Here is a 52500-nt window from a genome sequence, read left to right as displayed (position 1 = left end):
AAGTCCACTTACAAGACGAGGTTATGGTAATGAGACTGAACCCGGAACCATGTGGTTCGGAAGCAAATTTCTTACCAAACAGCCACGCTTGCGACTACATACATAAATACATACATACATACATACACACGTATATATAGTTATGTAAGAGTCTGAATACTATATACCTATAATTGTGTACGCCAATTGCACAGCACTTTCCTACTTCGATCAATGGTCATTTGTTTATTGTTTGCTCATTTTATGTATTCGGTGTTCAGTGAGTTAGACCACTTGCAAATGTAATTTTCTCACCAAGGACTCGGTGTACTGCTGGTGTAAAAAAAAACAAAAACAACAAAAAAACTGTGCTCTCTTCAGTCAGTCAAAATTTATCCCTTCGTTTGGGTCGAATAGAAAAAACAAAACAGAACGCAGATATGAAACGAAGAAATTGAAAACAACACACACGAACATATAAACAAACAATCAAACAAGAAAAAGAAATGTGCATTAACTTTCTAGATATCGTTTGCAAAATATATAAGGGTAACATTTGAGATTATGAGATTTAGGATTCTCGAATGCTTTAAGAACTTTGGATGTTCAATAATTCATCCTCTCAACGTTTTATGTCCTATAGATGTTTGACATTCGATTATCAAGCTATTTTAGTTATTTATATCAGCTGTGGTATTTAACAACATTATTTGACCTTCTCATTTCATTATTTTCGAGTAAATAGTTGTTCGTTTTTAATTTTGTGAAATTTGAAGGTTTCAAAACGTACTTAAATACTGATTTTCTTTTTATTTTGGTGGAGGTAACATAAGCATATGCCCTCTGATTTTATAGCGGAAGGGAAGTCGGGAAGATGATATGAGTGTGTAGGTGAATTGAAATATCTAAAGGTATGGAATGGAAACCAAAGTGAAAACCAGGTTGGGACATATATAATAAAGTGTTCAGTATTTATTTGTTCAGTAAATATAATGCTCGAGTAATTGAAATATCCTATATTACATCATTGATATTTTTTGTAGATACGAAAAATATAATTTATGATATTGGAATTTGAAATGAGCTCATCGAAAATTGTGACTAAACGCAAGAAGTCTTTATCTCAACTGCCAACTTACTACCGCTTAATCTCTTTAACATTGATTTTATTCTTACACGTATAAGGGGAATAGGCTTTAGTTCCACCATCTTTTCTGAGTTTCTTTAATCGAGCTAGTAGAATCGTTGGTACGCTGGACAAAATGCTTAGCGATATTTCGTCCGACTTTACGCCCCGAGTTCAATTTCCGCCGAGGTCGACTTTGTCTTTCATTCTTTCGGGATCGATAAGATAAGTACCAGTTGGTCACCGGGGTCAATGAAATCGATTTGCCCTTTCCTCTAAAATGTCAGGTCTTATGCCTATAATAAAAAAAGATTATCAACTTTCTTCGCCAGAGGAATGGAAGGAAAGACAGATTAATCGTTGTGTGATTTTAGTTTGGATATGTGAAACTCGAAGTTAGAAACCGGTTCTCCAATCTCTACATTATATTCACCACATTGACTGATATTATTCTTAGCAGTGTGTTCCTCTGAATGCTCTATCAGCTAAACTGTTTCTAATATTGATAGAAGAATGATTTCATCGAAGGAAGTACATTTACAGCCAAAGTAACTGTTATGTATTTCCAAAACAGATAATTCTCAAACACTTACGAAAGAGTTTTCATACTTGTTCAGGAAGTGGCCACTCAAACTTAAACTCTAATATATTAATAATCTGATAGAATTATCGAAAATATGGTTTGATAGCATTATTTAAACGGAAAAAGATTAATTTGCTTTCGATTGTTTTGATTTGTTCAGAGAACTGTCTCTGTTCGGCGCTATTGCTTCGTCTATGTTTTCTACTTAATCTCTAAACGTACGAAGTAATCCCCGGCCCTGTCAACACTGGCATGTTGTAACTCAACATTTCCTTTAAAATTGTATGTACTTAATGCGTACGATGATGCGATATGCAATTTTTTCTCCAATGGAGGCGACAATCAAGTGCTCATTGGAGTCTGGATTCTTGAGGGCATGTAAACTTGAAAATATTAGGATAATAACATTTGTAAAATATTTTGAATATTTTGTTTGGAAACATTTCAAATAGTATAGCATTACTACAGATCAGCTCCCAGGTTAAGTTGTTGCCTTATAACTTTGATACTCTCGCATCCACAAATGCAAAGAGAGAGGAATGTAATCTTCCCTCTTAGTACTTATCTTACTGACAACTCCGAAGGCTTTTTCTCATAATTTCCTCTCCTCTTTCCTTCTACGTTTAAGCCTCTTTTTTTTTTTAGATGTTTACTCTTATATTCCAGCTGGTGTGCGTGTACGCACATAAGTTTCCGTGTTGTTTCTTTTAATGATATTCAACCACACCAAATCTCTCACTGTAAAAGAACACATTTGATAATGTGATTCTACGTATGAAAAAAACTCACCATGTATAAATAAAACAAGAAGTTCAGAGCTAGAGCGTCTTTCATTATTGGTTTTCTCGATCACAGCTGACCTGGAGCTAAACTATTGCAAAAACAAATTACCATGTTATCCCTGATATTCCCACTTCTTCCTTATTATCTAACCAATAATACTTATTGTGTTCATGCTTTACTGATATGGGTAGTGATATAGATGTATATGAATAGCTGTATTCGATAAGTGCGGCTATTTTAATATAGTTGTATGCCAGTGGTTATATCCTCTATTCATGTTAATTACATTGCGTCTCTTAATATTTTAACTCATTGCCAACTTCCGTGTGCAAATACCTGTATAAGCAATAAGTCAACTCTTCAAGTTCACATTCTTCGCCACAAATCTTCATCACTTAAGTCGTTGACCCGCAATCTCTAATTCTTCCTTACATACTTCAACTTTGTTTACAGCCTTCCAACTAGCAACTAATTTCTTCAAAGAAAAACCTAACTCAAAACATAATATGAATTTATCATAGTTTACAAATTTTAGAAGCGGTCATTCCTTCTGCTAGCACAGGCTATCAATAGTCTTTTAGGACTCTATATTATTTTTCGCGATGTTAGAATATTTTGCGGTATGAGTATCTTTCTGTGCATTACTTTTATCAAGGCTTATATCTATACTTTTTTACATGAGCTTGTAGACCCAGGTATATATCTATACTTTTTCACATGAGCTTGTAGACCCAGATATATATCTATACTTTTTCCCATGATTTTGGAGAGCCAGGTATATATCTATACTTTTTCACATGAGCTTGTAGACCCAGGTATATATCTATACTTTTTCACATGAGCTTGTAGACCTAGGGATATATTTCAAAGAAAAATGTTTAATTCTTCTCTTTTGATTTCATAATATATATACTCTTGCAATCGCGTACAACTTACAATAGTGATTCTCAAACAATTTAATCGATCGGACAACCTATCTTTATACTCATTCGTAATAAGCCATCCATTGTTATATAGCATTACTCAAAATAGTTGTTTACAGAGTATTGTATGATATTAACACAAGAGATTACAAATTAATCATAATAGATTCCTCGTCCTTTTAAGGGATAATTTCACTCATAACGTCCTCTTAAGTAACTTCAGTATGTTCCATAAAACAAATGTAGAGGCACTTATTTGGAGCAAAAAGATTAGCCTATATGGAACATTAGCCTCACTTTAGAGGTGCCTGGAACGAAAACAAATGAAGTTTTAAAAACTAAGACCGTTTCGGAGCAAAGAACTCCCAGGTACGATAATTATATAACTGACATTATCATACAACTAATTGATAACACTTCGATTAGTTGTTTGATAGATTCATGACTGATACTGAGTTTAGTTAAGTGACTGCATTATGGGTTTGATGTAAATTTTAATAACAGTTTGATTAACTGGTTGTTTAATGGCTGTTAAATATATGGTCTGAGTATATAAGTGTCTGAGTAACTGATTGCGTGCATAATGGCGTGGCAGTTAATTAAGTGATAGATTTTTTTGGGTAATTGTTTGATTGTTTAAAACTTGTTAGCTAGTTGTAACAATTGAATGATTGTTTTCTGTTTACGTTATGATTTGATTAATTGTTTGATTGATTAGATTACAAAGTCAAATTTTTATTTATTTATTTGAAGGGTTCAGTACTATTTGAATCTTAAGAATTGTTTGTCCAAGATTTTGATGCTTGACAATTTATAAGAAAGCTTGAAGCCTTAAAATCATGTTTAAAAATTTTTCAGGCTTGGTGATCCAACATAATTTGTTTGATGGTTTACACATTAATCGATTATTTGATAACTTTGATAATTATTTTGATTTATTTGATGTTTTAATATTCCTAATGATTACACGATGACTGTTTACTTGTCTGCATTTACATTTATCGACCTGATTAATAAAATTATTGGATATATTAGTTGACTTCCTCATCTGAGTAATATTTTAATTGATTATTGATGAATTACTAGTGTATTTACGTCGTAAAAATTATGCTAAACCTAATTAAATTCTTCAGATAATTTTCATTAAAGATATAACATTTTGGATATTTCCCAGTTTTCCTTTCCGTTAGGGTAGTCTAATCTGCATTAGTGTAGCACAATATTGAAGTTAAAGTATTAATCTATATATTTTTTTAGAGCTAGATTATAATATTTAATTAACGTTTTAAATATAAACTACTTTTTGAAAGAATTATCTCTCTCAAACATGTACATTCTCTTATTCAGAAAAAATTCGTTCGAGTAACTCTAGACATGTGTAAAAGTTGTATTACGATTGCACAATTTTTTCGCTAACGTTTGGGTTATTTGTCAACCATTTAACTGTGAATTCATCAAACGCACACAGACACCAACTCCACAAACAAACTCAGCAAACAAATTTCAAGAAATCTATTTTATTTTGGATAATCAAAATGACTGCTTCGCTTGTTTTATTTCCGCTGTTATCCGAATTCTTGATTATTGGATTAGATTCTGTCAGATACCTGTCACTTACATATTAATTGTTTCTAGTTTTATTGTAATATAATAAAACTTAGTTGCGGTTATACAGTAAATGTAGATTTGTGTGCCATATCATAAGAAGGAAATTTCAAGGAAAAGGTGTCGGTCGTATGAACTAATTAATATATTCTAGTTATAGTGTTTTAACAGTTTCGTGTGATATTCTACTGCATCACTAGCTGCAACTCAATGTTCATGAAATATTTGCAATATTGCTTTTTGGGAGTGTAATATGATGTTTGCATAATACATTTGTTTTGCTTTGTTCTTGGGCCTGTGTCGTGCTTCTGATGTTGCTTCAGTGTATCGTCTGTTTGTTGTATAAACGTTTTACGTGAATTGCATCATTTTGTTGGGCAATAATCGTGTTTTGTGTATGTCATATGAGTTGCATAATAGTATCGTGTGGTGATTATGTAGAATATGAACGGTGCGAGTTATTGATTGTGTTTAGTTTGTGTTATATTATTTAGGTGGCAGATTTACAGAATCTTAGGAGCTTCGGGATAAAAATACTTTCTTTGCAGCATTCCACTTTTTAAGGTCTGTGTTCAGATCTCGCCTTTCATCCATCTTGGGTCGATAAAAACGAAGCATCAGTAAAGTATTGAGGTCCTTCTCACGCCAAATCCAGGCCTTGCGTCCATGTTAGAAACAATTATTGCGTAGTGATACAGTTGAAACAACTATTTGGTTGATTATGTGTTGTGTGAGCAATGTTATATTACTGGATGATGTTTGTGTGGGTTATGCTGAGGCTTTGTTGTTGAACTTAATTTTTGCGTAGAGTATGCGCAATGTGAGTTGTGTCATTTTATTGGGTGGTGTTTGCGTAGAGTTGTGGTGTGTAAATTGTATTATGTGCTTTAGTGTTGGCTGTTGGTTGGTTTTATATTATCGGGGGGTGTCGATTATGTAATAGTATGTGCTATAGTATTTATTGGGTAATCGTATTCAGTATTTGCTAGGTTGTGTTATACTGTCTGGTGGCATTACCTTAGAGTATATGTTACTACGCGAATGATTTTATTGTGTGGTTATATGAGTTGTGTGTGTGTGTGTGCGGGCACGTATTTGGAAGAATGTGTACAGAAATGTTCTGACCTTTAAATTCTTATCAAGCATGTCTTAAATGATTTTGACCGTATCACGTTGTGGCCAAACCACTAGCCTGTGCCGTGTTCGGTGCATGTCTGGAACATTTCTCAACCATTTCCACATCGGTTTTATGGATATATTCGGATTTGGAACCGATGGGGCAGCCGCAAAATGATGTTAGCCTCTGTTTACATTGTTTTATTTGAATAGTTTTCCATGACAAAACATTGGACCCCGTTTTGGCTTTCCCTCTTGTTCACTTCATCTCTGTCGGGTTTTGGTGAGGAATTGGTTCCACAAATTTTACTCTTCAGTTTTCGCTTTAATTTCTGCTGTTTTCTATCCATCAAAATATTTTCTTCTATTTGGTTAGTTTCGAGTTCCTAATTTATTGTACTCCGTTAAAATTTACTTCAGCCATATACTTAACAGTAATCATCGCTTACAATAACTAACTAAATAAATAAATGCTAAACAAAAAAAAATTAACCAAACAAAAAACACAACAAAAATCTATTAACAAAAAAGTACCCCCCCCGCCCCGAAAATAAAATGGATTTTTTTTTTGCCAATTTAAAACGATAATTTGAAAAAGAGGCGCTAACTGTATCAATTAACTGAATTTTCTGTGCAAGATGTTAGAGATACGTATTGATATTAAGGAATTGGGTGGTGTGAGTTTGTTTGGGTGGGTTTGTGTTTGTGTATGCTTGTGTGTGCGTGTTTGCGTGTGTGCGTGCGTGTGTGTGTGTGTGTGTAGTGATACTCCAATGTGCTACATCCATATGCCTACACATATGACTATAAGTCTGTATAATTGTGTATGTTTCTATGTATACATAATTCGTTTGTGTTCCTGTGTATGCATATCTACACAGACACGGCCATACAGAACACACACACACACGTATCATATATACGAATATATAGTATAATACATATATATATTATAATAATATAATATATATATATATATATTATATAATATATATATATATATATTATATATATATATAATATATATATATATATATAATATATATATATTATATACATATAATATATATACATATATATTATAATACTTATAATACATATATATATATATATATATTATATATATATATATATATAATATATATATATATATATGGAGAGAGAGAGAGAGAGGCAAGCACGGGCCTAGCTGTGTAGGAAGAGCCTTGCTTCCCAACCACATAGTTGCGGGTTCAGTCCCACTGTGTGGCACATTGGGCCTGTGTTTCTACTATAGACACGGACTTGCCAAAGATTTTTGAGTGGATTTGGTAGACGGAAACTGAAAGAAGCCTGTCGTATTTATATATGTATATATTTATGTGTGTTTGTGTTGACCCCCCACCCCGCCATCGCTTGACAACCGATGTTGGTGTGTTTACGTCCCCGTAACTTAGTGGTTCGGCAAATGACTGAAATATCTATATATTATAATAAACACTATATATATGGTATAATATCTGTGTGTGTATATATATATATGTATAAATATTGTATGTAGTATATATACGAATATACGGTGTGTACATGTGTGTGCATTATATTAAAAACTTTTGTATTTGTGAATATGTGTGTCTATAAGTGTCTGTGTGTTTATGCATGTGTATGTGTGTAAAGGAGTAAACATATAACTGTAAAATATAAGAACTCGCTTATGTATCAGTACGTCTTCCAGCATGTTCGTGCGTGGCTTATCTCGTCTGCGTACGATTGTCTGTGCGTATACTTATTCATCTTCAGTTCCTGACACTGTATCCCATGGAGATGTATAAACAGAAAACACACACACACACACACGTACACATACGCACGTATACGCACACACACATGTATACACACATCTATGTGCGTGTGTATGCATGTGTGTGTATGTGTGTGTGTATGTGTGCGTGCGTGCGTGTATGTCATCTTTTATGTCTGTTAATGTCTGGTTTACATGTGTATATTGTGTGAAGGAGAAAGAAAACAGGGAGAAAGAGGAATACATACATATATATATATGTACATTTGAACATATATACATACATACACACACATACACACATATGTATGTATGCATGTATACGTATGTACACGTACATATGTGTACGAATATGTATATATATATATATATATACATATACATATATATCATGTATATATATATATATAATATATACATATGTATATGTATATATTATATATATATGATATACATATGTATATATATATATGTATATATATATATATATATATATATATATATATATATATATATATATATATATGGAGAGAGAGAGAGAGAAATAGGGAATGAGGTAAAGGAGTGATAAATAGATATAGATAAAAAATATATAATGAAAAATACAGACAGACAGTAAATATTATAAAGGAAAAAAAAAGAAAGAAAGAACGAAAGAAAAGAAAAAAGGAAGACTGAAACAGACTGGAAATAGAGAGGAGGCGAGAACAAAAAGAAAAAAAAAAAGAATGACAGATGAAACGTAGCAAGAATGGTAGCGATAGAGAGAATAAGAGATGATGCTTAGATAGTAACACACACACATACACTCAATAAAAAAACCCAATAATATCAAGTGTAAAATAATTAGATAATTTATCATTTTAAATTTATCAATTATGTAATTTCCGATTTCCAATAAGAAAAAATAAAAGAAATGCTTTTATATGATTTGTTTAATCTTTTCTTATGTTTTAGTTTTCATGTTTTTATCTCTCATTTGGTAATATATAATATCTAGTTATTCAGTCTACTGTCTAACAAGTTTTCTCATATTTTGTTAAGACCGTATTTTATTCAACTGAATTTTGCCTTTTGCTCTATTTCTCTTTTAGTGATGGATAAACGAATAATAAGCCATCATTGATATTTTTTTTATAATCTCATCCCACGTTCGTTTGCTTCGCATATCTGCGCAACATCTTGTTAAAAAAAGACTGAAAATTTTAACAAAAAGACAAGATTTAATTATCTATCTATCTATCTATCTATCTATCTATCTATCTATCTATCTATCTATCTATCTATCTATCTATCTATCTATCTATCTATCATCTATCTACGTATGTATGCGTATATGTGTGAATATAAGAATGTATGTATGTATGTATGTATGTATGTATGTATGTGTGAGTGTGTAAAAGTATATATCTAGCTATCTGTCTAAACACCTACCTAATTATCTGTCTGTCTGTCTGATTTTATCATTCTGCTTATCTCCTCCTAGCCTTTCCTTGTTTCATTGTTTCTTTCTTTCTCTCTCTCTCCGTCTATCCTTATCTCTATGCTACATATCATTGCATTGTATATGCTAAGGCAGGAGAGGACCTGTGAGTGGTCGCTCGATCTCCTAGAAACAACAGCCATATTTCCCTCAGATAACACTTGTCTTAGGAAAAAAATAAAGAACACATAAGATGATTCAGTCATGGATGCGCTGTCTGAAAAATAACAGAAGGAACGGTGGGTACGCTTGGAACGCACTTGATTGCCAGTCAGCTCAATTCAGGCTGACCTGGGGTTAAACAACAAGAACAAAAACAGTAACAACAACTACAGTAAATATCTATCTGTTTCCTTGCTCAAGCCATTCACATATCTGTTTTCTTCTCCATTCATTAGAATGAGTATATTAATCACGCAATGACACATAGACACGCGTTTATAACTGATTATTACATTATAGTATGTTCATATATTTATATATTGATATATTTTAATATTGTTTCATATATATTTTCCAGATCTTTCCACTTCAATATCCGGCGCAAATCCACGCAATAAATAAAAACCGGACGAGATTTTCAAATGCTAAAAATCTACAACAAAAATGGCTGTTGAATTACTTCGCTTTCTTCTTTTCTTACTCGTTTATTCAATCAATTTCAATTTGAATTGGTGCTTATGAAATAAAACTAGTTGATTATTAATGCATTTTGTATCCGGTACGAGAATTACAGCGAAATACTTGAAGTGTTTGATTTTTTTTAATGTTATATTTGAACGCCTTTCGCTAACTTTCATCTTGCAGAGATCAATGTCATTATTATTATTGCTTAACACTCGAAAGTAATAATAAATAAACATTTCAATAAGTAAATAAGTATATCAATAAAGAACGAGCTGTACTTATAGGAATAGCTGTTATAACAGAATTATTATTAATCAGGTACATGTGGGTGTTCATGCTTGTATGTATGTATAGAATATGTGTGTAAGAGTGTGCATATGATAATATATATATATATATATATATATATATATATACATACACATTCGTATGTCTGTGAATATATGTATATATAATTATATTTATATATATGCATGTTTATATATATATATACATACATACATACATACATACATATATATATATATATAGATAGATAGATAGATATATAGATATACACATACATATTTGTGTGGGAGATGTGAGTGTACATATATATATATATATATATATATATATATATATATACATATATGTGTGTGGGTGAATGTGAGTGTACATATGTATATATATATATGTATTTATTTATGTATGTCTTTATATATATAAATATAAATATATATATATATATATATATATATATATATATATATATGTATATATATATATATATATATGTATGTATATATATATATATATAATATATATATATATATATATATATAATGAGAGAGAGAGAAATAGAGAATGAGAGAGCAAGAATGTGTGCGTGTGTGTAAGAGGGTGAATGAGTGAGTGGGTGAGGGAGAGAGAGAGAGAGAGAGAGATCGAAACACAAAAACGCACACATGTATACCCTACACATCAATATTCACAAAAGAACGTAGATACGTGTAAAACAAACTAATATTACATAGATTTGAATCAGAGAATCAGTTTTTGTAAAATCGATATTGGAAATAGATTTATAACAAGTAAAATATATGTAGCACACGCATTACCAAAATCCACCCTACAAAAAAGAAATTCAACTAAAAAAATTCAACTAAAAAAAGGAAAAAACAAGCAGGGAAAAATATATAACGAACAACAAAGGAACTACATCTTTGGGGAACATATTAGGACCACAAAGCAAGTCTTGCATTCATAACAATAAGAGACAAAAAGAAAAAAAATTGTAAATTCCAATGTCACTTAAATGTAGAAATCTTGAATTTATACACAGGTAAAAAAAGAAAACTTCGAATTTTGTGGATAGGGAAAAAAAAATATCAAATTGATCCTAGTACTTGGATGGTAATTATTTCAACGACATAGAAAATAAATGGAAAGCTATGACTGTATTTAATATTGGTTTCAAATATTGACACAGGGTTAGCAATTTTGAGGGAAGGGGTAAGTCAATTGCATCGACAGCAGTGTCCAAATAGTTCTTATTTTATCGACCGCGAAGGGATTAAAATCAAAGTCGACTCAGAACGAAAGGACGGATGAAATGCCGGTAAACATTTTGGTTGGCGTGCAAACTATATGACTGTATTTAATATTCTTTTCTACTCTAGGCATAAGGCCCAAAATCTTTGGGAAGCTGGACCAGCCAATTAGATCGACTCCAGCACGCGACTGGTACTTAATTCATCGACCTCGGTAGGATTTGAACTCAGAACATAAAGACAAACGAAATACCTATTTCTTTACTACCCACAAGGGGCTAAACACAGAGAGGACAAACAAGGACAGACGAACGGATTAAGTCGATTATATCGACCCCAGTGCGTAACTGGTACTTATTTAATCGACCCCGAAAGGATGAAAGGCAAAGTCGACCTTGGCGGAATTTGAACTCAGAACGTAGCGGCAGACAAAATACCGCCAAGCATTTCGCCCGGCGTGCTAACGTTTCTGCCATCTCGCCACCTTTAAAGATTTTTGTAGAATTTTTTCTACTCTAGGCACAAGGCCCGAAATTTTTGAACAAGGGGAGTCCAGTCGGTTACATGGACCCCAGTGCGCAACTGGTACTTAATTTATCGACCCCGAAACGAAGAGAGGCAAAGTCGACCTCGGCGGAATTTGAACTCAGAACACAAAGACAGACGAAACACCTGACTATATTTAATATTAAACTATAAAAGAGATGGTGGCTAAAGTTCCTTTCTACTAGAGGCACCAGGCCTGAAGTTTTGGGGTAGGGGATAAGTAGATTACATCGACTCCAGTGTGTGACTATTTCATCGACCGCGAAAGGATGAAAAGCAAAGTCGACCTTTGCGGAATTTGAACTCAGAATATAAGGACGGTCGAAATGCCGCTGAGTATTTTGCGCGGTGTGCTAACGATTCTGCCAGTTTGCCGCCTTAATGGTAGCGAAATTTTTTTACTATACTCTAGGCACAAGGCCCGAAATCTTTGGGGAGGGGCCAGTCGATTAGATCGTTCCTGTACGCAACTGGTACTTAATTTATCGTCCCCGAAATACCGCTAAGCATTTCGTCCGGCGTGCTAACGTTCCTATTATTCACCGCCATTGGTAGCGAAATATTGAAATGAAATTTATTCACCACTTCAAAAATATGGCCAATGGGAGACTTTATGATGAGGAAAAATTAACTCATTGGTATTCGATACAGTTTACACATACGCTGTGACTACATATTTAGGTTAAACTGTAGATATTGATACAGTCGGTATTATCACAAATCTGGTATGCAAAATATACTTTGGTAATAAAAATATTTGCTTTCAATTCTCTATCTGTCTCTCTCTCCCCACCCCCTCTCTCTCGCTATACACACACATATATATAAGTATATATATATATATATATATATATATATATATATCACCGTGACCGACCAGGCTATCAGATGTTGTTAGACATCGCTGGTCACAATGCGCTTCGCATTGTTTTAGCCTTCGAATGACGCCACCCCGCTGGCTAAGCGAGCAGGTCAGCAGAAGAAAGAGTGAGAGAAAGTTGTGGCGAAAGAGTACATCGGGGATCGCTACCACCCCCTGCCGGAGCCTCATGGAGCTTTAGGTGTTTTCGCTCAACAAACACTCACAACGCCCGGTCTGGGAATCGAAACCGCGATCCTACGACCGCGAGTCTGCTGACCTAACCAATGGGCCATTTCGCCTCCACATCGCTCTCTCTCACTCTCTGTCCCCCTCTCTCTCTATATATATATTTATATAACTACTTGGACTTTGAATATATGCCTATTAGTATGTTGATTAAAGCACATTCACCTTTTGGGCTTCTTGAGGTCAACCGCAGTTACGATATAATTTTCACTGGATCTACTTCAGGAAATCCGCAGTGTTTGTAGTGTTTGTAATGGATAAAGAAGACAGAAGTTGGATTTAGTGCTAATCTTTATTCAGCACGACGTGCTGAATTCGTACTGAATACCTCTTCCGTTTTCTTCATCGATTATATCCACACACACACACACACACACACGCACACACACACACACACACACACACATACACACACACACAATTACTGAGTTGTTACAACAGAGTAGATCATAAGAAATTAGGAAGTAAGAATGCGTTCAGATAGTCTCTTACAGCTGTTTCAAGGATAGATGTGCATATGATACATTTCTCCGAAATGAACCTTATATGTATGTATTCTCCGAAGATGGAATAGACCGCTACTATATGTATAGATTATCTTCGTCTGGAAATGTATCATATGCGCATCTATTCTTGAAACAGTTGTAAGAGACTATCTGCACACCTTTTTACTTCCTTATTTCTTACAATCTACTATATTGTAACAACTCAGCAATTTTGCTTCATTATATAAACGACATGATCTAAACCGATACAGTCTGTTTGCCTGTTCATACTTTCATTCTACTGTACACGCACACATACATATAGATCATATAGACTTACAAATATGTGCAATTCTCACATAATAAACTTTAAAATTTAGCATAAATATTTCGATAAAATGAAACTGACATTTATATCAAGGCTTGTGTAGTGAACTAATTCGTTGGACACTGGAACAGGGATTTTTAATTGGCTAGGCCTGTATTTTAATTACTAATATACACTTCAAAAAGAGACTGGGTGAATGAGATAACTAGAAACGCAGTGGCATTACAAACTATGCTACTCATCCCTCTTGCTTACCTTTCCCTATTTTGATATATAACTCGCTTTCATCCTTACAACATTCTCTCTCTCCCGCTCTCTCTCTCATACACGTTTACCTTTTCATTCTTCAAATCTCATACTCCATCTTACTTTCTCTCTTCCCGCCATTTATCTCTCACTTTCCTTTTCCACAATCCATCCCTCCTTCCCCATCTTTTACTATCCTCTTTGTACCCCCTCTTTGCTTTCACTAATTTCTTTTTCTTATATTCCTCTCACTATGTATGTATGTATGTATGTATGTATGTATGTATGTATGTACGTACATATGTGTGTATGTATGTATCTATCTATCTATCTATCTATCTATCTATCTATCTATCTATCTATTGCTTTCATCATCTACTCTCTTTCTCCTTATCTCTCCGTTGCAAGATCTGCCACTTACTCTTCCACTTTGTCTCTCAAGGTAGTTTAATCGCTGTTCCTTTTCATTCCAACTCTCAGGCGTTTTATTACATTTGATGAGGCAGAAACAACAAAGAATTTATATTCCTCTCTCAAATGATACAGTTCGTAAGCGCAGTTCGTAACTATCTTCTGACATCGAGGAAAATGCATGTTGTAATAAGCTTCAACATTTAAATTTTGCTTTATAAATTGATGAGTTAATAGACATTACCAACAAAACGCATCTATTGGCATGTTTACCTTTTACTGAAGATCAAACAGTACATCAGTGTTTTGTGGCAAAAAAATGCCAGGCACTTCAATAGGAGAAAACATTCTTTTTTTTTTATTCTTTAAATAGCTACTTTGAAAAATGGCAAATATCACGGAAGTCATGGTTTGGCATTTATACTGATGGAGCTCCCCTTTTGGCAGACTGTATGAAAGGGATAACAACACATGTAAAAGAAGCAAAACCTGGATGTTATTATAACTTACTGCTTTCTGCATCGAGGCCTTCATTGCAAAAACATTGGGGTTAAATAGAAACGGGTTTTAGACCAATTTGTCAAAATACTTAATTTTATTAAAAGCAACCCATTAAAAATTCGTTTGTTTCAGAAAATTTCTATTGACATGAACACTTAGCACTGACGTTACTTTTGTACATCGAAGTGCATTCACTTCGATGAGATGGTTCTCAAAGTAGAAAGTGTTGAGCCGTGTGAATAACTTCATGCATTTTTTTTTGAAGAATCACCTTTTTTCGAGTATCTTCTGGAATATTTGACAAATATAAAAATGAAAATATCTTCAACTCTTCAGATAAGCGAATAGCATTTCAGAAAAAATAGTAATGTGGGAAAGAGAAATCAGAAATGATAATTTAGATTTTTTCTGTAGTAAGTAAAATACATATAAAAGAAATGACCCCTATCAAAGGTGAGCATGTGACAACCCTAGAAAAGAAAAGGGAAGTTTTATTTTCCATTAATGAGCATAGATTGAGGCGATGAGCTGGTAGAATCGTTAGCGCGTCGGACAAAGTCCACAGTGACATTTCATCTGGTTTTACGTTCCGAATTTATATTCCGCCGAGGTCAACTTTGTTTTTCATATTTTCGAGGTCGATAAAATAAGTAGCAGACCTTGTGCCTGTGGTAGAGAGAATTATTATGCATAGAATAATGGTGGCAAGCTAACAGAATCGTTACAGCGTCGGAAAAATGCCCTGCAGTATTTCTTTCGTCTCATTACGTTCTAAGTACAGAGGTCGGTGACATCAACTTATCCCTTTCTCACAAAATTGCTGGCCTAGTGTTTAAGTCAGAAAGTATTATTAAGCCCAGATTGGATTCGATTGGATACGAAACCACTTCATAAGAATTCCAGTTGATGCTGACCTGAAAATATTTCAAGAAGAGTAATTGGCTGCTATATTCAGCGAACGTGAACAGAAAACCAATTCTGATGAACTATCTATTAAAATGTTTTGGTTTACCATCAGAGAAGATTATTCCGCAGTAGCTAAAACAAAAAAAAAATAATATTTTGATAAAATTTTTAACATCATATTTATGTAGATTAAGATTTTCTTCATTGACCAACATTAAATTGAAAAAAACAAAAGACGAGTGACTTCTCATAGAGCCAAAAAGCAATGTTTATCGTACATACGCTTCGACATTGAAAAAATTAATAAAAATAATGGAGCAATACTTTGTTTTTAGAGTTTCTTTTTCTAAATTTTTAACTTTAAAGTATGATTTATAAAATTTTTTTCACGTAGAGTGCGCACATTAATTTTAGTATTTGATCTTCGGTGTGCAAGCGAAATCAAAACGATTGAGAACACTGGAGTTAGCAGAAAGTCAACTTCTAATACACGATGTAGAAGGGTGTATGCGTGATCTTAATTCGTAGGACGATGGCAGTTATGTATAAATATGTGTGTGTGTGTGTATGTGTGTGTCTTTGTGTGTGCGTGACTGTGTATGAACGTATATATGTGCGTACGTGTATTAGAAAAACGGGTGAATATGTTTTGCGTAACAATATGTAATGTGTAACATTACACAATTCAAAGTTACATATTTACTATCCCAAATAATGCTCAATTTCTCACCTTTATACACATACATAAATACATACATACATACATAAATACATACATACATACATACATACATACATACATACATACATACATAAATACACACACACATACACACACATACATACATACATACATACATACATACATACATACATACACACATACATACATACACACATACATACATACATACAAACATACATACATACATACATACATACATACATACATACATGCATGCATGCAGGCTTGCATACATTACAAAGTCAATCTGTAAGTGGAACTGTAAAATATGTAAAATATATATTCATGACATATAAACATGGCATATAAATATTTTCATATATACATGCGTGCGCGCACACACACATATATACTCATGCATATATACTTATAAACATACACTTATATACGATTACATCCAACCCCCCCACAACCATACACATATGTATATACATGTATTTGCATATATGCACATGAACAATAGATGTGCAGAAAATTATAGACTGCGTGACTGATATCAATTAAGGAAGAAATGGATAAAAGAATATAAATCCGTATATGTAATATGTATTCATATGTATGCATACATGTATATATGTTTCTATATGTGTGTGTGTATGCAAATTAACGACTACATAAAATAATTAAATATATGTATATAAAGCAGTACGCAATTTTAATAAGTTTTAAAGATATAGACATATAGGTATGAATTACATAGAAAATATGTAGACGGGGAAAAAAACCCCAAAACATTAAGAGGCTTAGGAAATTATTTGACAATTATTTTCAAATTGGCTTACCATTATAAAAATTATGTATAAAATTAGGAAGGCAGAAAAGGTAGATCTATAGGACTTGCAACATGAATAATTGCACAATGAACAATGAGTTTAGCATCAGAGAAGCATGCGAGCACATATGAATCCATACATACACAAATACAATAATAGGTGTGTACCCAGGTGCACAAGTACCCAAGTACATAAAAATATAAGTACATAGTATTTATGTAGAGTGATATACACATGTATAAACACATATATATTTGCATATCCAGAATATGAAGACTAGTTTAAGATTTAGGATTTTCAATGAACACATATAACTTTGTTTTTGGATTTGGTATGCAAGATTCTTTATGTGTGTTCGCGTGTTGAATCATATTTTGTTGTATCTGTGGAGAATCATTCTCTTTTAGTGCCTTATTATTTAATACACTCACCGGTAAAGTTTCCACTCATTTACTTATTTATTTTTCCTGAATAAGTAAATGAGTGGAAACTTTACCGGTGAGTGTGTTAAATAATAAGGCACTAAAAGAGAATAACTCTCCCCAGACACAACAACATATAACTTTGAAAAGTGTAAAGCAGAATATTACATGCGATTGTGCGGATTAAAAAGCATAATGCAGAGATCTTCGGTCGGGATATATATATATATATATATATATATTAGGTAACAGAATTTAGGATATGGGTGGGAATGCCTAACACTTTTATTCAGGAGTTTTAAAGATTTTTAGTGACTTCGATCATGAGCATACAAAATAAGATCACCGGTTTTAAGATCTGGGTTGAACTGGTTGAACGGAACACAATCTTCCTTGTGTATGTATGTATGTATGTATGTATGTATGTATGTATGTATGTATGTATGTATGCATGCATGCATGTATGTGTTTGTGTATGCATGTGTGTGTATGTATGTAACTATGTATGTATGTATGTATGTATGTATGTATGTATGTATGTAACTATGTATGTATGAATGTATGTGTGTGTGTATGTGTGTGTGTGAGTGTATATGTGTATGTATGTATGTTAACACATAAAAAAATAGTAAACCGAAGATACAAAGATTTTAAAATCAAATTATGTTACAAAGGTCTTGAATCACCTGCAGCAGATAGGGAAGCGTGTAGAGCTACAATTTGGAGCGGTGTTGAAGATTTTAAGCTCGACAGAGTTAAACACAAATGAAAAGAAAAATTCGTAAAAATAAGATTAATATCAGTAGCCTTGCAAGATTTCCTCATTCCTTCTTTAAATATTCTTTTGCACAAAAGTATACATATCTCACGCTGGTATGAGATCGTACAAACATGCTAGTGTGAGTAGGGCATACATGAGCAACTGGAATCTCATTCCGCATGACTAGCTTCATTGCAATGCCTGTCTAAAAAAATCAAAAACAAAACAAAACCAAAAACAAACAAGCAAACAAAAACACTGAATGTCACGTGGAGGATTGAAGCGGCACTTGAACATTCATTATAGACGAACAGAAAATGGTGCCAATCCTGAAATGAGATTTAGCCGCATTAATATAAATATCTCTTTGAAAATCAAAGAAGAAGAGGATATCTATGGACAACTCCTTAGAAACCTCCAGCTTCTATATCCAGACTATGAATTCGTATTCATACCAATAATAATTGGAGCACTAGGTTTTGTTAGTAAATACTTAAAGGATAATCTGGATTAACTGGGATTTTCAGAAAGAGAAATCGACCGACCCATTCGTACATTATAAGAGCAATCTGTGAATGGAACAGTACAAATATGCAAGACTTTTCTCAAGTTCCAAATGTGAATTTGTCTGTGTTAACTACATCTCAATGATAGAGCCTTGTATCTTTGATAGAAACCGACTCCCTCCTCAGTGGAAGATTTATAATAATTAAATAATAGAAGAGACATACAAACAAAAATATCTTGTTATTGATGTTGAAATTCCAATGAAGGAACCTTGGATCTAGGTTAGAAACCGGCTCTTTCTGTATTTTGAAATAAAACTGAACAATCATACATATAGGTATTTATTGCAAGTCTAGTAACTACGTAGAAGCTTCTTCGACTGCACCAGTCACACAAGGGTGGAAGCATTGACAGACCATGCGCACAGCTCCTACTTCTCTGACAAAGCCTCTGACTAAGCCTAAGAAAATGGGAACATTGCTGCAGTAAATGTGAATGGCTCTTGAAACGCCTTTCAGGGCTCAAGAAGTCATTTAAGATCTTACTCTAGGGAAGAACGCGCGCGCGCGCACACACATGCATGCGTATATACATGCATACGTACATACATAGTATTTATTGCAGGTTTAGTGACTACGTAGAAGCTCTTTCGACTGCGCTAAACACATAAGGCTGGCGGCCCCGAACGACAATGCGCATAGCTCCTACTCCTCTGACTAAGCCTTAAAAAAACAAACAAAAAATATATGAAACGGAAGCTCAACATTTGATACACCGATGTATTGAGGCTCACTGGTCGCAATGTGTGACAGCGTATGTGTATCAGTGAGTATTATATACATATGTAAGGTGGTGAGTTGGCATTTTTTTCCGTCTGTATGTTCTGAGTTCAAATACCGCCGAAGTCGACTTTGCCTTTCATCTTTTCAGGTACGATAAATTAAGTACCAGTTGAACACTGGGGTCAATGTAATCGACTAGCACCCCACCCACCACAATTTCAGGCCTTGTGCCTATACAAGAAAGGATTAATATATGTTTGTGATGGTAATGGTCAAATATAGTGTTTTGTGTATGAGAATATTGGTGTGAACGTATGTGTGATCTAGCGATTAAAAAAAAAGTTTGTTTTCAATCAGCAAGGCATGATCCGATCCCATTGCAAGATATCTTAAGATGTTTACCATAACCATGGGTTAACGTAAATTTTCTGAACGAAATTGGGTAGACAGAAATTGTGTGGAGTCCGGCTGGATAGACCGTGTTTGAAATTCAAAGCATCAGCCTAGATAGATAGCTATAAACTGATCTATCTATCTATCTATCTATCTATCTATCTATCTATCTATCTATCTATCTATCTATCTATCTATCTATCTATCTATCTATCTATCTATCTATCTATCTATCTTATCTATCTATCTATCTATCTATCTATCTATCTATCTATCTATCTATCTATTTATCTATCTATCTATCTATCTATCCACACACACACACATACGCGCGCGCAGAGGCACGTGTATGTGTAGGTTTGTGTGCATGTGTGTGTGTTATATCACATACCTGTACCTCTGCGTTCACGAGGGATTTTCTATTTTGTGTATGTATACAAGCGCGTGCGTATGTGTGTGATTTGTCTGTATTTTTGTGTATCCGTGTGCTATACTTCTCGTAAATATACATATATTATATATGATAAAAACGTATAACCTGCATTGAATTCCTCTAATCTAAAAGAATAATAAATAGTCAAAACCTCTGTCACAAGACATTTTCACTAAGTCGTATCTATCTATCTATCTATCTATCTATCTATCTATCTATCTATCTATCTATCTATCTATCTATCTATCTATCTATCTATCTATCTATCTATCTATCTATCTATCTATCCATGTATGTATGTATTTATGTATGTATGTATATGTATATGTATATATACATATATGTGTATGTATATATGTGTGAATACATATATACACACATAAATATATATGTATGCAGGTATGTATATAAGTATATATATATATATATATATATATATATATGTATGTATGTATGTATACACACACACACACACACGTTATACATGAATCGAATATTTGTCGTTCATATGTATTTATAGCAGTACTGAAATAAAGTTATTATAGATTAAACCACAACTGCTGCTACTAGCAATGTCTGGTATACGATTTTAATAGCAATTATAATTCACGTAGTGTTCCCTGAACTAGGGACCGTCAAATACGTGATATATTAATGCTGATCACATGTCAATGAATAGTTTTACATCTTGACCTGACCTTGAACGAGCTAGTTTAAGTGTCTATGTGTGGGATACTGAGGTATATGCGTTTGTGTGTTTGAATGAATTGTATGCAGTTATGAGTGGGTGACTTTAATATAGCAAGTAGTATGCGAGATTGCAGGAAGGAGGACGTTTGCTCACAGTACTTGACGTTTGTTGCTAAATCATTAGTGAAAACAGTGTTGATTAAAATGACAGAAAATAGCCTGTCAGGTGTGCGAATACGAACCTTTCATCCCTACGTCAACGCAGGTGCGCTACAAGCATTGTTTTTGGTGTTGCTGTTGCAGTTGTCGTTATTTGTATCAGAGACACATGCTAAGCCTGAATCTGATGCTGCGACAGGTAAAGGAAAACATTATTATCTCTTTTTAATTGCTAGTTACTCTGTTATATTTCCTTTCTTCTTCAATTAGCCGTGTTATTTGCTATGATGCGTCCTAGCCACGACTATCCCCACCCCATTTTATCCCAGAGCAGGGTGTGCTGAACAGTTCCTGGCTTTTAAGTGTATCGTGAAAGGCTTGGTTGGAGGCTCAACCTTCCGAGTTCTTTTACAGGGCTTAGAAAAACTGAAGAACCGCTGCAATAGATGTATGAATCTGAGAGGGAAATATGTTGAATCAAATCATAATTTACTGATCCTCCTGTATTTTCTTTTACCCATAGTCAGGAACTTTCAACACCCCATGGTGTATCTATGTGCACACACATACACACACCACACACACACATACACACACACACACACACCTATGTATACAGCTATATATATTCTTTTATTCCTTTATTATTTTCCTTGTTTCAGTAATTTAATTGCGGCCATGCTGGAGCACCGATTTAGTCGAACAAATCGAACCAAAGACTTATGCTTCATAAGACTAATACTTATTTTATCAGTCTCTTTTTGCCGAATCGCTAAGTTTCGGGGACGTAAACACACCAACATCGATTGTCAAGCGATGGTGGAGGACATACTCAGACACAAACACACACACACACACACACACACACACACACACACACACACACACACACACACAAACACACACACGATGGGCTTCTTTCAGTTTCTGTCTACTAAATCTACTCACAAGGTTTTGGTCGATCTCAGCTATAGGAGAAGACATTTGCACGAGGTACCACGCAGTGGCACTGAACCTGGAACCATGTGGTTGGGAAGCAAGCTTCTTACTTCACAGCCACTCCTGCGCCTATAGAAAATAGGGAACGCTTCACGAATTTGCGTATCATCCACGCGCAGGGGCCATACTAATCTTCTCTGTATCGTTCCAATTTTAGTATATGTATTGCCGAAACAATATATATCTATATAATATATATATATAAATATATATATATATATATATATATATATATATATATATATATATATTATATATATATATATATATATATATATATTAGGTCATTCCATAAACAATGCATGATTGTCAATTGCATGAAGTAAAAGTTGGGGGGTGACGGGATAAACTACTTGCATCAACTTGCTACAAAAGCAGGCAGTAATTTTACCTTGTACTTATTCTTAGTGCAAGTTTTGAAGAGTGCAGTTCGATTTTAACAGTTATTTTTTCAAAGCTATAATGGAAGTGACAAAGGAGCATATTCGGTATATTTTACTTGATGAATATAATAAAGGCAACAACGCAAAGGAAAGTGTGAGGAATATTAATGCAACATATGGGGATCGGATAATAAGCGTTACCCAGTGTGAACGGTGGTTCCAGAAATTCCGTGTCGGAAACTGCAGCCTAGAAGACGAACCCTGTCCCGGAAGATTTGTAGAGTTCGACGAGGACGTCCTGCAAGCCCTGGTGAAATAAAATCCTATTGTAACTGTTGAGGAACAAGCAGAGAAGCTTCGATTTGGCCATTCAACTATTCATCGGCACCTGCGTGCCACCGGAAGAGTCAGCAAAATGGGTCAGTAGGATCCTCACAAACTTTCCGATTCTATTCGCGCGCAGAGAGTGAATGTGTGCTCTTCTTTGCTGTCACGTTTCACGAATGAACATTTTTTGGACCGAATAATGACTGATGACGAGAAATGGCTTCTCTATAAAATGTCAAGCGCCGAAGACATTGGGTAGGGAGAACAGAAACACTGGCACTCCAGGTTAAAGAAAATCTTCCCTCACGTAAGGTGTTGTTATCTGTTTGGTGGGTTTTGAAAGATTTAGTCCACTTTGACGTTTTCAACCTAGACCAAATGATAACAAAGGAGACCTACTGCGAGCAGCTTGAGCTGCTTAAGTCAGCGCTTGAAGGAAAATGACCATCTTTAGTTTCAAGACGAAAGGTGCTCTTCCTTCAGGATAATGCTCAGACACATACAGCCAGGATGATATTCCAAAGGCTGGAGCAGTTTGAATGAGAAACGGTATTCCACCATATTCGCCGGACATTACCGCATCTGATTATCATTTATTCGTAGTCTTCAAAATCATTTGGACGGAAAAAATATGAACTCTGTAGACGAGGTCACAACAGTACTGGAGGAGTATTTTTCGTCTCAGGCAAGTGAATCTTGGAAGAGGAGACTCACAAATTTACCAGATTGAAAAGTATTGTACAAAATGAAGGAAAGTATATTTTAGATTAAAAAAGAACTTCCTTCATCTTAATGTTGAAAAATAAAAGTATAAAAAATCGCATTACTTATGGGATGACCCAATATATCTGTATATATAAAAGGCAGGATGTGTGTATGTGTGTACGTGAATATAATTTATGCACGTCCACAAATTAGCACATATGTCGCTGCAATTTTAGGAGGACATTCGTCACGATCCTAGCTAGGTTTTGTCAACTTATTTTTCCCGAGGCACCAACGGATTGCAGTAAAAGTCGATTTTCAACCATAACTTTTACCAATTTCGAAGTTTGCTAACATGTGTTAAGTCCCCGTCTTGCCATAGCGGAGTGAAAGTGTGTGTGTTGATGTGTGTGTGTGTGTGTGTGTGTGGTGTGTGTGTGTGTGTGTGCTTGTGAGGGAGATAGAATAAGTGACAGCGTTCATCAAAAATAAAAAATGTAAAATGTTTTTTTTTCTTAAACATGAGATATAGTCTTCAAATTTAGGATGTTTTTGAAAGACACTATATTTTATAATCAGATTATATATAATTTCTCACACAACAATTAAAATACATTTATTTCAAATCAGTTATTTATCTATTTATCTATAAAAGGCAGGATGTGTGTGTGTGTGTGTGTGTGTGTGTGTGTGTGTGTGCGTGAATGTAATTTATGTACGTCCACAAATTAGCACGCATGTCACTTCAATTTTAGGACATTGGTCTCGATCATGGCTGTGCTTTTGTCAACTTATTTTCCCCGAGGCAACCGCGGATAGTGGTAAAAATCGTGTGTATGTGTGTGTATATATATATATATATGAATGTTTATATATATATATATATATATATATATATACATACATACACACACATTTATATACATACTAGCTGATTTTTTATACTTTTATTTTTCAAAATTAAGATAAATGAAATTCTTTGTTAATCTAAAATATACTTTCCTTCATTTTGTACAATGCTCTTCCATCTGTTTTATAATTCCGTAACCTCGCCGCGCATTAGAAATAGTTAGAAATATCGATTTTTCAAGTCTTTAATTTCCATAAACTTTCTTAAACTTGGTGAAAATTGCATATACTTTGTTAAAATATTCATTGCCTCATTATAAAATAAAAATTAAAAATCAGTGGTGGCCAACTATCTCCTAAACGTGGTATGGGGGTAAAATTGGACTAACGATGGTAACGGTACTAAATACTAAATGATATAATACGATCTTAAAAGACAAGAAATTTAAATGGAAAAAAGGTCAACAAAATTTTCAAACTTTAGATCTTTCTAGAAAATAAAAATAAAAAATGGTTGTTTTACAGGAAAAGGTTTAATAAAAAGTTGAGCCATAAAATGCTAGAGACTGAAATCGTAAAAATAAAAAAAAATTAATTCGCATTTTGTTGAACTTTTTGAAATGCTCATTTCATTAGCAAACACACTTCAATCCCCTTTTATTAACAAATGAAGATTAGCTATATAATTTCTTTTAGAAGCACAAGTAGAAGTATTTGATCATTTGATGGGCATAAAGGACGGAAAGAGACAAATAACGGAATAGAGTAAAGAAGAGAAAAAGGAAGAGATGAAGAGAGGAGAAACATGAAACAAAGGTAGGTCCAGGAAGAAGGATCATGAGCTATTCGAAAAGGAAAGATGGAAGGAGGTGAGTAATGGAATGAAGAAGAGAAATGGAAAAGGAGGAAGAAGAGAGAAAAGAGAGAACTGTAAAAGATCTCATTTGGAATGAAGCCGTTGATAAACTTTTGGAATTTAAATCAATACCAAATAGTATAAACCCCAAAATTTAGTTTACATTGGATATAGTAAAAAAAACAACTCGCTTTCTTAGATATTCTGATAAAAAAGTCAACAACCAAATTATAACCGACATTCATGATAAACCAGCAGACTCGAAACAATATCTTGTTTAGTTCATGTCACTCGAAGCACATCAAAAGAAACATTCCTTTTAATTTAGCTAACAGGATTTGCACAATGGTGTCTGATGCAAATACTCTGGACTCTCCGTCTTCAAGTTCCCAGAACAACACTAGCCGAGAGACACTATCCGCCCTCATTTATAGATGATGGAATTAAACGTGCCAAGAAAATAGGTTTTAAAACACCAAGGAAAACAAAACGGATTCCCACAACTTATCTGAAAATACTACTATATATATATCGACTCACAACCCTAGAAACATTGAGGCATATAACACCATTGTTCCAAATCTGTTAATGCTCACTAGGGATTCAAAGATGAACTACATTCTTAAAACATGAATTCACCAAATGTAAAAAGCAGCCCAAATCACTGAAAAGACTACTGCCAAATTCAAAGATGCACACAACAACAACAACAACAACGAAACTAATAGTTAAAAAATGCGGACGTCCAAATTGTGGAACGTGCCCCAACCTACTGGAAGGTTCGAAATTTCACTTCAAACAACGAGAGAGATTCACAATTAAGACCAATTTCACTTGTGCGTCTGAAAATTTAATTTATGTCATAACTTGTTCAGGTTATGGACACAACTATGTAGCCCAAACAAATATGTCACTGAGACGGAGAACTACACTGCATAAGGAACAGATCCGTTTCCCGAGGTATAAACAAATATCTTTGAGTGAACACATAGAGAGATGTGCAGGGAATCTCCAACCAAACTTTACGGTTTTCTTCATCTACCAGTGCAAAGAAAGCTTCTGTACAAGAACGATTAAATAAATAAAATATATTTATCGAAAAGTACAAAATACGCCTGAATATGAACGCATAACAAACTTTAGTTTCAGTAAATATTTTAATTCATGATCGCATATCCATCACTGTACATATTTTATCTCACTCCTTTAACTCATGTGTTTATATATGTCGACGATAACTATTCTAATTGTCAGTCGTTCCTTCGTTTGTACTGCTTACACAATGAATGATAGCGAAGGTGTTTGAATATTACACAGGCAAGTGCAACGTTGACATCATTTTGAAAGAAAATCAGTGTGATACTATCTTAATAAGTGTGATGATTTGATTCACAGGTACATCTCGTTCGACTAGCTTCTGCATAAATTCCCTCTACTCATTTTCATTGAGAAGGCTTGTGTCTGTTCGAGGTTTGATAAAAATCACTCCCCGAAGATGTTCTGCAGTGAGACCAAGTGCATGATCTCATGATTGTTAACGAACTTTTTAAACAACCTGACCATGCACGCACCTGACCACTCATGCACGCAAATATTCTCGTTCACAAATATTGTATTTGATTATCATCTTAACATTGTATACATACATTTTCACATTGCAATCGATGCATTAAGGTGAACGATAAACATCGTTGCATCATATGTTGAACTCTCCTTTTCGTATCGTGTTCTTTTAAAGTTTGGTCAGAATACGAGTAATAATGATTTAAAATTTTTGGGAAGGAGTAAGTCGATTACCCTCATGCTTAACTGATACCTAATTTATCGGCACTAAAAGAATGAAAGGTAAAGTCGACCTCGGCGGAATCTAAACTCAAAAAACGAAATGCCGCTAAGCACTTTATCCAGTATGTTAACGATTCTACCAGCTCACCGCCTCGAGAATACGAGTAATAATCTTTTCCATTAAAGACACAAGGCCTAAAATTATGTGAGAGGTAAGTCGATTACATCGATTCCAGTGTTTCACTGGTACTTTATTTATCGACCCTGAAAATGCGAAAGTCAAAATCGACCTCAGCAGAATTTGAACTCAGAACGTAAGGACGGACGAAATGCTGCAGAGAATTTTGCCCGGCGTGCTAAAGATTCTGCCAACTTTTCGCCTTGAAAATAGGAGTAATAATGCAATGATCTTTCAGTTTAGTGTGATTGAGCTTCAATTTGGGGACCCGAGCAACGACAAATGAGATAGTCAATGCTGAATGATAGTAGCTTACTCGGGGATCAAACCTCTATCGTTGATCCAATTCACTGGGTATTTGCTACAGGTCTTACTATATTTTATACCGCTCATTTTATAGCTTATAAGAATGGCAACCAGAATATTAATTTCTGAATTTTGGTACAAGGCCAGAACTTTTGGGGAAGTGGTAAATCGACCCTAGTGATCAACAGGGACTTATTTTAACAATCCCGAACGATAAAAAGCAAAGTCGATTTCAGCGGAATTTGAATTCAGAACGAAAAGACGGATAAAATGCCGCTAAACATTTTGCCCGGCATGCTAGCGATTCTGCCGGTCCGCCACCTTAGTGTGAATCAGAATATTAGTACTAAAAGACACTTACTAACATTCACACAGAGAAACGTGTGTGTGTGTGTGTGTGTGTGTGTGTGTGTGTGTGTGTGTGTGCGTGTGTATAAACCCTATATGCGGTAATATTTAAACTGTAGTATACTATTTTCAAATTTTGGCACAAGGGCAGCAAGCATTTTGCCCGGCGTGCTAACGATTCTTTACAAGCTGCCGCGTTATTGACTGTAATATATTAAATGTTGTTTTACTTAATCGGCTTTTATCAATCCTTTTATCTATCCATCTATCTATCTATCTATCTATCTCAGGTTACTTTTGGCACATAACAGACCTCCATTATGATTTCACCTACAACGAACTTGAAATCCCCTATTCCTGCAATGCCATTAACAAGAACTACGGAAAATTTGGCGACTATTCCTGTGACGCACCGGCGATACTGATTGAAAGCATTATCAAAGAAATGAAAACCATCAATTCTCATGTTGACTTTATTGTCTGGACAGGGCAAGTATAGCAATTAGCTATTACGACTTATTTTCTTGTTTACCCAACCACCAGAAAAGAGGATTAAGATTAAGATATTGTCTTTAAAGATTTCTTCAAAGAGGAAAGGTTATTAAGATTATAATTTTTCAGACTATTAGTCGTCTTTAAAAATTAAACATTTTCAATACTACATCTATTATATGTTCCAATCGGTTTGGCTTGCGGTATTCATTAGGTGTCTCATTATTGTATGAGTACATAGCGGAAATATAAAATGCACCAGTGGCGTAGTGAATGAGAACGTTATTATCCTTTGTTTAGTAATAAAAGTTGTTATTCCGACTCCAATGTAGTACTATGTAATCATACAGGAAAAAGACACCCGATGACGACTGGTGATCAAATTGATTGAAACACGCTGCAGATGTAAATATGAAAGCCTTTAATCTTTAAATAAGAATGAAAATTTCATAGGAAGGGGAATAGTGACCACTTTTTGCTATTCCTATAGAAACGCCAGTAATGTAAAATGATTTCGGTCTGAATTAGAGTCTTTTACGTTACGAGGGAGCAACTACCAGATTATTGGTGTATTTTTAACCTGAACAAAGACATTTTAACTTTTAGAATAGAAGGGACGTGAAGCGTAAGTCACACTTTTCCAATGAGAATTTAACAACAAGAATGAAAAATATTTACTTTTATTGCAAATTGAAACCGCTTCCTGCGCTCTTACCTCCTCATTTAAGAGGCCATATGCAAAATATCAATATTGCCTACTTTTGAAATTGTAAATACTCTAGATTCACAAGGCAATGGGATTAGATATAGTGATTTGTATGCGTTTCTAAAGTCCATTGGCTATATAAGAGTTCTGGTTTTTAGCAGGAACGTAAAAGGTACGGACATCAGAACATCTTTACTCCTCTTCTCTAAAGTCAATTGGGTTAATCACAATTTTACCTAGATTTCACTAGATTTTAAGCATGCTCACTTTATTTATCACGCTCGTACGCGAAACAAATAGATACAGAAATAAATATTTATATTTTATTTTATTACTCCCGAGTAGAAGAATCGATAGAACGTGATTTAATCTCAGAGTGTAAAGAACGGCTTTACATTCTGAGTTTAAATTCAATGTGGGTTAACTTTTAATTCATATCTCCGGGTTCCAGGGTAAATAAAATAAATACTAGTCTAGTGCGGTATCCGTTAAAATCAACTATACCGACCCCACCTAAATATGTGGCCTTTACGTGTTAGAATTTATTTTATTTACTACCGTTTTATTCATTCATTACTATTTTATTATAGTGACACTGTTCTACATCCACGCATGAACGAGAATCTCGTTCTGAATAAATCAAAGAATCTTGAAATCATCAAGAACTGCACAGACATTTTGAAGGCACATTTCCCCCAAATTCCACTTGCTTCAAGTCTTGGCAACCATGACCTTTTTCCAGATGCGCAGTGTCCCATTGCAACAGATGTACCAAATCTATATTTTAAGAAACTTGCTGAAGAATGGCTCACAGCAGATTTGATAGAAAGTAAGTCAATATTCAATATAAAATCAATGAGTGAGATAATGAATTAATCAATTGAACAGCTAATCAAAATTTACCTCATGCCACTGAAACAAAAAACGAAAAAGAGTAGAAGCAGCAGCAGCAATAGCAACAACAACAGCAGCAGCAACTCAGCACAGTTAGTTTATGACATGTTAGAACATGCGTTTGCATTGATATAGTTGCATATAAGTATATAATACATAGAATCCAACGCGTTATTGATATCTACTGCACATATATTTGTAAATATTGAAGCAAATAGGAGTTAATATCTAAGGATGCATACACATATACAGTATTTTATTGTATACTTATATAGTTAAAGCTGAATGTATTTCCATTGGAACAAGTTCGCACTAATTACACAAAATCGAGCTAATGAAGCTGTTTCTTCCTACATGGACGTTTCTCGAACTGCTAGATATGATACCTAAATCATCTTTCCCAAATTACATTCTACATTCTTAATATGGAAAGAGTGCATTGCATAATGTAGTCCTAAATACAGTAAGACGAAATAAAATGCGGGATGGATACAGCGGGAATGTTTTCGATTTTAATCATTCTTGATGAAAGCTGATCAAGTGCTAAACAAAAACAAGCCTGAATAAGAATTCAAAAAGGAGGAAAAAAATTGGTTAACCGACATTTGATTATTATAGAAGAATGAATACAATACAGTTAGTAACTTTTCTATCAGACTATGTATATAATGTTATGTGTTTAAAATATAGAATTATCCATGAAAAGTAATCTGTTGTTGTTGTTGTTGTTGCTGCTGCTGCTGTTGTTCCAATTTTTTTTTTTTACAATATGATGTGATTGTAGGAACATATAGTTTCTTTTTCTAGCAGGTTGAACGATACCTTAAGTGGTCTCCCGAATACTGTTTTCCTTTCCCCTTCTCACTCAGTCTTTCCCACGTACGAGGGAGTACTGAAAAGTTCCTGGCTTTAAGGGTATCACGGAAGGTCTGGTTGGAGGCCCAACCTTCCGAGTTCTTTTACAGGGATTAGAAAATTGAAGGACCGCTGTAATAAGTGTAATAAGTGAGAGGGGAATACATTGAATAAAAAACATCATTATTGACTGATTCTCCTGTATCTTTACCCGAAATCAGGAACTTTTCAACACTCCCTCGTACACACATGCATACATATGTAGACTCGTAAGTCTACAAATACACGCACACACACACACACACACACACACACACACACACACACACACACACACACACACACACACAGACTACTAAAAGTATAGATATGAAAACATAGTGCATGAACATATAAACCTTCAGTTAAAAAGAAAAAGAAAAAACGAAGGAGAAAACCCCTAAACAAAGGCGTAGGAGTGGCTGTGTGGTAAGTAGTTTGCTTACGATCCACATGGTTTCGGGTTCAGTCTCACTGCGTGGCACCTTGGGCAAGTGTCTTCTACTATAGCTACGGGCAGACCAAAGCCTTGTGAGTGGATTTGCTAGACGGAAACTGAAAGAAACCCGTCGTATATATATATATGTATATATATATATGTGTGTGTGTGTATGTTTGCGTGTCTGTGTTTGTTCCCCCAACATCGCTTGACAATCGATGCTGGTGCGTTTACGTCCCCGTAACTTAGCGGTTCGGCAAAAGAGACCGATAGAATAAGTACTAGGCTTACAAAGAATAAGTCCTGGGGTGGATTTGCTCGACTAAAGGCAGTGCTCCAGCATAGCCACAGTTAAATGACTGAAACAAGTAAAAGAGTAACCCACTGGATCATGTAGTCCTAGATTCACTATGTCTGAATAAAAGAGGAGATCGTCACGGTAGGCCCGTCTTTGATCTGGCGCTAAAGAACAACAGCGACAATGACAACAACGACAATAATATGAATGACAGCAACCACGACAGGAACAAAGACGCTCCAAATCCGTCGGTAGACAGGCATCTTCAATTGCGATCGATTTCAATTGCGTGAAGTCGAGTGACATTGACGTGTCTTGCAGGTTTCTTTGTAATCAATGGAATCGGTGTCAGAAGGACAATGCTCGTTCAACTTCTGTTTCTCGGGAAGTTTTCATTGATTGGAAACAGTCTGTTTTTATATAAAGTGTAAGTTCTCTTGTACAAAGCATCGATCTGATATGTCTATATTTCTACTTCTATTTATTAAGTTAGCGTCTCCTGTTCGTCCGTAGTCTATGAATTTTTCATTAGACGAATGTTGTCACATGCCGCATGCTTTCTTCCATGTATTGCACTTCTAGGTAGTAATTACACCCCCTTTAGACGTTAGTTGACTGTATCCTATTTGATGGGATGTATTTTCTAATTTTACAAGGTAGTGAAAAACATTTAGCGACATTTCGTCCGTCTTTACGTTCTGAGTTCAAAATCCACTGAGGTCGACTTTGCCTTTCATCCTTTCGGGGTCGATAAAATAAGTACCAATTGAGTGCTGGATTGACAACATCGACTCATCCCCTCCCTCATATTACTAGCCCTGTGCCAACATTTGAAATCAATATTTTCTAATTCTTTCATAAACCTTAAAATACGATTTAATCATCTTTCCGTCATCTTTAGTGAATAAAACCTTATATCAATTTCAAGAAAGGATATTAGTTTATTGCATCTGAATGTTTTTTTGAGGTTTCTAGTGAAAATTTCAATCGTGTCAGCGAGTTACACACCTGATTTAATCAAAGCAGTTGATATTTCAACACGCTTACGATCCGGCCATCTCACTTCAGTCTGTGGCGATACACACTTATACAAATTGAGACGCAAACATAAACAGGCTTGGTTGTGTGGTAAGAAGCTTGCTTCCCAACCACACGGTTCCGTGTTCAATCCCACTGCGTGACACTTTGGGCAAGTGTCTTCTACTATAGCCTCGGGCCGACTAAAGCCTTTGTGAGTGAATTTGGTAGACTGAAAATAAAAGAAGCTGTCGTCGTGTATATATATATATATATATGAGTGAGTTTGGAGGGATAAATCCGAGCGGATACCGTATTAGCTCTCACTTAAGTTCCAGTTAATGGCTGACCACAACGGTAAGTACCTAACGTCTGTGACTACAATTAGTTGTTAGTCGTTCCGTGAATTCTTCCTATGGCTAATTCCGTGTACTCTTCGCTGGACGTTAAACATTTTCCGGATTATATATTAATATTAATAATAATAAACAGTATGGAGACTTGTACATCCACAAAATATATTTTATAGTTTATATTCAGCATATTGTAATGACTTACACGTGTTTCCGCTGCAGCGACTACTCAATGTTGCAAATGCAACCTTGTAATATTGTCGGTGCAACTTCATCAGGATCCGTCCGTTTGGTCCGTAAGTTTGGTCATCCTCAAAGTGTTTGGTCATTACAATATGCTGTATATAACTATAAAATATATTTTGTGGATGTACAAGTTCCCTTACTCTTTATCATTATTAATATTAATATACATATATGTGTATGCGTGCGTGTATGTGTGTGTGTGTGTGTGTGTGTGTGTATGCCTTTACATCTGTTTGTCCCCCAACACCGCTTGACAATCGGTGTCGGTGTGTTTACGTCCCTGTAACTTAGCGCTTCGGCAAGAGACCGATAAAATAAGTACCAGGCTTAGCAAAATAAAAGTACTGGGGCTTATTCATTCAATTAAAAATTCTTCTAGGTGGTACCCCAGCAGGGCCGCAGTCTAATAACTGAAACAAGCAAAAGATAAAAGTTACTGACTGAAGATATTTTTGTTTTAACGTAGCTTTAATAATCTCGTGCTATTTATAATATCAGGTATAGAACTAATAGTACTATCTCAAGTATCAGTAGAAGGTCGTGTCATTGACTCATTAATACTTTGCTCGAACTTGAAGCTGTTCGGGTGCTGTGACTGTTACAATACACATTTTTACTGACTAAAGAAGTGGAGCAACGCAAAATAAAGCATCTTGCTCACGGATACAATAAACTCACTACCTAATGATCAAGAATCCATTTACATAACATCTAGGTCACGCGCCTTCTTAGTACCAGTGGTTATGAGATCGAATGACTCATAATTTTCTCGGATGGTGACCTCACTAATATCACCCAACGCCTATCATATCAGATAATTAATTTTTAGTAGTTTTTCATATTTAAAAAAAAATTATTTGATTCAGTTTCAGAACTGATAATAACATGTTTCGATTATGACTTACATTTTGAACTATGTTCAAGTTAAACCGCAAATTTTTCTCGCCGTTTTTAAAACACAATCTATGTAATTATAAACGCTTACCATAAACTTTGTTTTACGGCCATGAAGGCCGGTGTGTCTGCAATAAGTTAATTTCTTTGTATTTTTTTATATATGCAGAGTGCGGCAGAAGTAACGCCCTTTTGTATTTGAGTTTTCTAGTTTCTAATTGAGGTTCTTTTTTATTTCCTAAAACTTCTGCAATTTTTTCCATTAGTTTACTATTCGTTTCTTCAAGTAATGCTATAAATTTGTGTTCAGTAAAAAAATTACTTAATAAACATTTATATATAATAAAATTTTATTAAATGCAAAAAGGGCGTTACTTCTGCCGCATCCTGTATGTTCACGACTAAAGAGTAGAGAGTTAGTATAAGCAAGAAAGAATCGAACTGAATATTTGCACTAATTTTCGATCATCAGCGTTATAGGTTCAAATTTTGCCAGGGTTAACTTTTCTTCTACCAATGGTCGTGAAATATACAATCGTTTTAAGGCGGCGAGCTGGCAGAAACGTTGGCACGCGGGGCGAAATGCGTAGCTGTATTTCGTCTGCCGCTACGTTCTGAGTTCAAATTCCGCCGAGGTCGACTTTGCCATTCATCCTTTCGGGGTCGATAAATTAACTACCAGTTGCGCACTGGGGTAAATGTAATCGACTTAATCTGTTTGTCTGTCCTTGTTTGTCCTCTCTGTGTTTGGCCCCTTGTGGGTAGTAAAGAAATAGGTATTTCGTCTGCCGCTACGTTCTGAGTTCAAATTCCGCCGAGGTCTACTTGGCCTTTCATTCTTTCGGGTTTGATAAATTAAGTACCAATTGCGTACTGGAGTCAGTCTAATCGACTGGCCCCCTTCCCAAAATTTCGGTCCTTGCGCCTAGAGTAGAAAAGAATATTTAACCGTTTTTGTTTAGCGCCAGGTCAGTACTGAAAGATCAGACCTACGATGAAAAGAATTTTTGCCGTAGCCATCTCGTCTTTTTCAAGATATATAGAACAACATGATCTAATGTGTATTTCCCTTTTTGTCAAGGCATTAACGTGCGATTGAAGAAAGAATTGGCAGAATTCTGCTTTACGCACAGCATATAACTTCACATAATTTTTTTTTTTTGGAATTTTCAGAAAACTCTTGCGAATTTGTATTCTATACACATTAGTTCACAAGACTATGAAAATTTTTTTTAAAGTTTTCGAAAAAAAAGTTAAATCACAGTTTAGAATATGGACAGTCAGAATCTTTGGCTTAAATCCTAGGAATAGACCATTAAATGTGTTTATGAGAAGAAAGATATCGGAAAGCATCAATACATTAGACTGACAAACAAACGAGGATGGTATGAGATGGTCATGAGATGTGCTAAAAATAACGGCTAAATAACCCTTAAATCACAGCAAAAGTTTTTTTATTTTGGTTTTTATGTTATCGTATGAATTTCCATGTATAGGATATAAATTCGCAAACATTTTCTGAAAATTCTAAAAAATAAAAAAAGTTATGAGGGGTTATATGCCGTGCGTAAAGTAGAATTCCGCCAAAGATTTTGCTCCTATTTCTACCAAGTCGAGAAACCAAGGAAAATACCTTCATTAATAGTATATTGTGTTCCCTTCAATCAACAATACACCCTCACTTTTACAAATTGGTTGCTTTACGAAGTCTAAATGTTCGAACAGAATAAACGAAAAAGTTGCCTAATTCTCGGGGTTCATTAAGGGTTACAGCGACTTTGGCAGTATTCCATTTCAGAAGCTGTAAACTACGTAATATCTCGTTAAATTTAATGATTATATCATCTTGTCATGTATATATGTTAGTATCAAGCAATACTTACCATACCCGATGATGTTAGATGTAACAGCTAGGAATATATGTAGAAGATATTTAAATAATTCAGTTATTTAAATAATCTTCAAATGATATTTCCAACTACTTATTCAAATCAACAAATTTTACATAGAAACCTGTAGACGATAGATCAAACATTTTGCAACCCGACAGAAAATTTGAAAGAGTTCCAAACTGAATTTCCACATGGCAGGTTCAGCTTCTAATTAAGTTTTTTTGAAAATATTATATTCATTTGTGATGAGGGCTACAGATAACAGTTTCAAGCGGGGAAGCACCTAAAGTCTATCGACAATATCGTTATTATTTTCTGTTATAAGGCGGCGAGCTGGCAGGATGAAAGACTCAATATATCGTTCCCAGATTATCTATGTTGTTTGTAGGGTTTTCTTTCCAAGTTGGTCAATTGTTGGTTGGAGGAATGGTTGGGTAATGAGACTTGGCTATCGGCAGAACGAAAAGATGCAGAACAAATACTACACCATCTTCTCCATTGCTGTCGTTGTTCCACCAACCTATCGTTCTGGACTGGTACTTCCTTTATCGACTACTAAAGTATGAAAGGCAAATTTGACCTCGGCTGGATTTGAACTCAGATCGCAAAGAACCACTCTGACAGCTTAACTTTCGATTGAAAGTAGTACAAACATAAATGATTTAAGATATAAGCTGTGCTCCAGTATGGCCACAAGCCAACTAGTTGGAAGAAGCAGAAGAGTAAGATGAAATTGACAGACTGGAATATTTAAATTACTATGCAGTTCTTTCTTTTAAAATTATTTAGTTGTAGCATAAGACTGATAGGAGAGAGAGAGAGCTCTGTGTGCAGTTATTTTCTTGACTTCTAAAACAACGATATGAACTTTGAACAGTGAGACACTGAACTAGTCACGGTAAAATCATCAAATCTGTCTGGAGGTGGTCAACTGCGATAACTTTCTCACATCTTTTAACATATTTAACATATTTGTAACGATTTCTTTATATTATCAGTTAATTCACATGGACAGAAGTAAATTCGCCTTTTAGTAATTTAAATTCTTTCAGAAATGCTATTATTTCTTTTAATTTCTTCCTTTAATAGCTTTTTCAAAGAACGGTTACTACTTTATGGCAACCAAAGATCCCGACCTTTACATTGTGAATCTCAATACACTCCTCTACTACAACAGAAACAAACTAATCAAACCAAATCAAAATCCTGACCCAAACGGACAATTCACGTGGTTACAAAATGTGCTCGAGAAGGTTAGAAAAGAGAAGAAAAAGGTAAAAACAAACAACAAATACAAGCAAAAGATAAACCTCGTCCCGTTTCTTCATTTCAATACACATTTTGTTTTCTCTGTTAATGTGTGCACTGACATTTCGTCACAGTTCGTATCTTCGATTTAGTAACTCATTCTTTACAGCGGTTCATTTAGAAATCGATAGTTAGTGTGGGTTTCCAATAAAAAAAGCTGCATGTTATGTATGTATGCTATTTCTTTTAAGGTATCAATGTATCAGTATCAACACACACACACACACACACACACACACAAGCACACACGCGCGCACAGAGACACACACACAACAAGCTTACACACGCACATATTTACCCTGACCCAAATTTACACACATAAACAAAGTTACATGCATACGCAAGCAAAACTTTAAATGAATACACAAAAACCCGCATACACACACGCACATACATTCACATACATTAATAAGAGCTAATAAAGGAGCTTTTACGTGAATACCCGACCACCAGAAATAGAAGTCGAATGGTCATCTAATTAAATCCCACCTCCTTACAAAAAAGGAAGGCCATATCTGACAGTGTGCTCATGTATATACAAAAATACAGGATGGTTACGGACGGGACATCTTTGAACATTGGTGTACTCAATCAAAGAAGGCCACGTTCTAACGACGACAACAGCAACACTCATAGATTGAAATCAGTTGTCCAGCAGATGTTAAAATGTTAACAATCTGAGAAGCTGGGTCTCACAAAAAGAGAAATAACACGTCTAATCAAGAAATAAGTTCCACTTTCGTAATGACATCCACGCCTGCACCCGCGTGCATATGCATAAAGATATGCTTACATGTGTACATACATACATACATAATACATACATACATACATACATACATACATACATACATACATACATACATTCCAAGGAGATATTCTTTGTGTGCTTGTCATTTTGACACTGAATCCATTATCGTTCCAACTGTAGAAAACAAATGGTTACATGCTAGGATCTTCAACAGTCAGAAATATCAATGTAACTCATAATTACTTAGTAGACGACCTGAAGATTTAAGCTAAAAGTGTTAACAATGCCAAAATACAACTGGAATTAATAACAACATTTTCAGTTGATATAGGGATGGAATTTGGCCAAAAGAAATGTTTATATTTGGTTATAGAACGAGGAAAGTCAGTCCCTCAAATCTAAAACCTGTGCATCAACGGTCTCTTTATCTCCCCTATTCCACATAAAGAATGTTACAAGTACGTAGGCATAGAGTGAACCCAGAATATTACATCAGACTTAGGAAAATATGGCAGTCGAAACTCTCCTCTTACAATAAAACAATATCTACAATGCACTTGCAGTACCAGTGCTGATCCCAACATTTGGGATACTTAATAGGTCTGTAGAGGAAACACACTCCATAGATATCAAAACCCGCAAAATCCTGACAACAACAAAGTTCCACTGAAACGGTGACGTTGACAGGCTCTACCTAAGAAGAAATGAAGGTGGTAGAGGCCTGAGATCAATTCGGACGGCCTTCGAAAGCCGTATGGTATCACTCAGGCAGCACCTACTAACAACAGCAGCAAAAATAAATATATTAATGCAGTCCTAAAAAGTGAAGTGAGCAACATTGTACAAGTTGGCAGTGAACTCCTCAAGAAACACTCTCTTCCTTGTGATCTTCTATACAGCTCCAAAACAGTCGGGCTCTCTTCCCTGAGAGAAGACTTGGATGGAAAGCACACAACGTAAAAAAGGTCATCTATAGGTATGTTGCCCGGAAGCTTGAAGAAGACAGTAGAATTGATACGAAGCGCAGCCTCTCTTGGACACAACACCACTACGTCATATCACACTTTGAAGACTATGCGTTTGCAATCCATGAACAAGAGATTGCCACAAAGTACCTCGTGAACAAGAGAGACAGTGACGCTCTTGTAACCCCAAGGTATATATATATGTATATATATATGCATATATGTGTATATATATACATATATATATATATGCATATATATACATATATATGCATATGTATATATACATATATATGCATATATGTATATACATATATATAAATATATATACATATATGTATATATGCCTTTCATCTTTTCGGGGTCGATAAATTAAGTACCAGTTGCGTACTGGCGTCGATCTAATCGACTAGCTCCCTCCCCAAAATTTCGGGCCTTGTGCCTAGAGTAGAAAAGAATATATATTTGAAATTAATACCATAGCAGTTAGCATGGTTAGCCGAGTATAAATATCCAGACTGAAATATTGGTTTCAAATTTTGGCACAAGGCCAGAAATTTTGGAAGTGGCGGGTTAAGTCGATGATATCGATCCAACTGGAATTTACTTTATCGATTCCTCAAAGATGAAAGGCAAAGTCGACCATGGCATAATTTGAATTCAGAACGTAAAGACGGACGAAATGCCGCTAAGAATTTTGCCCGAAATGCTAGCATTTCTGTCAGCTCGCTGCCTTATCAAACCCGAAATGTTGTATTGTAATTCATTAGATATATAGGCGCAGGAGTGGATGTGTGGTAAGTAGCATGCTTACCCGTACATACGCATTGCTGTTGCTTCTTACAGAGAACCGAGGTGGACATGAGTGAGTTAGCTCCGTCCAATATTGAACTGAAAGAAAGAAGATCAACATCAGCATAAGACCGTCGAGGTAGGTGATTGTGTTTTCGTTTGAGCTGGGTGTAATTTGTTAAGTAGTAACTGTTTGTTTGCTGATAAATTTCGCCCAGCTCCGTGGCAATTCTGTCTGCTGTCAGCGGCTGCTATTTGTTGCTTTGTTGTATTGGGGGGGGGGGATTCCTCATTCGAACTTACTGGATCTTGCCATTGAAACTTGTTGGATTACCATTGAACCTACGAAGTTGGTCAGGAGTACCTGTTGGCCATTAATGTTTGATGTGTGAACTGTTTTTCTTTTCTCTAACCTTCTGTATTTTTTCTTTCTTTTTGGAACTGTTTTTGCGTTTCTTTTGGATTTCATTTTTATTCATTTTTTTGGACTGACTTGTTTATTTCTTTTTGGACTTCTTGTTAATTTATTTGGACTTTCTTCTTTTGAACTGATTTTTAACATAGCAAATATAAAAAATGCCTTAGAGTGGGAGATTGTTCCACCTAATCAATGGATTAAAAACCTTGAGAGGAGAACGGTGGTACTACGGACCTATTCTAGGTTGCGTGACGCCATCGCACTCTTCGACAATAGTATTATTAAAAAAGAGCTGGCAAGATGCTTGCCAGCCAAAGATTATTATGTAACCAGGGGTGTCAAAAACGTCACGGTGTGACTGCTTTTCGACATCCCTGAAGAGGCTTGCACTGTGACAGGCCAGCCCCTGAAAGGGGAGGAGATTTTGTTTCTTCCCACATATCATGGGAAGAAGGTAATAAGGGCCTGGGTATGTGGTCTGACCCCGGGCACCGAAGCGGGGTGGATTGCAAATGCCTTCCGGCGGCGCCTGGGGGATAGCGGGCCCAGGCTCTTAAATATAGACATAAAGCTTGCGGTCGATTGGGGGTGGTGGTGGTGCAAAGGCGATTTTGACCCTATGGACCCCAGTGGTCGCGGGTGAAATGACTTTTCCTGACTTTTTGAAAATGGATGGCCCAAGGTATCCGGTGATACTTGAGGGTCGCCCCCATCCAAGTGTCACTCGTGCCTGGAGTCAGGCCACATTAAGAAGGACTGCCCCCGGGACCGTGGTAAGATACCTGAGACGGGAATGGTGAAGGTATACTCCGCTCTCCCATTGCAGGGAGAAACGGAGGAGGTCGTGGAGGCATCGGCCTCAACGAGAAGGAAAAGAAAGGTGAGCAACAATGGTTACTCACCAACAGACGCGTAGGTTGTGGTAGAGGAGGAGAACACCCCGGGTGTGCCGGTGGAGGCCCCGACACCCGCGACCGTAAGAGGGAAAAAGAGAAAGAAGAGAAACGGGAGACGGTCGGCGGATGTCGCTGTGCCGCCGACCAAACCCGATGCTCCTCCGGTGGAAGGTGTGCCACCGGAGTGAGAGTCTCTGTCTGGGAATTGTGCCACTAACAGAGCAGGCTGAGGCCCCTCCCCGTGAGGAAGAGGTAAAACTCGTCGTTTTCTATCTCACGGGAGGGCCTGCTTGGACAGTCTTCCAGGCCGAGAACGATTTGACTCGGTCTGTATAGACTGTCCAAGCTGGCCTCTGCAGGTGGCTGCGGAGGTCGTGAGTCAGAAGGGACTATTCAAGGTCATGGTGACCTGTAATAAAGAAGATTTTGTTTTCCTCTTTCCGGGCCCCGACCTGCCGATGCAGGATTTCCTGCAGGCGGCGGGTCATTTGCTTGGGAGCCCCTATGAGAAGGATTGATCTTATAGATTGTGTGTTGATTGTATATTGAATATTTTATTGTAAAAACTGTTGTGAGAGGTTTTGTGTTTTCTGTTGGAAAAAAAAAGAACAATGTTTTAGAGAAGCAGAAAATCGGCGGGCGTTTTTGCCTTCTCTCATCAATACCATCCTTGTTTCATCATTCACCTCATCAATGTATATGTCCAACCCGCAAGCTACTTTATCTTAATGAAATAAAGTAGCTTGCTTACCAACCACATGGTTCTGGGTTCAGTCCCACTGCGTGTCACCTTAGGCAAGTGTCTTCTACTATAACCTCAGGCCGATCAAAGCCTTGTGAGTGGATTTGGTAGACGGAAACTGAAAGAAACCCGTCGTATATATATATTTATGTGTGTGTGTTTGTCCCCCCAACATCGCTTGACAACCGATGCTGGTGTGTTTAACGTCCCCGTAACTTAGTGGTTCGGCAAAGAGACTGATAGAATAAGCACTAGGCTTACAAAGAATAAGTCCTGGGATCGATGTGCCCCGTCTAAAGGCGCAGCCCCAGCATGGCCGCAGCCAAATGACTGAAACAAGTCAAAGAATAAAAGAATATAATTTATTACAATATAAGTGTATACTTTTTACTTGTATTTAGGTATTTGTTATCGGCCATATTCCTCCGGGCTTGCTACGTAGTGGGAAAACATGGCTGTACAAAGAATATAATGAAAAACTAACCAAAATTCTACAGAACTATTCAGATGTAATTATTGCTGGCTTCTTCGGTCACGAACATGAAGATTCCTTCAAAGTAATCCACAGACCAACAAAAGGTTTGTATTTAAACATATGCCGCCATCATCATCATCATCATCATCATCATCATCATCATCATTTCTTTCTTCTTCTTCTTCTTCTTCTTCTTCTTCTTCTTCTTCTTCTTCTTCTTCTTCTTCTTCTTCTTCTTCTTCTTCTTCTTCTTCTTCTTCTTCTTCTTCTTCTTCTCCCTCTTACGAGCTAAGCAATCATTTAGAGCTGAGTAAACTGGAGTAACGAGAAATAAAGTGCCTTACTCAAGGGCACAAGGCACCGCCCAGTCTGGGAATCGAACCCACGCAACATTCTAATGACTAGATCACACGAGGGAATAATCTTGTTTGACTGTGCTTTATAGTAGTCATGGTAAAATCTAAAATAGGCCATTGCATTATCGCTATTATCATAGCTGATTAAACACACACAAACACGCACACACACACACACACACACACACACACACACACACACACACACACACACACACACACACACACACACACACACACACACACACACACACACACACACACACGCGCACGCACACACACACACACACACACACACACACGCACACACACACACCACACACACACACACACACACATGGCTGGCGCAGTTGAACACTACAAGATACAAAACCCTTACTTCTTGTCTAGTAGTGCTGCAATTAATTATGAAGGTCATTTCTGTTATGTAATAAAAGGTGGCAAACCATGAAGTCTAAGAATTTTGTTGTGGAAGTTGACAAGGTGTAAGAATATGAACCATTCATTCCTTCTTTGGTTATCTGCCATCTTATTTACTAGGTCATTCTTCAACACTTTAATCAACATTATACTATAGAAAATAAAATCTGTAGTCACAGAGACCAATGGTAGCCAACACCGGCCCTGAAAGCAGCGTTTGTGTAGCTCACGAGATAATATTGGGTTTCCTAAATCAGTTTTAAGAACTTACCCAGCAGACCTTAAATCATTAACTCCAAAAATGAGGACTCAATGAAATCATTCAACAAGCAGAGATTAATCAGTTTATTTTAGTGTGTAAAACTATGTAACTGTATATTTTCTTATTTATAAATATATTATTGAAAAGGTACGTGGTAGACCTGAACGTTAAAAAGATATAACGTGGTCCTTACCAAACAGTTTTACCATGGTTTATATAGATGTTCTCTTTCTCAATATTCATCTAAGCGCATTTAACTCTATAGAATTTTATCTACCAAAATCTTTCTCGTTCGGATTTATCTTCTGAAGAGATATCCTAACCATCTCCCCATTATAATAAGTTCATTATCTTTCCACTTTAGACACCAAGCAGAAGGAATGCTCTTTTGTGGAACCAAAGTATATATTTTAGAATTAAGTAGCATGTTTCCCGAAATTGCAGATGAGAGATAAGAAAACATTTAAGAATATAAATGGGTCGGCTTGAAATTCGATTTGGGTTGTTATAATTGTATCATATAGCATATCGTAGGAAAACAAGGCACGTGATTAAATTTCAATGGTGTATAAAGGTGAAATTTGAAGTATATTTATAAAATGATACCTGGTATTTAGTGGATAAAAATGTAACAGAGAGGCCGCACAAATATGTTAAGTAGCGATATAAAAAGTAACATGAAAGATAAACCTTTTTAAGTAGGGCTTATGCAAACTAAAATTGATAACCTTGGGAGCTTATCGGGTCAGACAACTCATTGATTGAAAAATAGACTCTACAAGTATTCAAAGAATGTTTTACGGAAAAAGATTATCATCAAAGCATTTTTAATGTCTTTCTACCTTGCGAAACTCTATGCAGTTTATCGGAAGAAATCAGAAACTTAATAAGAGAAGTTATAAAGACTTGTAAATCTAAAATATTGCATTTTTAGGATAAAGTCAGCAACTGAATTTCAAAACCAATTTATTTTGATGCTGGATAAAGTTAGCATCACGAAAGAAACTGGTGATTAAATACGACCGAATTATATATGTAATAGGGAAGTTTGATATGCGAGTTCGATTAATTCATTTGCTGCAGGGAGTTAAGAAGAGTTTTGACCCGAAACTTGCAGGTCATTTCCGTCCTTCGTCTAAACGAAAGAAAGGAAATATAAAAGGAATTTTTGCACTTCGGTTGGAGGCAAACAACTTTTGTAGGGAGATAATATAGAGGATTAAATCGGCATCAATATATGGTTGGAATTCATTTCATAGATGCTGGGAAAAGGAAACACGGAACAGAAAATAATAATATAACTGTATTACTCTAATGTGTCTCCCAACTTATCGACATTTCAATACATTCTTTTGTATTTTTCAGATTTAAGAAAGAACAACGGTGTTCCTATTTTCGTAGCGCCTGCTTTGACACCATGGGTATATGATTATAACCGCAATCCAGCAGTCCGTCTTGTCAGATACAACGTTACATCGAAACAGTTACTTCAGATCACACAATATTACGTTAATTTACCGAAAGCAAATGAGAAGGGACAAGTTCTTCTAGAACTGGAATATGTTATGCCTGAAAGCTATGACCTTGATGACCTCTCAGCTGCAGCTTTAGTAAAGTTACGCAATAGAATGCAGACTGATGACAAACTTTTCAAACAATATCTTCAAAACATGTATGTAAATACAAAAACTGGACCAAAAATACAGTTCAGCAAAGATTTACAAACTCGTGTTTTATGTGCTATAAATTGCTATGACGAGAACTCGTATGAAATGTGTATTTCGTCCGGTGCCATATCTTACCACAGCTTAGCACTTATAAATAACTTCTTTCTTTTAGTCATTTATTTCCGTGACCTGGTATGATTTGCACGAGACTCAGACCTTTTGCAAGTAAATAATTGTTTATTTTATATTCACATTCGTTTTTAAATCAATATGTTTCTATATTCTGTTTTCTTCTGAGACCTTAAAGAGATACAGCAGTTTTTTAAATGAAAGAGTTGAATCTCCCAGTTTATCTCTTTAAACAGGGAAATTAATAGGATTATCGCTTTTGAGGCCAATGCAGCTGACACTCTTACTATTTGCGTATAAAAATTGTGTTCGGCGTGATAATTATTAATAAAAGCGAGACTGATAAATTCATTGTTACTGTAATGATGTTGACTGATGTATGTGACTCCCACAACACATTGCATCGTAAAATTGATGTCTTTTCCTTTTTTGATTTTTAATGCTGAAGCAGCCAAGTGTGATTCTTCTTCTCCTAGTTAGAAACTTAGCAGCTTTTAAAAATCAATGCTACTGGCCGACAAAAAACCAGCGAGAGAGTCTGTACGTGACTTTTCGGTCAGAAAGAAGTAGCAACCGAATCTTCTACAAACTACACATTATCATCTTAAATATGAAAAGAACAGTTTAGATAATGTCACTCTAAACACTGGATGATTATGGCTGGAACATGTCATATCAGATCTTTTCCTTCAAGGATGATCTAGGAATAAAGAGTAACATGCATTAAATCGAATCTTTACATGGTCACTGGATCTGCTCGAAATGGCAATGAACTCGCCCCCCCCCCCAATTGCACCTTAGAGTCTTAAGGAAAGAAATGTTCTATTACGCGAAGGAAATCATAAAACATGGTGGTTTCTGCAGGATGCCAAAAAGGTTTTGATTATACGTTTAAGTAACCTTACATTTGAATGATAAAAGCTGACTTATGTCTGAAAAAAAATGACAGCAACGAAATGCGTCAGTTATGCACATTTTCTCATGTTGTCCATTGAATTGGGTTATGATGCCAGTTTTGGCGTGTATTATCTATTGGGACCTTGTATAAGACATGAAGGTGTGATCTAAGGGAGATTTAACTATTATTTTTCAGATCATGTGACCATATATAGGCTTCCACATTGGCTCAGTTATTTCAGTGATTTATATACAATCACATGCCATCTATTTGCGGTGAAATAATTTGAGCCATTTAAGAATTAACTATCAGAATTCTCAATGATTTTTTGTTACCGATATACAGGCAACAGTTATCTAACAGTCGGCTCTCTAACAAAATGTATTTACGCTCAAATGAGTGGGTCATATATTTTAAGACGTGTCAGTAGGATGCGCAGAAAATAATAAAACAATAATGAAAAGAGATGGTTATGTTTTCTATTTTCTTTTGCTGTAATTCCGCCCATGAAATACGGTAAAATAAAATCTTTGAAAAAAAATTTTGCTAATATTTTTTAATGATGTAGAGAAAGAATATTCAAGGATGTTAGATTGATTTGTGTAGGGAGATCTAGTGACAGTCTTAAAGAATAAATACTCAACAGTTGTAGCCATGCATTTCGAAGGACATAAAACTATAAAAAATAACGTTAAAAAATCCAACCTAACAAAAAAAAAAAATCACATCAAAAATTTTGAAGAATCTAATTATTTGTAATGAAATTATGATTACATTTGTTTCGTTTGCCATTCTTCTGAAGGAAACAGCTAAATGTATGCGTATTTCATTGTAACAATAGCATTCACTTTCTAAGTTCATGGTCATATTGTGGTAACTCTTGCTTGATTAACTGGTCTTCTAATGACTGCCAGTAATATTCCAAGACTGTCACTCTGGGCTAGAGAAAAGAAGCGCCGAACACAATTAATGCCGAAGAAACACTCTGTAGCTTTGAAAATTAATCAAAATAAAAGGTATCGATCGTAGCTATGTGGTAAAGGGAAACGCTCAAGCAGATTCAAGTAGAAAAATCCTACAAAGACATGGATTTGGCATTCAATATCTAAATTGTAAGGCTTTCTTTACGGACGAAACGCTGGTCTATAAATCAATCGTTTCAGTGAATCGCTAGTGATCAATATATATGTTCTTGTTATTAACTCATTTAGCTAGATGAATGGTGTACAACAGCACCACAGTTTTTCCATTGCTACAATGGAAAATAGGTTAAGTTATGAAAAGTTGGGATTCTTGTATTGTACTTAATAACCTCAGACTTAAGAATAATGCGGTTAAAGTGTTTCTGTTATAGGTTATAGATGAATTGTCAAAGGTTTCCTTGACCATTGTTAGAGGCGCTAAAACAGTTTGTTACAGAAGTTAATACCATAATAACGAAGGTAATTGAAAAAAATCATATATCTGTAGCAAGCGTCGTGAAGTAAAAGCATTGTTTCTCTTTCAGCGATTAACTTTATCTACTCATGACGTCAGCTTACAGCTGCATAATCTGAAATATTGGAAAAAAATGGAATAAGGAGATTTATTTAAAACCAATACAAAATACGTTTTTAAGTTATTGAAATTATCATCCCTTCACGAGAAGAATAAAGGAATACCTTGTGACAACTGTCGTTAAGGTCAAACGACACTCTGAAAAAGACACTGATTATCAAAGGACAAGAAGATAACTGTGAACAGTGACGGATTGGCCAGGTTGCCAGCTTGCCCGATGGCAAGTGGGTCCCTGCGCCATTAGAATCCATACACGGGGGCCCATGTTAGTATCTAAGGGGCCCATCCGCTCATGTTTGAGAATTAATTTTCTATTCACTCCTGGAAGAATGCATTAATTATTACAGCTTGGCTGTGTAGGTTGACAGTTAAAAATAATACTTCAAAAAAAAAAAATAAATAATAGCATTGTAGTAGCAAGTATGCCCCCTTGTAGTTGCAGGTCTCATGGCAACCAATAATTTTAGATCCAGTCCGCCACTGGCTGTGAACATGTGTTTCTGCTACAGTAAGCGCCATCAGCATAGCAGTTGTCCCTTTTTGAATTCAGCAGACTAGATACTTAAGCATATTAAAAAAAGGAGTAGGAAATATTTGTGGCCTAGATTAATTTTGCAAAATGTAAACTAAATCGAAGGGTAGAAATCTATTTCCATTTACATCGTACATCTTCCACACTACTGCCACTATTTTACACTAGTTTCCACTTCTCTGTCTTCACATGCACTCATTAATATAGATTTCCCCCCTTTTATTTTTAAATTCGCAATTTTGTGAACTTATGATAACGTCTGTGCATTATTTTTCTCGTCAACGAAAAACAAGCAAAGAAAATTCTAGACTACTCTTTCTCCTCATGAGATTAAACGTGTTCCACAATTTAAACTATTTGTATTGCTCTTGTATTATTTTTGCCAACGCAGCGCTTCATCAATTCCCGAGGATAGTACTGATTTACTGAAAGTTTGATGAATTTGGCAGTGAGGGAGGCAAGTTCTAGAGCGAACTGCTTGAGAGTAACTAAAGCCATATTGTCTCGATTGTGACTTTGTCGGCTAGAAGTAACCGGTAGAGTTTTCGCCACTTGGCGTATATGTTCAGGCGGTGAAGGGGTAAAGAAAAGTTTCGATGAAATTCTTTAGCGTGCTCCCACTGCGAAATTAGATGCAAATCTAGTTGAAAATGTTGAAGCTTTTCCTAAGGAAGCATTGCATATGACCAGTTGTTTGTGCGAAGTCAGTTTGAGCGAAGACATTTTGAGCGAAATTAAGATGATGTGTATTTTGAGCAATGCCTATTAAGAGATGTCAGTTTGAGCGAACCACAAACTGTTTTTTAAAGACGCTTTGAGCAAAGTTGATAAAAATAAAAATATAGTAGAATTCTACAATTTCTTTTACATAAATAATTACACCTTCACAACGAGTAAATAAAAAATATTAGAAATTGACAAATTCTATTGTAGAAAGAACTAACAATTCACAACGTTTAAAATCGAACAAATTAATTCTAGAAAGAATAGAAATTCAAAAAGTAATGTTGTAGGCAAGGTGTCTAAGATAATCTGTAATTTCTAAATCTCTTGATTCAATAATACTTTTAAGTCTTCTCTCTAAGTTCTTGTATTTCCTCTTGTGTGCAGGTTCTCCTGAACAAATTCCAAAATATTTCACCTTTCGTAGGCTCTCTTCTCTTCTAAAAGCCTCAATTAAGAGCCAAACTGCCGGGTGTCTACAAGATAGACGGTCTTGGAAATCAGTGTGCTACCCTTCTACGGAATTATTTGCTCGCGGGAGATCCATCTAAAGCCTGTTATAAACGTTCCACAATGATATTGGAAATTTAGGCTTTCTTTACAGTTGTTTGCCAATGGCTGGCCAATATAATTATTTTCGAAATAATCGAAAATATTGACAAGATCTTCATTATGATTTTCCAACTCATGTACGACTTGAAACCCTGTTATGATATTGTTTGGCTGTGCAGGTCGTCATTTTGATTAACATTCGAACATTTTCTTCGTTAACATATCTTTCTCTTATACCCTCGTTGGTAATGTTTCTCCATACACTCTGTCCCAAACAGAAGAAGCATCCTGATATGCTTCAGCGCAGGAATGAATGTGTTATTGCATTCCTTGAAACAATCTCGAAGTCTATTAAGACGGAAGTAGGTTCTAGCAAAGGCTCAAGTTCTTTCAGTTTAGTGAATATTGCTGTGTGACTTTTCTCACATTTATTCGTAAGTAAAGCATATATACAAGGTATTACACGTTCCTTTATCAATGCATGCACTGTCAAAATTTGTAGGAAAATACTTGGAGCTGTTTTGAAAGTTCTGTTAGCTAACCATTGACGATTGTCTCTTAGTCAGGTAAGATTTACATTTGTGTCAAAAATTATTATCCTTTTCTCATCACTTATACCACTATCATAGAGAATAAAATTATCGCCCGTGAAAGTAGACCGCAGGGATTCCGGAATAACGATGGATGCAGCTGATTGAGGGGTGGAGGGTAGTCCCCCCATAACACTTTGCCTCCTAGATACGGTATGTTTTAAATTTACTCCTGATACAATCTTTGCTGTTGGTTTGGTAGACCATCAATGACGTCTTGGAGTAGGCATCTCGGTGGATCATGCGAAGTTACAGCAGCTTTGCAAACATTTTCTTTAACTTTTCCCCGTCGACTTTAACAGATTCGGGAGCATGCGTGTGTTCTTCTTTCTCAGTGCAATTTCTATCTTTTTTGTATTCCAATGGGGTACTCAACCGTCATTTAAGTTAATACCCATCAGTCGCTGATGTCAATCGCAATATGTACGATAATATATATTTCACTTAAAATTAACCTTCACTGAAAGTACTGTTCGCTCCAAATAACTTCGCTCAAAATGACTTCGCTAAAAATTCACTTCTCTGAAATTGACTTCATTCAAAATGAACAGCATCGACATTACCCTAGTTGATGAGTGGTGAATAAAGGACAAATAGTTTCGGTTGCTATTTGAGAGGTGAGAAAATATGGAATCGACTTTTATTTTATAATGGTATTCTGAATGAGTTGAAGTGCGGGAAATAAAAGAACATCCAGTTAGTAGATATGAGTAATTTTTTCCTAGATATTGTTTGCAGAATATTGCAATAGCTCAACTAAGTGTGAACCATTTAAGTGATTTTGGTTATAATAAGCTTTGTGTAAAGCACGTGAGGGAAATATTTCAGAGTATGCTTTATAGTCTGCATAGCTGTCTAGAATTGGTCAGAAGTGAACCACGTGTCTTGCTAGGAATAATTAGTTTAAAAGTGGCGAAGTTCTGAGCATTCGATTGGCATAGGATTGAGGAGATGTGATGTGTAATAATAAACGAATGCAGCATAATAGGTAGTCGTGATTACGCAACGGTTTTCCCGGTGGTAATTGTCATAAAGAGTTCAGGACTGCAAACGATGCGGCTTCTCACCCAATGTAGCACCATATGATCTCACACACACACACACACACACGCACACACACACACGCACACACACACACACACACACACACACACACACGCACACACACACACACACACACGTACATCATATATTCAGCTCTAGGCTCATGATGCATACTGAAACAACTATGCTAGGAGTGTTAGGAACATTATCATGAAGATACACCTGTTATGAAAGCTGAAGCATATTCCAAGAGATTATTCGATATTACGTATGGAATATTTCCCTTTGGGCATTCTTCAGGAGTTTTCTATCACTATTTTTGCTCTGCAATTTACACAGTAAAATATCTTTTCTAATTTCAATTGTAACAGTTACTTAAGAAGTTATTGTTCAGTAATTATAATTTAAAATTTTTATAAGTTAAAAGTTTCTTTAATTTTGGCGTCATTGAGTAAGAGGTTACGTAAATTTTTTCTGCGCTCATAAATTTTTGGCTGCTAGAGATCGGTGGATGTTTAATAATAAGAATCTGTGCTTAATTCTCTCTAAGCTTTCCTCTGAAGATGTTTCATAATGAATTCAGCCATAGAATTATGGCGCCCAAAGAAATATAACGATGTCGGGTGATTTTGAATGTCATTGTGTGCATACATTTGACATGCGAATTGGGAATTATTTCGAAAGTTTAATCGATGTTAATGTTGAGATATTTTGTACATTCTTTCTCTAGAGTTTTTCTATTGAGATTTTTTTACTCGGTAAATCGTATTTCTCAATTTTAGCTGTAAACTAAATTATTCACAGCATTACTTACCTACCTATTTATTTAC

The 52500-nt window shown here is 35.5% G+C and overlaps 1 protein-coding gene and 1 non-coding gene across 2 annotated transcripts; one reads left to right on the top strand and one right to left on the bottom strand.

The window, feature by feature from the left end:
- Window positions 1–21633: 21633 nt before the first annotated feature.
- Window positions 21634–47139, top strand: LOC115231396 (acid sphingomyelinase-like phosphodiesterase 3a). Its single transcript, XM_029801436.2, has 6 exons — window positions 21634–21931; window positions 28759–28957; window positions 30257–30495; window positions 37683–37867; window positions 42867–43044; window positions 45344–47139. Exons 1-6 carry the CDS (start codon window positions 21694–21696, stop codon window positions 45841–45843), a joined length of 1539 nt encoding a protein of 512 aa, XP_029657296.2. The 5' UTR covers window positions 21634–21693; the 3' UTR covers window positions 45844–47139.
- LOC115208824 lies at window positions 22806–22910 on the bottom strand. The gene has a single exon (XR_003881270.1). It is a non-coding gene; the product is annotated as a U6 spliceosomal RNA (small nuclear RNA).
- Window positions 47140–52500: the final 5361 nt, after the last annotated feature.

Source organism: Octopus sinensis, linkage group LG2 (assembly GCF_006345805.1).
Source record: "Octopus sinensis linkage group LG2, ASM634580v1, whole genome shotgun sequence".
Classification (NCBI taxonomy): domain Eukaryota; kingdom Metazoa; phylum Mollusca; class Cephalopoda; order Octopoda; family Octopodidae; genus Octopus; species Octopus sinensis.
The sequence above is the reverse complement of the archived record's forward strand: the minus strand, read 5'-3'. Positions and strand labels throughout refer to the sequence as shown.

Excerpts from the sequence above, each read along its gene's own strand:
- LOC115231396 (XM_029801436.2), top strand. The coding sequence starts at position 21,694 with ATGCGAGATTGCAGGAAGGAGGACGTTTGCTCACAGTACTTGACGTTT. Across the intron at positions 30,496-37,682 it reads CACAGCAGATTTGATAGAAA|CTTTTTCAAAGAACGGTTAC; the intron begins GTAAGTCAATAT and ends TTCCTTTAATAG. Across the intron at positions 37,868-42,866 it reads TTAGAAAAGAGAAGAAAAAG|GTATTTGTTATCGGCCATAT; the intron begins GTAAAAACAAAC and ends ACTTGTATTTAG.